General features: G+C 48.2%; 1 protein-coding gene across 3 annotated transcripts; it reads right to left on the reverse strand.

Moving 5' to 3' along the window:
• Positions 1-22,831: 22,831 nt before the first annotated feature.
• On the reverse strand, positions 22,832-60,696 carry EIF4E2 (eukaryotic translation initiation factor 4E family member 2). Of its 3 annotated transcripts, XM_063131817.1 has the most exons (8): positions 60,580-60,692; positions 56,760-56,874; positions 53,828-53,962; positions 43,831-43,935; positions 42,790-42,942; positions 42,564-42,700; positions 29,353-29,433; positions 22,832-23,246 (listed from the first exon to the last, which is right to left on the reverse strand). In XM_063131817.1, the coding sequence occupies exons 1-7, from the start codon at positions 60,597-60,599 to the stop codon at positions 29,388-29,390; spliced, it is 711 nt and encodes a 236-aa protein (XP_062987887.1). In that variant the 5' UTR covers positions 60,600-60,692; the 3' UTR covers positions 22,832-23,246; positions 29,353-29,387. The 3 variants fall into 3 exon arrangements, with proteins under 3 accessions (XP_062987887.1, XP_062987889.1, XP_062987888.1); XM_063131819.1 differs by lacking the exon at positions 53,828-53,962 and having other exon boundaries at positions 60,580-60,696; XM_063131818.1 differs by lacking the exon at positions 29,353-29,433 and having other exon boundaries at positions 60,580-60,690.
• Between the last annotated feature and the right edge of the window lie 252 nt (positions 60,697-60,948).

The raw sequence follows: 60,948 nt of genomic DNA on the forward strand, positions 1-60,948 counted from the left end.
AGTCTTCCTGTTTGAGTCCTCGGGCTCAGTTGAAGCAGCCACCGGGCCGCGGATGGACACAGGTAAGGGGGGAGGAGGGAGGGGGCCTTACTTGGCACTGGCGCCACCACCACTGCAGAGCTCCAATTCGGATCTGGAGCTCCGCAGCAGAGCAGAGCAGACCGTAGGCAGATCAACGCGTGGCGGAGCAGGCCCAATCTGGAACTTGCTTATGGTGGGGAGCGTATCGGGTGGTCCGTGCACAGCCCTACTAGGAACTTTCCTCTCGACAAAACTATGCAAACTAAGAGAGACAATTGTCCTTTCAAGAAGAACGGGAAGCCTTTTCCCAGATTGCTTTGACTTCAGGGAGACTGGTTCTGAAGAAGCCTTTGGTGAGAGGCCAGCCGGGCCAACCTCTCACTTTCCTTTAGCTCCGCCCGTACTCTAGGATCAGCTAGCTTTGCAGTGCCCTCCCTCTTGGAAGAATACTGATTTCCCACAGACTGTGTTTTGTTCACACTTTCAGAGATAAGGGCTGGAGAAAGTGTATTCCCAGCTGGTGAAGAGCCCGTGAGAGTCACCTCTTCCACTCTCCGTATAGGCTGAAATGTTTCTGGCACAGAATCCGATTCTGATTGATCGCCTGAAACTCCTTCCCCCAGCCTAAAAGGAACAGGCCAAGTCATGACATCTATCATCTATCGATCGTTTATCTACTATCCATCTATCCAGCTCCTGGGATTTTTGTCATTTTGTCATACTCTGATTTGGACATGATAGCCCAGGGCTGGGGGCAAGTGGATCTGGGTCACATCTACACCTTATGTCAAACCATTACGATCCCATCATGGTAACTCTATATCACCCTTGCACGTTTATACCTTGTAGGACATTCACTGACATTAGTCGTGGTATTTTAGATAGTGTGGAATAAAAGGCAAGAGATAACACTATGACCACGGGATATGGAATGTGGAATGTACCCCAAGAGTCATCAATGCACTTCAGTGCCACTATAAAGAAGTAGTGTAGATCTAGCCATGGCTGAGCTCAGTTCTCATTTTGTGGGACCAAGTAAATATGCTTTATTTAGATCAGCCTTTGGCCTGATAAACTGACCTGTAAATATATTGCAATATGTCCAAGTGGGTGTTGTGTTTCTATCAGCCTTATGGATATGCCTTCTCAGCCTTTTTTTAAATGGTTTTGATCATTATTGTACTGTCCCTTCTTTTAAAAAAGGTAGAATCATATAATCATAAAATAGTAGAGTTGGAAGGGGCCTACAATGCCATCAAGTCCAACCCCCTGCTCAATGCAGGAATCCACCTTAAAGCATCCCTGACAGATGGTTGTCCTGCTGCCTCTCGAAGGCCTCTAGGGTGGGAGAGCCCACCACCTCCCTAGGTAACTGCTCCCACTGTCGTACTGCTCTAACAGGTAGGGAGTTTTTCCTGATGTCCAGCCGGAATCTGGCTTCCTGTGTAAGTTGACACTGCTAGCTGCCTTAACCACCATTTGGTGTGAAGGCGGGATATCAATTGAACAAGCAAGCAAGGGTACCTATCGGCTGGAAATACCTATTTTGTGGGAGGGGGAAATGTCAGGGGGAACACGGTGGGGTACTGAATGCAGTCCCTGTTTTACCCTCCCAAACAACGTCCTAACATTTCAGTGAATTCTTTCTCTGTTCTTCGCCACAAACCGTCCCAACGTTGACCCGACATAAATTAGGATAACAACAGCTGGTTATCAGTTGAGGGAATGGCCAATGTCATGTGAACAATGTAAGATGATAATTTTTTTTATCCCAAGTGTCAGGGCTTCCTCTGCCCACATGGCTTGGAGAATTGTCCTATTCCAAACTCCCTCCCCAAATCTCTGTGCCTCCAAGATGTAGCATGTGGTCTATGTAGGTGCCGAATCGTCTCTCATCTTCTGGAAGTGTGTGATGGCCATGGGTTGGCTACCATGAAGGTCCACGGCTCTTTGTTTACCAGCCGCTGCTCCTCCGAACAGGAGTTCCAGGTAAGAAAAAAGCAAGAGAAGCGACAGCAACTAACACAAAGCTGCCATCTGTCATATATCTTGACTTCAGCAAAGCTTTTGACAAAGTACCACATGACATTCTGATTAACAAACTAGCTAAAAGTGGGCTAGATGGAACAACTATTAGGTGGATTCACAGTTGGCTACAGAATCGGACTCAAAGAGTACTTATCAATGGAACCTTCTCAAACTGGGGAGAGGCAACGAGTGGGGTGCCACAGGGCTCAGTCCTGGGCCCAGTGGTCTTCAACATTTTTATTAATGATTTGGACGAGGAGGTGCAGGGAACGCTGATCAAATTTGCAGATGACACAAAATTGGGTGGGATAGCGAATACCCTGGAAGACAGAAACAAACTTCAAAGTGATCTTGATAGGCTGGAGTGCTGGGCTGAAAACAACACAATGACATTTAATAGGGATAAATGCCAAGTTCTACATCTAGGAAATAGAAACCAAATGCACAGTTACAAGATGGGGGACACTTGGCTCAGCAATACTACAAACGAGAAAGATCTTGGAATTGTTGTAGATCACAAGCTGAATATGAGCCAACAGTGCGATATGGCTGCAAGAAAGGCAAATGCTATTTTGGGCTGCATTAATAGAAGTATAGCTTCCAAATCACGTGAGGTACTGGTTCCTCTCTATTCGGCCCTAGTTAGGCCTCATCTAGAGTATTGCGTCCAGTTCTGGGCTCCACAATTCAAGAAGGACGCAGACAAGCTGGAGCGTGTTCAGAAGAGGGCAACCAGGATGATCAGAGGTCTAGAAACAGAGCCCTATGAAGAGAGACTGAAAGAACTGGGCATGTTTAGCCTGGAGAAGAGAAGATTGAGGGGAGACATGAGAGCACTCTTCAAATACTTAAAAGGTTGTCACACAGAGGAGGGCCAGGATCTCTTCTCGATCCTCCCAGAGGGCAGGACACGGAATAACGGGCTCAAGTTAAAGGAAGCCAGATTCCGGCTGGACATCAGGAAAAACTTCCTGACTGTTAGAGCAGTGCGACGGTGGAATCAGCTACCTAGGGAGGTTGTGGGCTCTCTCACACTAGAGGCCTTCAAGAGGCAGCTGGACAACCATCTGTCAGGGATGCTTTAGGGTGGATTCCTGCATTGAGCAGGGGGTTGGACTCGATGGCCTTGTAGGCCCCTTCCAACTCTGCTATTCTATGATTCTATGATTCTATGATCTTGGAAGGTGAAATAAGCCTTGCTTAGCCTGTCAGGCCTCTCCAAAAGGAGGTCAAGCAATAGCTAGAATGAAATCTCAGGCATATTCAGAATTGCCAAGATTTATTCATTCATTCCTCTTTTTATCCCATCCTTCAGTTAGGGAAGGAATGGTGTGAATGGTTCCCCTCCCCATTTACCCTCACAAGGGGCCTGTTCAGACAACACGCTAAGCCATGGCTAGGCTGCTAACCCTTTTGCAGCAAATGGTTAGTGAGCCATTTAATCCCTCCCTGATGATCCCTCCCTGATCCCGGGAACCCCTGTGCGTCATGTGGACACAAAGGGACAATCCCGGGGTTCGCCACGGGATAAACGCTGGTCTAGCTAAAGCCTAAGTCATGGTTCACATAACACACTAAGCCAAAATGTTTAGTTCAAAATTCTTAACCACCGTGGCTTAGCGTGTCATCTGAACAGGGTCAAGGTCAGGCTGAGAGATAGGGACTGTCTCAAGGTCATCCAGAGAAGTTCATAAGAAGAGTCATGCTGGTTGAGAGAGGGCCTTTTCCATAAAGACCCGTTTTACAAAAAACGTTTTTGCCAGTTGACTTTTCGTGATCATTCATCCCCAGGTGAAAGAGGATGGACTCAATTCAACAAGAGCCCATGACTGTAGACACTTAGAATCATAGAATTGTAGAGTTGGAAGGGGCCTACAAGGCCATCGAGTCCAACCCCCTGCTCAATGCAGGAATCCACCCTAAAGCATCCCTGACAGATGGTTGTCCAGCTGCCTCTTGAATGACTCTAGTGTGGGAGAGCCCACGGCCTCCCTAAGCAAATGGTTCCACTGTCGTACTGCTCTAACAGTCAGGAGGTCTTTCCTGATGTCCAGCCAGAACCCGGCTTCCTGTAACTTGAGCCCCTTCTTCCGTGTCCTGCACTCAGGGATGATCCAGAAGAGATCCTGGCCCTCCTCTGTGTGACACTTTTCAAACTTGTCCCAAGCTCTGATTTGCTCCTTGAATGAAATGGTGGCTGGAGCAATGTTCCAAGTGTCGTAAGCTCAGGGAGGGCAAGTGGTCATTCAAAGAGGCCCAAAGCAGGTGCATCACCGGGGTGGGGGGTGTACAGGGTACTGGAAGCCTGGAGGAAGCTAATCTTCCCTGTTAAGCTAATGGTATGGCTAACTTACTTCCCCTTCCAGGTTCTCTCCTCTACAGACCATGTGGTGGCCACTATCTGGAAGAAGTGGCCAGGTTTCAATGAAGCCTGCAACATGGACCACGAGATCTTTGGAGTGGACATGGGTAGGAGAATCCCCATACTCTTTTAGGCAGAGCTTAAAACAGATGTGTTGAACCCCTTTCAGCCTGAGGTCCAAATTTAGTTTCAGAGAAGCTCTCTGGGGACCCTTCCAGTGGTGGGTGTGGCCAAAGGTGACAGGGGGTGGGGCCAAAATACCAGCATGCTTTCGCTTAAAGCTCTTACTGCTGGTAACTAAGTCTTAGGAGGGGCGTTTCATCCTTTCAGAATGGGGAGAGGCACAAAACCGGGGAAACAACCAATCCCTGCAGGGCCTGGGATCCAGCTCCCATGGCTCAAAGCATCCAGAGTCCCCTGCAACACAAACTTCCTGTTTACCATGATTGTTGCAAAATTGTCATGATAGTCTAAAAGCTGTCTCTGGTAAATCACAAATGTTGTTAATGGGCCTTCTCCCAGACATTTAACAGCATATGCTGTGTTTTTTAACTGACCTCAGAATAGTTGCTTTTAAATGGATGTTGTCTGTTTTTGTTTGTATTTTATGCTTTTTATGGTTTATTTATTTATTTATTTAAGGATTTTTATGCTGCCATTCAGCCAAAAAAGGCTCTCACGGCGGCTTACAAAAGTATTTCTTGACAGTCCCTGCCCACAGGCTTACAATCTAAAAGACATGACACAAAAGGAAAGGGGATTGGGAGGGGGGAGGAGGAGGAGGGAAAGGAAAGCAAATTCAGGCACTACAATCTTAGTTGGAAAGTTCAGCAGTTACAGGTGACAGCAGGAGGGAGGGGGCTCTCAGCTGGAGCTGGACCCAGGCTCGATGGAGAGGTGCCTGGCTGCTGCCTCCTCCCTCACTGGTGGCCTCTGCAGAGACAGTTGGTAGCAGGAGGGAGGGGGTTCTGAGCTGGAGCTGGACCCAGGCACAGTGGAGAGGTGCCTGGCTGCTGCTTCCTCCCTCACTGGTGGCCTCTGCAGAGACAGTTGGTAGCAGGAGGGAGGGGGCTCTCAGCTGGAGCTGGACCCAGGCACGGTGGAGAGGTGCTTGGCTGCTGCTTCCTCCCTCACTGGTGGCCTCTGCAGAGACAGTTGGTAGCAGGAGGGAGGGGGCTCTGAGCTGGAGCTGGACCCAGGCACGGTGGAGAGGTGCCTGGCTGCTGCTTCCTCCCTCACTGGTGGCCTCTGCAGAGACAGTTGACAGCAGGAGGGAGGGGGCTCTCAGCTGGAGCTGGACCCAGGCACGGTGGAGAGGTGCCCGGCTGCTGCTTCCTCCCTCACTGGTGGCCTCTGCAGAGACAGTTGGTCTCTGTTGGTTTTAAATTTTGTATATTTCTTTTTAATATTCACTGTTTTTAACTTTTGTAAACTGCCCGGAGAGCTTCGGCTATGGGGCAGTATATAAATTAGGGTGACTACATGACAAGGAGGACAGGGCTCCTGTATCTTTAACAGTTGTATTGAAAAGGGAATTTCAGCAGGTGTCATTTGTATATTTGGAGAACCTGGTGCAATTCCCTCTTCATCACAACAGTTAAAGCTGCAGGAGCTATACTAGAGTGACGGGATTTAAAAGGGGGCAGGGCTCCTGCAGCTTTAACTGTTGTGATGTTGCACCAGGTTCTCCATATATACAAATGACACCTGCCAAAATTCCCTTTTCAATACAACTGTTAAAGATACAGGAGCCCTGTCCTCCTTTTCATATGGTCACCCTATATAAATGTAATAAATAAATAAATAAATAATGTAGAATTGCCAGTTTCAGCCCTCTTCTACTTCAACCTCTGCTCCACGCAGGATGCACCTGTCTGGCTGATGGCTTTCCAGATGCTGCTTAATTGCCTCCAGGGGTCAGGAGTAGAACGAATGGGTGGAAATTGCAGGAAATTAGGTTTCAGCTAAACTTTAGGATAAACTTCCTAATGGTAAGAGTTCCTTGACAGTGGAAGAGAAGGTACAGACCATTTTGGGAGGTGGTGGCTTTCCTTCACTACAAGCCTTTGAGGGATAAAATTCCTGGGATGAACAGGGGTGAGACTAGATGACCTGTAAGGGGTCTTCTAACTCTGTGATTCTGTCTCCAGCCATTGAATAGCTGGGCATTGTAGTGCACAAAACTTTTAAATGATGATGATGATTCCACCCCATAGCCGAAACTCTCTGGGTTGTTTGCAAAAGTATATGCAGGTGGACACAAAATGCTTCCTTTCCATCACCTCCCGTTTATAATCACCAACCTAGATAAGTAAACATTTCTTATGTGCCTGAGCTCCAACGATGGCAGTACTACAGCCACATCTATTGCGAGATTAACAACAGGGAAGTGTCTGAAGGCACATGGAAGGTGAACCGATTTATTGTGTCAAGATGAGTGTTTGTGGAGGAGAGACCACTTTGTCAGCCGCATTAAATGCTACCCTTGGTGATAACACGCCATGCACCTGACAAAGAGGGTTCTCTCATCTGTGGAGGCTTGGACCACAATTGGCCTGTTTGTCTTTGAGATGCCACCACCAGATGCATCACTGTTATTGCTGTAACAAACAGATGACAGATTAACAGAGCTACCTTCCCGGAATTGTGAGATTAAACATTCTGTTGCTAAATCTTCCTCAGTTCACTGAGCAGTGAGATGTTCCAAAGGCAATGCTCACGGTTTAGCTACCTCGGGGTGAGAGAACCTATCCATGTCTTCATACTATTTGCTTTATTTACAAAGATACACACAGAGTACATCAGAAGCAAATAGATACTCAGCCAGCAGGACAAAATCCACCAACCATGCAATCCTATTCATATCTATTCCAATGTAAGCCTCATTGAGTTCAATGAAGCTCACTCCCAGGTAAGTGGGCGTAGGACCACATCCCCAGAGAGCATTCTGTGCAGCTCTCTCTTTTCTCCTGAACAGTTTTTTTTATTTTATTTATTTATTTAAAGCATTTTTATAGCGCCGCCTCACCATTTCTGGCATCGAGGCACTTTACAATAACACATAAAGCAATTCCATTAAAACCCTCAACCCACATTACAACAATTGCATTAAAACCCTCACCTTCAAACCATTTTCCCCCTGGTAAGAAAAAAATATATATGAAAGAAGCAGCAGGAAAATATGATAGGGCCACAAATGGAAGGTGTTGTCATCTGCAGCCCGTGTAAAATTCTGTGTTTGGGCCAAGGAGCGTGCAAAATAAAAATAAAAACCTTGTGCACAAGCATCCTACATCTAATTCTCCTGTCATTTAAACAGCAAAACCAACGGCAACGTGTTTCTCTGCCACTGGGCTCTGAGGGATGTCACCTTCTCAAATTCTGAAGGGTATTCTGTTCCAAAGGCTAGAAAGACATCCCCTGTTCTTAAATTGTCAATCCGCCTCTACTAAGACTTCTATACTTAATCCTTTGATGTGTATCTGCGCTCTTTTGATCGGTCCAACCCCTTTTCTTATGCTTTCTATTTCATTTAGACTGCAGCCCTAACATATTTACTAGGGAGTAAGTCTCATTGGACACAATGGGACTTGCTTCAGAGTAAACTTGCATAGGATCGTGCTGTTAGGTACTCCATGAAAGCACCCCTTTTGTTCATTATGGGATGTCACATTCTACGGTATGATTATTGAATAAATGGTAATGAGGATTAACGCACACACAAATTCCTGGAGGCGAAGGCTATCCATGGCTGCTAGCCCTGATGGTTGTGTGCTATCTCCAGTATTCGAGGCAATAAGCCTGTGTGCACCAGTTGCTGGGGAACATGGGCGGGAGGGTGCTGTTGCACCATGTCCTGCTTGTTCATCCCTGGCCGATGGCTGGTTGGCCACTGTGTGAACAGAGTGCTGGGCTAGATGGACCCTTGGTCTGATCCAGCAGGGCTCTTCTTATGTTAACTCTCTGTGTGATTTTAAGGCAGCTTTAAAGACTAACCTTTTCCGGCAGGCCTATCCAGATCAATGTTAAATCAAGAATTTTTAAGATGTATTGATTCCTGTTCTAATGTTGTTCCCCGCCTCGATCCAAAGGGAGAGGCGGGTAAGAAATAAATAATAATAATTATTATTATTATTATTATTATTATTATTATTATTATTATGTTCTTAAAAAGAACGGCAGGCTCCAAAGAATTTTATTAACTATTTGAAGTGGGTTTGTTTGTTTTTTAAAGGCAACTATTATGAGTAGTCAACACATGCTGTTCCAGAAGCCAGTGCAGGAGAGATGATTTCTGGTTCAATTAATACATCTTACAGATGGAGTCTCCATCTTGGTGTGGGTTTCCTTCGAGGGGTGGACACTCTGCAAATGTTCAAGGGGGTATTTAGCTTGAGGTGCCAGAATTTTGCAAAACAAATATTGGGGTCAACCCTATCCAGTGGGGGTGAGTAGGGAAAGTATCTTTCCGGTGGCGTTATACAGATCTGTTGCGAATCACACACCTTTCTTTCTGGCAGTTTCAGCCGACCTGAGCAATGAGGAACGAGCCTGCCTCCTGGCTACAGCATTCCTCCTGGTAAGTGGACAGTGCGTGGATCCAAATTGCCATGTAAGCCCTGTGGCTAGTAGAAAGCAAGATGTTCAGAATTCTCTCCCTATCCTCATAGGGCTTTGTCTGGAAACAAAGCCCTATGAGGAGAGACTGAAAGAACTGTGCATGTTTAGCCTTGGGAAGAGAAGGCTGAGGGGAGACATGAGAGCACTCTTCAAATACTTAAAAGGTTGTCACACAGAGGAGGGCCAGGATCTCTTCTCGACCCTCCCAGAGTGCAGGACACGGAATAACGGGCTCAAGTTAAAGGAAGCCAGATTCCGGCTGGACATCAGGAAAAACTTCCTGTTAGAGCAGTATGACAATGGAACCAACAGCCTAGGCAGGTCGTGGGATCTCCTACCCTAGAGGCCTTCAAGAGGCAGCTGGACAACCATCTGTCATGGATGCTTTAAGGTGGATTCCTGCATTGAGCAGGGGGTTGGACTCAATGGCCTTATAGGCCCCTTCCAACTCTACAATTCTTCCACCCATGTTTCCCAACAACTGGTGCACCCAGGCCCACTGCCTCAAACACTTGCCTGGGGCACAGCCCAAACCTGAAAAACTTCCTGACTGTTAGAGCATTACGACAATGGAACCAGTTACCTAGGGAGGTTGTGGGCTCTCCCACACTAGAGGCCTTCAAGAGGCAGCTGGACAGCCACCTGTCAGGGATGCTTTAAGGTCGATTCCTACATTCAGCAGGGGGTTGGTCTGGATGATGTTATAGGCAGTCCAAGGCACCTTGTGGGTACCAGATTGGGGAAGGCTGCTGTACCACTTTTATATATGTATTTATTTATTACATGTATATACCGCCCCACAGCTGAAGCTCTCTGGGCGGTTTACAACAGTTAAAAATAGTAAACATTAAAAAGGATACAAGATTTTTAAAAAAAAACCCGGAAACATAAAAACAGTATAAAAACAACAGTATCCATTTAATTTTTTTTTTTAGGATACCGGCTGTTTTCCCTCTCCCCCTTCAATCCCTTTCCTAATAATTCGCAACCTTGCTGCTGAAGGAAGACAGCGTTAGCGATCGATGCTTATTCCGTTGGCGACGGTGCCATGTTGCCCTCTGCTGGCTCCCTTTCGTAGCCACGGGTCACAGATCGGATTAAGCGCGTTGAGCCTTGCTTGAAAACACTGGGAGGCCTGAGTCAAGGAGAACTGCTCCTCCTGACTGTGTTTCCTGGCTCTGGCTCTGGCTCACTTCCCCCTGCTTCGCAACTGAACCCATTTGACTGTGGCAGCTTGCCTTTATCAAGGTCCCCCCCCCCAGCACCTTTTCCTGGGGCCCAGCCAGCATCCCTAGATCACCTAAGGCTCAGATGTGGAGATTTGGGACGGATTTGGCCAAAATTGTGGACACTTTTTGAAATTTCCATGTTTTGCAACTTTACATGCTTATAGAAAATGTTCTGTTTCACGAAATACAAATGTTTGCATATCAATTGAAAGAAATTTAATGCTGAATTCAATACGCTGCAGTCTGTGTGGCGGCGGAGGCAGGGAAGGGGGGAGGGGGCTTACCTGCCTCCGTCACGGACTTCAACTGAGGCACTGGCTTGAAGCCGGAAGAGGCCGTGGCCTTCTTTTCCGGCTTCAACCGGGGCCTCAATTGAAGCCTGCGACGGAGGCAGGTAAGGGGGAGAGGGGTTGGCTTACCTGGCGCTGGTGGCATCGGCGTCCATGTGGTGATGGCGGCGGAGCCGGATCTCGCTCCGCGGAGTAGGGGATGGGCGGATTGGCCAGAACTGGTTCAGGCCCGATCCAGAAGTTCCGGATCAGGCCACGAAGCGGTTCGGGGGGTCTGTGCACAGCCCTAATACACACACATAGGTCCCCCACAGGCAGAATCATTTGCTCCCTGGCGGCCATGCCTTAAGAATAATCCTCCCAGCATGGCTGCCATGAACCTCTTCGCTGCCTGTGGGTCTTCTCCCATTGGTGGAGGCCAGTGCATTCTCAAGCTGCTTCACCTGCCCTACTCCCACCGGGCAGGGCAGGTGAAACCGTCACTTCCCTGTTTCCCTTGTTATCTCAGATCTCTGATTGGAGATAACAAGCCGCTCACCCTCCATTGGAAAGAGGAACAGTGCAGAGAGGGGAATCCCCTTGTTATGTCGGATCACATTTTGGAGATGAGGAGATTCCTTTTCCCACCTCCTTACTGAACCCAGCTCCAGGCCAAGGGGTGGATCTTGGCAAGGGGACGGGGTTTGGGGCCTTCCCGTGTTTGGCCGAATGCTTGAATAGGACTACAGTCTAGTCAGGATTAGGCTTCAATTTGCTCACCCTTTAGGTTTCACTGATGAGTGTCTTGCAAACTATTAACACTGCTGCTGAAACGTGTGATCCCTCTTGACTGAATGAAGGCTTAGATGTCAGGGGAAAAACTGGTTCTGGCCTTACCATCTCCGCAACACACTAGTCTTCTCCATGCAGGGGTTTTAATTTTTGAGTGTAGAAGAAGGTCCTTCAGGCAAGCTCCCACCTGCTATCTGTAGTAATACAACTCAAGCACATGCCTACCACTACCCTGAGAACTGGGCCTAGAGCAACTGCTGATTTATTTATTTCATTTATATCCTGCCTTTTTTCCTCCAAGGAACCCAAGGCGGTGTACATAATCCTCCTCCTCTCCATTATATCCTCACAACAACAACCCTGTGAGGTAGGCTGGGCACAAGCTAGACTAATTTCATAGAATAGCAGAGTTGGAAGGGACCTATAAGGCCATCGAGTCCAACCCCCTGCTCAATGCAGGAATCCACCCTAAAGCATCCCTGACAGAGGGTTGTCCAGCTGCCTCTTGAAGGCCTCTAGTGTGGGAGAGCCCACAACCTCCCTAGGTAACTGATTCCATTGTCGTACTGCTCTAACAGTCAAGACATTTTTCCTGATGTCCAGCTTGAATCTGGCTTCCTGTAACTTGAGCCCGTTATTCCGTGTCCTGCACTCTGGGAGGATCGAGAAGAGATCCTGGCCCTCCTCTGCGTGACAACCTTTTAAGTATCTGAAGAGTGCTCTCATGTCTCCCCTCCATCTTCTCTTCTCCAGGCTAAACATGCCCAGTTCTTTCAGTCTCTCTTCATAGGGCTTCATATTAATCTAGCTCATACCTGTCTATTTGCAGTGTGAGAAAGCTGGGATCGTGACCTGTTTCTTTGTTGCTTTCCAGAACTTTATGTTTTTTGAAGTGAGCTGAGGAGCTGAGAGAAGACTGAAGAGAAACATTGCGGTATATGAACATTTTCGTCCATGCAGCTACACCCAGAGAATCCTCACTGGAAAGGACAGTCTACTTTGCTAAAGAGAAACCCCGTCAAAATGAAGGAGGGGAAAAAACACTATGCGAATCCAATGGAAAAGAAGAAATAGTCTCTAGTGTTGGAAAATAAAAAGGGTTTTATTTTTTGCTACATATATCTTCAATCTTTAAAAATTGTATTGTTGTAAAACAGCCTTCCTCAACCTGGGGCGCTCCAGATGTGTTGGACTGCATCTCCCAGAATGCCCCAGCGCTGGGGCATTCTGGGAGTTGTAGTCCAACACATCTGGAGCACCCCAGGATGAGGAAGGCTGTTGTAAAAGGACTTAATGTATAAAAAGCTCGACGTTTAGGATCTCCCGATCCTTCTTCAGAAGCTACAAATAAATGAAAATCTTTTTTATCAACACATACAATACTTACATTGAATTTTGTCATAAATTGTATGCACATTAACAACCTTAAAATATGCAAAAAGCAAACGAAAAAGGAGGAGAGGAAGGGAGGATAGGAGGACAAGAAAAAAAGAGAGAAAACAAAGGCACAACGTTGCTTTTACTTCCGTTTCTGGCAACCTCCCTCTTCCCTTAACAACCCAAACTTTATTCGATCATTTACTTGTAGCCTACAATGTTGGCCTTGCAGTCAACCTTATTAGAATCACCAGCAAGCGCTTATCGCTTACCAGCTCTATTTTGTTTTATTTTAATGGTAGGAAAAACCCTTTTTCGCCTCTAGAGTTTACTTGCTTATATTCCTTTTCTGCTATGCTTTTAAATAAATATCTCCCTCTTTTTTTTCTTTGTTATATACATTACTCATAATGGGTTCTCCCCTTCTATCCTTAACCAACCAGCCAGATTCCAGCCAGATTCCAGATGGACATCAGGAAAAACTTCCTGACTGTTAGAGCAGTGCGACAATGGAATCAGTTACCTAGGGAGGTTGTGGGCTCTCCCACACTACAGGCCTTCAAGAGGCAGCTGGACAAGCATCTGTCGGGGATGCTTTAAGGTGGATTCCTGCATTGAGCAGGGGGTTGGACTCGATGGCCTTAGAGACCCCTTCCAACTCTGCTATTCTATGATTCTATGATAACATTTTTACTAACCTTCTGAAACAAAATAACATCCGTGAACCACAAGTGTAAATACCGTAAGCTAAAACAGCTAAATGCAGTTTTTTCTTTCTTTCTTTCTCTGCTGTAGACGTTCTTATGTTTAACACACCCGCTCAACTGTTATCAACTTCTGTAATTATGCTGCATCCCCCACACCTTTTTATGCATCATTTTATCACCCCTCCCTACTCTTGCTGGGCTGGGAACCTCTTTTTCTTAATTACAATCCTTTATCCACTCTTAACCCTTTAATATCTCACTGTATTCCATTCTACAGAATCATTCAACCCATTTGGTTGTAGAGCTTTTAAGGCTAAGATCTATTTATTTATTTTATTTATTATTATTTATTACCTTTCTATACCGCCCAATAGCCGGAGCTCTCTGGATGGTTCACAAAAATTAAAAACATTCAAAGTATAAAACCACAGTATAAAACCATAATATAAAATACAATATAAAAGCTCAACCAGATAAAAACAGCAGCAATGCAAAATTACAAATTTAAAACACAGAGTTAAAATTTATTTATAGACTGTTAAAATGCTGGGAGAATAAAAAGGTCTTCACCTGGTGTCTAAAAGCATATAATGTAGGTACCAAGCGAACCGCCTTAGGGAGCTCATTCCACAGCCTGGAATGAGAAGGCCCTTCTCCTGGTAGCCACCTGCCTCACTTCCTTTGGCAGGGGCTCACGTAGAAGGACCCCTGAGGATGACCTTAGGGTCTGGGCAGGTACATATGGGAGGAGGCGTTCCTTCAGATAGCCTGGTCCCAAGCTATTTAGGGCTTTAAATGTTAATACCAGCACTTTGAATCGGGCCCGGACCTGGACTGGCAGCCAATGAAGCTGGAAAAGGACTGGCGTGATGTGGTCTCATCGGCCAGTCCCTGTTAGTAACCGTGCTGCCCTGTTTTGTACCAGTTGTAGTTTCCGGATCGTTTTCAAAGGCAGCCCCACGTATAACGCATTGCAGTAATCCAAACGAGAGGTTATCAGAGCATGGATCACTGTAGCTAGGCTATCTCTGTCCAGATAAGAGCGCAGTTGGTATATCAGCCTAAGCTGATAAAAGGTGCTTTTGCCACTGAGTTCACATGTGCCTCAAGTGACAGTTCTGGATCCAAGAGCACCCCCAAACTACAGACCCGATCCTTTAGGGAGAGTGCAACCCCGTCCAGGACAGGGCAAACATCACCTCGCCGGACAGATGAACCACCCACTAACAGTGGTCCAAAAGATCTCTCTCCTGCTCAGTTGCGGTTCTCCTCTTGGTACTTTTTCAAAAGCCCAAATTGTGTCCCTGAAAATGCTGGACTAGGGGTGCTCCGGATCTTGCATGCCTGAGATTGCATAAATTTTATTTTATTTTATTTATTTACTTATTTCATTTCTATACCACCCAATAGCTGAAGCTCTCTGGGCGGTTCACAAATATTAAAACCATGAAGAGCATAATAAAACAATCAATAGCGGAATAAATGTTCCGCTATTCTAATTTTTAGTGGGTGGGTAGTCTTGCCAATGTAAAGCTATTTTGTTTCAGAAGGTTAGTAAAAATATTGGTTAAGGATAGAAGGGGAGAACCCATTATGAGTAATGTATATAACAAAGAGAGAAAAAAGAGGGAGATATTTATTTAAAAGCATAGCAGAAAAGGAATATAAGCAAGTAAACTCTAGAGGCGAAAAAGGGTTTTTCCTACCATTAAAAGAAAAGAAAATAGAGCTGATAAGTGATAAGCGCTTGCCGATGATTCTAATAAGGTTGACTGCAAGGCCAACATTGTAGGCTACAAGTAAATGATCGAATAAAGTTTGGGTTGTTAAGGGAAGAGGGAGGTTGCCAGAAACGGAAGTAAAAGCAACGTTGTTCCTTTGTTTTATTTTTGTTTTCTCTCTTTTTTTCTTGTCCTCCTATCCTCCCTTCCTTCTCCTCCTTTTTCATTTGCTTTTTGCATATTTTAAGGTTATTAATGTGCATACAATTTATGGCAAAATTCAATGTAAGTATTGTATGTGTTGATTAAAAAAGTTTTTCGTTTATTTGTAGCTCTTGAAGAAGGATCGGGAGATCCGAAACGTCGACCTTTTTTTATACATTAAGCCCTTTTACAATACAATTTTTAAAGATTGAAGATATACGTAGCAAAAAGTAAAAACCTTTTTTTCTATTTTCCAACACTAGAGACTATCTCTTCCTTTCCTAAAGAGAAACCCCTCTGTCATGGCATGACCAGCCGGCATCACCCACTGTAGTTTTGAGGGCGACCAGCTTTGTACGGGCCTGTTCCTTTAACAACAACCTGCAGACGTTCAACAGGTGAAGCTTTCCCTGTCATGAACTTCACATGGTGGTGAGTATCGGGGCTTCACCTGCTTAACGGCTACACCTTCGGCTGCTGTTAAAGGCACATGAGCCACGTCAGGGGAAAAAGTTGGCAGCTGTACCACAGAGGTACCTTGTTTGACTTTGGAAGGGGGGCATTTGTCACCTAAACCCCTGCTTGGGCCGAGTTTCTGTCACGGAGGCAAGATTCCTTCGAGAGCCCAGGAGAGGAAGAAAAAGAGCCACACTCTCCCTCCAAGAACTGAAATGCAAGAGAACTGAATTCGGCGTCCGTCCCGGCTCCAGCCTTCCAGAACCATGGCCAGGCTCCTCTTCCCGTTGCTGGACTTTCCCTCAAACGCACCGCTCTAGTCGTCATTTCCTCCCTCCATTTTGACCTTCCCAGCCAGCATGGCTGTTTTGAGGGATTATTTGCAGTGTGTGTCCTTTGGTGGGCTTAAAACTAGGGATGTGCTCCGCTTCTCCTCGGACCGGAGAAGCAGGAGCGGACTGGGGGGCTTCGCCTCCCCTTAAGGCGGAGGCGAAAAGGATTGGGGGAGCCGCGGAGCGTTGCAGAGCGGATCGAGGTGAAGGCGGATCCTTCGCCTCGATCCGGAGCTCCGCAAAAAAGGTAAGGGGGGTTTACTTGGCCCTGCCGCTGTTGCTGCCGCCCATGCGGCCATGGCAGCAGAGCCAGGTAAGGGGGAGGTGGGGTCTTACCTGCATCCGTCCGTGGTCCCGCGGCTGCTTCAACTGAGCCCAGGGACTCAAACAGGAAGACTAGGCCCGGCCTGGTCTTCCTGGTTGAGTCCTTGGGCTCAGCTGAAGCAGCCGCAGGACCATGGACGGATGCAGGTAAGGGAGAGGAGGGAGGGGGGTTTACCAGGCCCTGTCGCCGCCGCCGCCCGTGTGGCAACGGCGGCAGAGCCAGGTAAGGGGGAAAGGGGGAGGGGGTTCTTACCTGCATCTATCGCAACCTTCACTAGAGCCTGCGGCTCAACCAGGAAGTGTAGGCCGCAATCGGGGCCTACAGTTCCTGGTTGAGCCGCAGGCTCTAGTGAAGCTGGGATGGGCTGGGACGGACATCCCAGCTTCACTAGAAGGGGGAGGAGGGTGGGGGGCCTTACCTGGCACCACTCCCCGCCACTGCAGAGCTCCGATTCGGAGCCGGAGCTCAGCAGCGGAGCGGAGTGGCCCCTAGGCGGATCGATGCGGGGCGGATCGAGCGCAAAGAGGATCGGGGGGTCCGTGCACACCCCTACTTAAAACCCGTGTGTGCGCTGCACTGTGATACAAACAAGGAGGTAGGAGCACATTTTGTAGTATTACTGGTGTCACCACAAGCATTCCAGTGATGGGGGCGCAGGGGTGCAGCAAGCAAAAAATGGTGGGGCCAAACCCAGAAATACCAGCATGTTTTGGTTTAAAGCTCTTACTCTCAGTAAGCCTTAGGACAGGCATGTCAACCTTTGGCGGAAGGGGGTGGGGCCCGGCCAGGGGAAGTGGGTGTGTCCTTCTGAGGAACCCCAGAAGGCCAGATTCAGCCCCCGGGCCCAAGGTTCCTCATCCCTACTTTAGGTGGTCGACCTGTTTGCGCTGGAGCATTTAGGGCTGCAAGTGGCTAGATCTGGCTAAATGTGACTGACCATTTCTCCATGGATACTAGGTAAAGGGCCTTTTCTGCTGTGGCACCTCGGCTATGGAATGAGCTCCCTAGACAGGTTCACCCGGCACCTATGTTGTACTCCTTCCAGGAGCAGGTGAAGACCTTTGTATTTTCCGCAGTATGTTAGCATTTTACCACCCTAGTCTTTTAGTTTTGCTGTTTTAAATCTGTATTTTAAATCTCTGCATTGCAGCTCGGTTTTATTCCGGTTGTACTTTTGTATTGTGATTTTATATTGCAGTCTTAAGCTTCTATATTTTATAGTTTACGTTGTACCTTGTAGTTTTAATTTGTGTGAAGCCCAGAGAGCTTCGGCTATTGGGTGGTATAGAAATGAAATAAATAAATAAAATGTGAAAATTCCTCAACACAGAAAAATCTGACATGTTGGGGTGAAGGCTAGGGCAGAAGCTTGCTGTTTTTATGTGCTGGGGTTTTAGTTATTATATATTGGGAGTGAATCCTGACAAATGAGCCCCCATCAGCTAGGGTGACCATATGGAAAGGAGGACTAAGGCTCCGGTATCTTTAACAGTTGCATAGAAAAGGGAATTTCAGCAGGTGTCATTGTTATGCATGCAGCACCTGGTGAAATTCCCTCTCCATCACAACAGTTAAAGCTGCAGGAGCCTTGCCCTTTTTTATAGCTGGTCAAGAGGGCAGGGCTCCTGCAGCGTTAACTATTGTGATGAAGTGGGATTTTCACCAGGTGCTGCATGCATACAAATGACTCCTGCTAAAATTCCCTTTTCAAAACAGCTGTTAAGATACAGGAGCCCTGCCCTCCTTTCCATGTGGTCACCCTAGGTAGGGAAGACTAGGGTGACCCTATGGAAAAGAGGACTAGGGCTCCTGCATCTTTTAACAGTTGCATAGAAAAAGGAATTTCAGCAGGTGTCATTGTTATGCATGCAGCACCTGGTGAAATTCCCTCTCCGTCACAACAATTATAGCTGCAGGAGCCCTGCCCTCTTTTATATCTGGTCACACCAGTATAGATCCTGCAGCTTTTACTCTTGTGTTGGAGAGGTAATTTCACCAGGTGCTGCATGCCTACAAATGACACCTGCTGAAATTTCCTTTTCTATGCAACTTAAAAATACAGGAGCCCAGTCCTCCTTTCGTTATGGTCACCCTAGGCACTGCTAGCAGCTCGATGTGGCACAGGTTGACCACCTCAGTGACAGCTAGGCCCAAGGGCCTTGTTGCATGCAGAATATGTACTCTTCCACCACACTGTGGCTCCATCATCAACTCCTCAGCTGAGCGAGTCGTCACATACGGTCATTTCTACAAAGCCACAATGGCTTTGGTACTGATGAGGAAAGACACCACCGGACACTGTTCCGTCCTCCTGAAATATCAAAATAACAAAGGTCCAAAGTCCCTGCTGAATTGAAATGGGAACCAGAGGGTGAACAGAGCGACAGACAGAGACGTGGGTCCCCCTCTGAGGCCACATCTTGTCAAGGTAGACGCTGCGGGACGGCTGCGTTTTCAGATTGAACAGCGGGTCTCTTCCTTTGTACGGGTTTGTCTACCGAGCACGAGAGCAGATTAAACCACCGCGACTTGTTCAGCGCACAGCTGGGACCGGGAGCGAGACGAAATCCTTAAGTGCCATCATTTGCAAAACAATTAATGCAACGTGGCGGGTAGGAGGCTGCAGCTGGCAGTTTAAGCTCCCCTTACATGGGTATTTTGTTGGCTTATCGCGCCCAAGTGCTATTATAACCGAAAGCAAATCCCCCCGTAACCAATATTGGAAACGGTCGGGGTCGTGTGTTTATCTGAATAATAAATGTCAAAGCACGGCGGTCGCAGCAACTCGCTATCCCGTAAGTAGCTGGAAAGCCGCAGACTGCATCTAGATGGGGCAGAACTGGAGGGCAGAGATGCAGTTAGAAATGAGAGAGGGAAAGGGAGGCCTGGGTGTGAGCAGAGGGCGAAAGGAGGCCAGCAGCACACAGAGACGGGTCTTCCCCGCTTAGGGTGACCACATGGAAAGGAGGGCAGGGCTCCTGTATCCTTAACAGTTGTATTGAAAGGGGAATTTCAGCAGGTGTCATTTGTAGGCATGCAGCACCTGGTGAAATCCCCCCTTCATCACAACAGTTAAAGCTGCAGGAGCCCTGCCCTCTTTTGTATCTGGTCAAGAGGACAGGGCTGGACTAGATGGCCTGTAAGACTCCTTCCAACTCTTTGAGCATGGCTAGACGGGGGCGATATCCTGGGGAACACCCCGGGATCATCCCTGTGCATCCACATGACGCACAGGGGATCCTGGGAGCAGGGAGGGATATCCCTCCACTTTTCCGGGATATCACCCTACCCTTCTATCCTGACTTTTCCCACGGTCCCGGGATGACCCTGAGACTGCGGGACACGTGGTGGGGCATCCTGTTTTTTGTCCTGGCTCCTCGCAAGTAACGGCGCACCGCGCTCCGTTGGGAGTGAGGTGGGGGGAGTGGCACTAATTTTTATTTTAAAAAACTTATCTTTGCGCAGGAGAGTTCCTGCGCTTTTTCTCTAAAAAAAATACACAAACAAAATGGCGGGCGCAATAGCCTTCATCCTCCCGGGACATCGCGCACCGCGTGTAGACAGAGGGTGACGATCCCGAAAGTAGGTAAGTCTGGGATCGCCCCCTCTCTGGCCCTCTACACCCATAGGTGTAGACATGCCCTTTGACCTCCTTGAACCAGATTAGGAAATTTGCTCAGATTCTACTACCTTGCCGTTGGCCCACAGGCGACTGGCTGGTGGGAACTGTTGACGGGGTCTTTTTGATCGTGGTGCCCATTACGGGTCGTGATCCCCAGAGAGATGCATGTGGGCTCCTCAGTACCCATTTTTAAGTGAGCACTTAGGACGGTCTCAACAAGCTTTTTTTTCCCCCTTCAGGTTTTTAAGCATTTGTTATTTAATTCCTTTTGTCTGCTGTGCAATGTTTTAATCATCGGCTCTTTCATTGAATTTTAAGTTTTCTTTTTATTGTTACAAAGCTACGCATGGTTTTATTTTGTTTATCCTTGTGCCTGCATTGCAGAGAAAATCAGCAGACACTCCTCAATGAACATTATCTCCATAACAGGAGATAATGTACAATTTTAATTTGGATGTTCCTTTTTGTCTTGTAATTTTGCACACACACACACCTATATTTTCATAGAAAAGCAATTTAAAAATAGGTAAAATAACATTCGCTTATACGGCTTTCTGCCTTGAGTCCCGAGTCCCTTTGGAAATTAAGCCGCTACAAATCTAAGTGACAAGAAAATAACGGGAGTTAAGCTCTTGCAAGTTTAGCTCATTTTGCGAGCACATCCCCAGGAAGCTTTTTTTCTATTGATGGTGCTGCAATGTTTTGATAAAAGAGCCCCTGTGAATGCAGGCCCAGAAGTGTGAATGTTTTGTCTTAAGGAACTCGTCTCTAATTCACATCCCCTTTCATGCTACTGGGCCCATCCCAAATTCCAACTCTCTGCCAGCTGCAGGGATATTCCTTTTGGGAAGCCTCCCCTGGAGGGAGGGATGGATCCTTCAAGTGGCGTTTGTGGAAAGATGGGGTTATTGCCAGGATCCATCTGTCTAATTGTCCCCAATTAGAAGGAAGAGTTTTCCGTTCAGAGTTCCTGGGAGATCGTCCAAGAGAAAGTAGGATATTTTAGTTCTCCTTGCAAGGCCGCAGACACTCCTATGACCGCAGGGGTACCGCAGGGCTCGGTCCTGGGCCCAGTGCTCTTCAACATTTTTATTAATGATTTGGACGAGGAGGTGCAGGGAATGCTTATCAAATTTGCAGATGACACAAAATTGGGTGGGATAGCTAATACCCTGGAAGACAGAAACAAACTTCAAAGGGATCTTGATAGGCTGGAGTGCTGGGCTGAAAACAACAGGATGAAATTTAATAGGGATAAATGCGAAGTTCTACATTTAGGAAATAGAAACCAAATGCACAGTTACAAGATGGGGAATACTTGGTTCAGCAATACTACAAACGAGAAGGTTCTTGGAATTGTTGTAGATCACAAGCTGAATATGAGCCAACAGTGCGATATGGCTGCAAGAAAGGCAAATGCTATTTTGGGCTGCATTAATAGAAGTATAGCATCCAAATCACGTGAGCTACTGGTTCCTCTCTCTTCGGCCCTGGTTAGGCCTCATCTAGAGTATTGCGTCTAGTTCTGGGCTCCACAATTCAAGAAGGACACAGACAAGCTGGAGCGTGTTCAGAGGAGGGCAACCAGGATGATCAGGGGTCTGGAAACAAAGCCCTATGAAGACAGACTGAAAGAACTGGGCATGTTTAGCCTGGAGAAGAGAAGATTGAGGGGAGACATGAGAGCACTCTTCAAATACTTAAAAGGTTGTCACACAGAGGAGGGCCAGGATCTCTTCTCGACCCTCCCAGAGTGCAGGACATGGAATAATGGGCTCAAGTTACAGGAAGCCAGATTCCAGCTGGACATCAGGAAAAACTTCCTAACTGTTAGAGCAGTACAATGGAACCAGTTACCTAGGGAGCTTGTGGGCTCTCCCACACTAGAGGTATTCAAGAGGCAGCTGGACAACCATCTGTAAGTGATGCTTTCAGGTGGATTCCTGCATTGAGAAGGAGGTTGCACTCGATGGCCTTGTAGGCCCCTTCCAACTCTGCTATTCTATGATTCTATGACCTTGGGAGGGGACTCTGAAAGCAGATTCCTCCTTCCACCCGAGCACAGCCACTGTGGAAAGAACTACAATGCCTACAAAATGACCTTGGATGGCTTCTGGGAGAGTGAAAAGAGGGCATGACAGTGGGTGGGGAGAGACTGGGATCTGAAATATCCCGTGGCTGCTCCATCATAAGGCACTGCCCCATCACTGGGAAGTGAGCCCTTCTAGCTGAGATTTTAAACAATTATTCGGAGGTACAGGGGGAGTATAGGATTTTCCGAAGCATCTGAGCTTGGAGGCTTCCCTTCTGACACGCTGAAGTTTCATAGGACTACAAACTCCTCTTCTATTGTACCCCCCGAAGCTAAGAGATGCTGAACGTCTATCACGTCTGCTCCGTCCATTGGCACAGGCTGCAGAGAACTTGCACAGTTCAAGCGCACGGACATGCGTGAGTTCAAACCTGCCGAGAGCCACTGTCTGTAACTGCAACGGAATTCAAAAGTCAAGAGGGGATCTTGACAACCCCCACTTGAAGGTCTTCCAAATAGGTAATAAGCCTATATACAATTGCTGGGGAACATGGGTGGGAGGGTGCTATCGCACCCTGTCTTGCTTGTGGTTCCCTGGCCGACAGTGGGTGGGCCACTGTGTGAACCGAGTGCTGGACTAGATGGACCCTTGGTTTGATCCAGCAGGGCTCTTCTGATGTTCTTGGGTCCCCCTCTCATATATTTATAAACAGACGCAGTAATACAGGAGGGAATAGAGGCCTAATCCTTTATTGGCAGAGGTGAAAGGGGGGCACGTGCCAATTGTCAGGCAGCAGAGACGTTCATAATACTGGGAACCTCTGGGCAGAAAGTGCCCCTTGGCAGGTGGACGCTGCTGTGTGGACGCACGGTGGGAGGCACCTGAGCTCCGCTGAGGGACGCAAAGTACAGCCACCTGCTTCGGCCAGCCGAGATGTTTGGGTTCCAGAAGGTCGGTCCGTGATGCAGGTGTAAAAGCCGTCCTCGGGAGGGTCAAGGGCCCAGGCAGTCCTGCAAGCAGGGACTGGGGGGCACACAGGGGGACCCTTCCCCCCTTTTCTGGACCAGATGGAGGAGGAGGCGCTGAGTGCGGTACTCCCACCTCCTCCTCACAGCGTGATCTTGGTATTTCGGAAGCTGGAGTTGTCCCTGAAAGATAAAGGAGGAAAGGAGGTTAGGAGGCCGATGCACGGAGACGCAGCAGCTGCGTTTGATCTAGGAAGCACGGACGCAATGCACGAGGCAAACCGGTTTGGGTTTTTACAGACAGAATGAACACGCCTGGAATCCACAGTTCCAAAAAGGACTTCCAGAGACCCAGGCAGGTGGGGGGGATGGATACGCTGCCAAGCGGCTATCTTTTTTCCACATACAGTGGTGTGACGCCCGAGTGTGCAAAAAAAAATCTGAAGGGTGCAGCCAGCCCATGTGGAATACTGCCAAAACGGCAGAGGCAGCGGATCACCTTCCAGACCGCCCTTTAAGACTCAACGTTCATTTGGGACCCTCTGATGAGTTCTGCTGCAAAAGGGAAAGCGGAAAAGAAAAAGGGGATTTTGTTCAGGCCTTTCCTTCTGTTAAAGCAGCCTTCCTCAACCTGGGGCGCTCCAGATGTGTTGGACTGCATCTCCCAGAATGCCCCAGCCAGCTGGCTGGGGCATTCTGGGAGTTGTAGTCCAACACATCTGGAGCGCCCCAGGTTGAGGAAGGCTGTGTTAAAGGAAGCCAGATTCCAGCTGGACATCAGGAAAAACTTCCTGACTGTTAGAGGAGTATGACAATGGAATCAGTTACCTAGGGAGGTTGTGGGCTCTCCCACACTAGAGGCCTTCAAGAGGCAGCTGGGCAACCATCTGTCAGGGATGCTTTAGGGTGGATCCCTGCATCGAGCAGGGGGTTGGACTCGATCGCCTTGTAGGCCCCTTCCAACTCTGCTATTCTATGATTCTATGATTCTGATCTAATCTGCGGGATCACCTTCTCCCGTACAATCCGCCCCGCACACTCAGGTCCTCTGGGGAAAATTATTTATTTATTTTTATTATTTATTACATTTTTATATCGCCCAATAGCCGAAGCTAGTAGAGTTGCTAGCTACTTCAGCTAGCAAAAAACTAGATTAACAACTGTTACCCAGAGGACCTTCTCTTCTGCTGCTCCCAGACTGTGGAATGGCCTGCCGGAGGAGACTCGTCAACTTGACAGTCTATCAGCATTCAGGAAAGCTATAAAGACTGATCTCTTCCGGCAGGCCTATCCAGGAGGATTTTAAGATGTTTTTAGAATGGTTTTTTTAGGATTTTTTTAACAATGTATATTATGTTTTAATTCAGTTCTACGTATTTTACTGTTTACTGTTGTTCCCCGCCTCGATCAAAATGGAGAGGCGGGTAAGAAATAAATTTATTATTGTTATTAAATGGTCAATACCCTTGGCCAGCATTATAAGTCTGCTATGATTTGATCCTTTAATGATAAGTGCACCATCTTCTCTCAGCTATACCGCCTTTCCTTATATACACGCAGAGAGAAAGACACACGGCCCTTTCTGGGTACTGCTTGTGCTCAGAACTTCGCCCATTGAACTGGCCTGATGCACACAACTCCCAGCTCACCCTTGCTACGTGTAGTTGCCGGCGTCTTTGGGAAATAAGGCCACGGCTCAGTTCAGAGAACACATTTCCCAACGGTGGTTTTAGAACTCCATGGTGGAGTTTTTACACCACCGTGGCAACATGTGTTTATTTATTTATTACATTTTTATACCGCCCAATAGCCGAAGCTCTCTGGGCGGTTCACAGAGAGTTGTCTGGCAGGAGAACTCCACCCCACAGTGAAGGTTTGGTGTTTTTTGGGGGAAAACACGCCACACTGAATATCCACGCTGTGCAGAGGAGAGTTCCTGCACAACCGTTGTGTTGCGTGTTGTGTGGAGGGCTCCGTGGAGTTTTCTGTTGCGTTGCATTGCCTTTTCCCACTGGCTCCAGAGTTCCCTGAGCAAGGGTGGCAAAAGGAGCGAGTGCCGCTCTAGGAGAGCCGCCGGGATTGGTTTTTCCATTTATTTATTTATTTAAACATTTATATCCCGCCCTACATCATTAAGATCTCAGGGCGGCGTACAGATAAAAGCATATATAAAATAGTAAATATACACAACTAAAAACAAATTAAACCATGAACCAAGTTAAAACAATATATAATTTAAAAGCAGTAAAACCATTAAAACAGTTAAAACAATGTGCCATTCTAGTGAATTTAACCATTAAAAGCTTTGTTAAAAAGCCGTGTTTTCACTTGGCGCCGGAATAAAATCAGCGTTGGCGCCAGTCGGGCCTCCCAGGGGAGGGCATTCCACAGTCGGGGTGCCACCACAGAGAAGGCCCTCTCCCTTGTCCCAAAATGGGATAGACAATAAACTGTCCCATTTTACTCAACTCCACGGGAGCCCACAGTCACACAACGGTGGGGTTACAACACGTTGTGTGGGGAGTATCTCCCAAAAAATCAACCGCTGAATGGAGTTTTCCCACTGCGTTGACTAACGTGTTGTCTCAACTGAGCCAGAGTGTGTCTTTGAATAGGAAAAGCCTAATAACCCGCAGGCAAAGTGCCTTTTCCTTTGCAGTTTTGCTAATTTTTTAGTGGGGATGGAGAGAGGACCCAGAAAAAGGGGTACCCAAAAGGATTTAACCATTAGCAGCCAAGCGTCATGCTCCGAGAAGCCCAGAATGGACTTGATGGATGTCCGGAGAACAATGGCCAAGCCTACCTAACATTGGGCCACCAGAAAGACTTAGGAACCCAGCTGCAAAAACCAGAATTAGCCTGGACTAATTCAGTGCCCATTGAGGGCAACACAGATGGAGAACACTGAACATTTGGGGGGACTTGAAGCAAGACACATATTTAATTTTATCTGGCTGGGACCTCCGTGCCCAAGCCGTCATGGTGAAGGTGGCGAACATTTCACTCTGCGCTCCCCTGAGGAACGGGAAGGAATTTCCATCTCTGCCCCGGGCACCAGAGCAGCTTAGCACCGGTGCCGTCGTAGCTTACCACCAGTGCCGCAAACGGACATCTGAAAGGCAGTAAAACCTCCACCTCCGCCTTGTTTGGGCACCTATGGAGCAGAGTTCCTCCTGGGCTCACTGGGTCTTTGTGCTTTGTTGCCTTTACTCTTCGTTGTCTCGGTAAAGGGGTTTGGTGTTTCTGCAGTGCGCAGTTGCTTTCTCTTTGGGTAAAGGGGGAGACTTGGCTATCTTCTGGAGGGAGGAATTTGGCAAACGGTGATGGCTTTGCATTCAGGAAGCCTTTCTAATAATAAACACCGCCTACGGGCAGCGCTTCATAGAATCATAGAATCGCAGTTGGAAGGGGCCTACAAGGCTATCGAGTCCAACCCCCTGCTCAATGCAGGAATCCACCCTAAAGCATCCCTGACAGATGCTTGTCCAGCTGCCTCTTGAAGGCCTCTAGTGTGGGAGAGCCCACCACCTCCCTAGGGAACTGGTTCCATTGTCGTACTGCTCTAACAGTCAGGAACTTTTTCCTGATGTCCAGCTGGAATCTGGCTTCCCTTAACTTGAGCCCATTATTCCGTGTTCTGCACTCTGGGAGGATCGAGAAGAGATCCTGGCCCTCCTCTGTGTGGCAACCTTTGAAGTATTTGAAGAGTGCTCTCATGTCTCCCCTCAGCCTTCTCTTCTCCAGGCTAAACATGCCCAGTTCTTTCAGTCTGTCTTCACAGGGCTTTGTTTCCAGACCCCTGATCATCCTTCAGTCATCTTCATCCCATTACAACCGGCCCAGCATTTAAACACAAACAAACACACCACCAGCCTTGGAGAAGCAAGAGACAATAAATTGTCCCAGTCTGTGCGCTGGAGGCACATGGAGTCTATCAAACAAGGCCAAGGTGTGCAAATGCTGGAGGTGACCATGACAGAGCTGGGAGCGGGGGAGGCTTGGGAAACTGCAGAGTGTCCCTTTGGGGCCTCCCGAGATCCCACCCTGCGATGTAAGCGCCTTGCAAATGGGCAATGGGTTCACCAAAAAAGAGAGGAAGGGGACCCTGCCAAGCTCTTCCATCATGGAACAACCCTCTGACCACGATCTCTCCGACCATGATGTATAGCGACGAACACCAGACTCACAACTATACTATCCCAATTTCTTCTGCGGGTGGTTCCATTAAGCCAACAGCCAGAGGGACTGATTGAACCGCACTCTTCAAATACTTGAAAGGTTGTCACACAGAGGAGGGCCAGCATCTCTTCTCGATCCTCCCAGAGTGCAGGACACGGAATAACGGGCTCAAGTTACAGGAAGCCAGAATCTGGCTGGACATCAGGGAAAACTTCCTGACTGTTAGAGCAGTACGACAATGGAACCAACAGCCTGGGCAGGTCGTGTGGTCTCCCACCCTAGAGGCCTTCAAGAGGCAGCTGGACAACCACCTGTCAGGAATGCTTTAAGGTGGGATTCCTGCATTGAGCTGGGGGTTGGACTCGATGGCCTTAGAGGCCCCTTCCAACTGTACTATTCTATGTGTGCTGGAGGACCACCTCCACTTTAAGCCTTTGGCACAACCCAGTTTCTCCTCTCCCATAGCATCTACAAAACCCCAATTTGGCAGATATGGGCCACTTCAAGTGACCAAGTCCGGACGGTGTAGCTTCTGGCCCACTCAAGCTGAATACAGGCCACCAGCCATGTATTGTGCCTGGCAAATACTTCGCAACCCCACCCCGTCCCCCACTGCCCCTAACATGCACATTTTTTTTGTTTTTTTGCAAATTTAAAGCAGGCAACCAAAACAGAAACACAGCGGCCAGGCTGCTGGGTCATAAATAGTTGCTGGCTTAGAGCATGGGACGAGTTTGTAGATTTGGGGCTGGGGGTGGGCTTGCTACATTTCCACGCTAACGACCAACATCCACTCCACACAACACAAGCAAGCGGAAGACAGACCTCTCAGCCTCGCAAGACCTGCCCTTGTGACGTAGCAGCCTTGCGAAGAGGCCGCAAACAGGGCAGATACCACATTGCCCGAAGATCTGATTTCCACTGAAAATTTAGTGCAGGCTCTCTGGCCTGTGGAAAGTTATGGTTCGTTTACCAGTACCTTTACGGACTCTGATTTGGTTTTTTCTTCCTTTAGACCAGTGGTTTCCAAAGTGGGCGGTACTGCCCCCTTGGGGTGGGTGGGATTGCATAGGGGGGCGTTAAGAGGCAAGGGGGGCGCTCGAGGTGGTCTTTTCTGAGAAGTGCCTCTCCAGAAGGTCTTAAAACCCAAGGACATTTTTATGGGAGAAGCTAGTTTGGTCCCAAGCCGTATAGGGGAATGATCCACACATGTATTAATACCGTTTAAGAAGAGTCCTTTTAACGGTGAATTGAAATGTTTCAAAAGCACCAAAACGCTAATGAAGAGACATACCCTGCTCGGTGTGCCCCGCCATGCCGGCTGCAAAACAGAGGCGTTTGCTCTCTTTTCCCTCCCTCCCTCGGCAAGTCTGCGGTGGGTGCTTCCCATTTAAAGGGGCTGTGCGCAGGGGGCATTGGGCATGAGTTTGTGGAACCAAGGGGGCGGTTACCTGAAAAAGTTTGGGAACCACTGCTTTAGACCCACCACTAAGGGTCAAAGGAGGAGGGTTTTTTTAAAGGGGGGGTAACTTTTGTAGACTTATTTGCAAGGTTGCTTTATAGCAGCATTGAGAATCACGGTAAAGTTTGATTACAGCAGATAATGTTTTAAGGATGTTTTAATCATGTATGCTATGTTCTTAATCAGTGTGTTTTATATTCACAGTTGTTCCCTGCCTCGATCCAAGTAGAGAGGCGGGTAAGAAATAAATTATTATTATTTATTATAATCGCAGCCTTTTCCAGCCTGGTGCCCTCCAGGTGTGTTGGATTGCAACTCACAGCAATCTCAGGGTGATGGGAATTGTAGTCCAACACGTCTGAAGAGCACCAGGACGGGGAAGGGTGGGTTACAGTGTACCCTGTTCGGCTCAGACACGTTGCTCGCTGGCTTGGAATCGGCAAGGAGGGAGAGTGGAAATACTTGTAAGAAATAAGTGAAGGGCGTTAGTCGAAAGCGAAGCAAGATGGGTACCGAAGGTGACCGAAGAGCGGGACAGAGGAGCGGTACCAGGCTGAGGGTGGCAGCGTGTGCATTTCTCTGCTTGGAGGGAGGCTCTGGCTGAGAGGTGTGTCACACCATCATGTAAGAAGAAAGATGAGGCCCTACCCTGGGCGTGTGAGAGAGGGAGGGACAGCGTTCATTCAGCGACCGCCGCTGTTCACCAGGCCATGAAACTCCTCCCAGGCCCTGGCAAGCCAGAGGGGGGGGGAAGAAACAAAACCGGGGGGGGGGGGAGGAAGGAAGGAAGAGAAGAGAAGAAAACAAAAACAAAACACACAAAGAAAAAAACACGAGCACTTCAAACCAAAGGCTTAACTCTGAACAAGAGCAAAGAAAACGACATGCGGTTTCAAAGCGTTTCTCTGGAGGGTGCAAAGAAATATTTGCAAGGCGGCTCCGGCAAGGGCAGAAGCAGCCTTGAAGAGGCAGCCCCGATGTCCCAGGCGGCAAAAGGCCACTTGGAAGCTCTTCGTCACCACCCCAAAACCTCTCGATGCCTGAGTAGGTGCAACAGCATTTGCCCACGTTCATGCCCTGTACCCGTGGTTGCCCCTCTTCCTCTGCTGGTAGATGCTCTCTGCCTCCTGCCCGGCTCGGTTATCTCCCCTACTGCAAATTAGGGCGGAAGGTCCACAGGACAACGTCCCACCTTCTTTTTGCTTCTGATGCTCTGTAAAATTCCATGTACGTTGATGGCACTGTACAAACATTTACCGACAGACACAGAGGAAAGCGGCTGGCGGCTGGGGACACTGTGGGCGTATTAAAAGCGCAATGCTATGTCTGGCTGGGGAATGGTGGGGATGATAGAACTTTTTCTCCATCTAAACATGCATAGGATTACATCCCCAAGCCAGAGGAGGGCATCGATGATGATCAGGGGTCTGGTAACAAACCCCTATGAGGAGAGACTGCCTTCAAGAGGCAGCTGGACAACCATCTGTCAGGGATGCTTTAGGGTGGATTCCTGCATTGAGCAGGCGGTTGGACTCGATGGCCTTGTAGGCCCCTTCCAACTCTGCTATTCTATGATTCTATGATTCTATGAACTGGGAATGGTTAGTCTGGAGAAGAGAAGATTGAGGGGAGACATGAGAGCACTCTTCAAATACTTAAAAAGTTGTCACACAGAGGAGGGCCAGGATCTCTTCTCGATCCTCCCAGAGTGCAGGACACAGAATAACGGGCTGAAGTTAAAGGAAGCCAGATTACGGCTGGACATCAGAAAAAACTTTCTGACTGTTAGAGCAATACGACCAGTTAGGGAGGTTGTGGCCTCTCCCACACTAGAGGCCTTCAAGAGGCAGCTGGACAACCCTCTGTCAGGGATGCTTTAAGGTGGATTCCTGCATTGAGCAGGGGGTTGGACTCTATGGCCTTGTAGGCGCCTTCCAGCTCTGCTATTCTATGATTCTACATATGAATCTGCCTTATACCCATCTAGCTACCCAAAGCTTCCGGCAGGCAGCCTTGCTTAGCCCTAATTGAGGCAGTTTAACTGGACTGAAGCTGGAGCTACGGCTGATCTCCAAAACCTCTGCTGGAGATACCGGAGACTGAACCTAAACCCCACTACTGGCAAAGCAGGTGCCCTTATTTATTTGTTTATTTATTTATTTTATGACATTTCTATACTGCCCCTAGTTGAAGCTCTCTGGGTGGTCTATATAACAATTAAAAACAATCTACAACATTTTTTAAAAAAATGCAACATACACACACACAAAATACATCTAAAAACAACTATAAACAACTTTAAGCTGCCAGCCAAACCTAAAAACAGATTCGAGATCAATGGAGCTCATCGCATATTGCTAAATGTCTGGGGAAAGAGAAAAGCTTCGACCTGGAGCCAAAAAGATAGCAATGTTGGCGCCAGGCGGGTCTGGATGGGGAGATCATTCCACAATTGGGGAATTGCGGGGCCACCACTGAGAAGGCCCTCTCCCTTGTTGTTGTTGTTGTTATTTATTTATTTATTTATATGGCACCATCAGTGTACATGGTGCTGTACAAAGCAAAACAATAAATAGCAAGACCCTGCCACATAGGCTTATATTCTAATAGAATCATAATAAAACAATAAGGAGGGGAAGAGAATGCACCAAACAGGCACAGGGTTGGGTAAAACTAACAGTATAAAAGTAAGATCAAAATCAAGTTTTAAAAGCTTTAGAAAAAAGAAAAGTTTTTAGCTGAGCTTTCAAAACTGCGATTGAACTTGTAGTTCGCAAATGTTCTGGAAGAGCGTTCCAGGCGTAAGGGGCAGCGGAAGAAAATGGACGAAGACGAGCAAGTGAAGTAGAGACCCTTGGGCAGGTGAGAAACATGGCATTAGAGGAGCGAAGGAGTAAGCACCCAGAGGAGGACCTTAAATGTTGAATCTGTACAGGGAGCAGCGCCCTCTCCTTAATTTTAATAGTCTCTTCACTCCACTGCCCTGCATTTCTGGAATGTACGGAGAGCCACGTTTTCTTGACATAGAACAAGGGAACATTTAGTCCTGTACTGCCCATGCCGAGGGGCAGCAGGTCCCATTGCTGGCACTCCAGAGCCTCAGGCGGAGTTTTTTCCCTGCTCTGCAACTGGAGTGCAACGAGGATAATCAGGGGTCTGGAAACAAAGCCCTATGAGGACAGGCTGAAAGAACTGGGCATGGTTAGCCTGGAGAAGAGAAGGCTGAGGGGAGACATGAGAGCACTCTTCAAATCCTTGAAAGGCTGAAACACAGAGGAGGGCCAGGATCTCTTCTCGATCAGCCCAGAGTGCAGGACATGAAATAATGGGCTCAAGATACAAGAAGCCAGATTCCGGCTGGACATCAGGATTTTTTTCTGACTGTTAGAGCAGTACGACAATGGAACCAATGACCCAGGGAGGTGGTGGGCTCTCCCACACTACAGGCCTTCAAGCGGCAGCTGGACATCCATCTGTCAGGGATGCTTTAAGGTGGATTCCTGCACTGAGCAGAGGGTTGGACTCGATGGCCTTGTAGGCCCTTTCCAACTGTACTATTCTATGAGTCTATGAAATACTTGGAAGGTTGTCACACAGAGGAGGGCAGGATCTCTTCTCAATCATCCCCTTGTTCCCGTGATCCAATTCCCTCTCGCGTCTTTATTAATCTTATCCCCGCTATCCTCCCGTCCTTGCTTCACATCATTAATTCTTCTCTGTCCTCTGGTTCATTTCCTTCTGCTTTTAAACATGCTACAGTCTCTCCCATTCTCAAAAAACCCACTCTTGATCGACTATCCCTGTCTAACTACCGACCTGTCTCCCTCCTGCCCTTTGTCTCAAAGATCCTGGAACGTCTGGTCTACTCTCGTTGTCTTGACTTTCTCTCTAATAACTCTGCTCTGGATCCCTTTCAATCTGGCTTCCGTCCTTTGCATTCCACTGAAACAGCCCTTACCAAGATCACCAATGATCTTCTTACTGCCAAGTCTAAAGGCCATTATTCCGTTCTTATTCTCCTTGATCTAACCGCAGCCTTTGACACGGTCGATCACGATCTTCTCTTAGATTCCCTCCATGACCTTGGACTCTGTGGCTCTGTCTATAACTGGTTTGCCTCCTATCTAGAGGGTCGCTCTTTCAGCGTGTCTGCTAACGGCAGCTCGTCCTCCTCTTTTCCCCTTTTAGTTGGGGTTCCTCAAGGCTCGGTGCTTGGCCCGTTGTTGTTCTCTCTATACATGCTGCCCTTGGGCAAGCTTATTCAATCTCACGGCCTCCAATATCACCTGTATGCCGATGATACACAATTATATCTTTCATCTCCAGAACTTTCTCCAGATGTTCACGATCGTATCTCAGCATGTCTTTCAGATATCTCAGCCTGGCTGCTTCATCGTCGTTTGAAACTTAACATGGCAAAGACTGAATTGCTTGTTTTTCCTCCTAAACCTTCTCCTCACCTCTCATTCTCTCTTACTGTCAACGATGTCACGCTTACTCCGGTCAAGGAAGCTCGTAGTCTTGGCTTTATATTTGACTCCTCGCTCTCCTTTACTTCTCACATCGAGGCAGTAGCTAAATCCTGTCGTTTCTTCCTATATAATATTGCCAGGATTCGACCATTTTTGTCTGTCTCTTCTGCCAAGACTCTCGTTCACGCACTGGTTATCTCTCGGCTGGACTACTGCAACCTTCTTCTCTCTGGCCTTCCTTCGTCTCACATCAGTCCGCTGGTCTCTGTCCACCACTCTGCCGCTAAGATCATCTTCCTGGCCCGCTGCTCTGACCATGTCACTCCACTTCTGAAATCTCTTCATTGGCTTCCAATTCACTCCAGAATCCAATATAAACTTCTCCTGCTGACCTTCAATGCTCTTCACGGTCTAGCTCCTGCCTATCTCTCCTCTCTCATCTCACACTATCGCCCCGCTCGGGCTCTCCGCTCCTCTGATGCCATGCTTCTCGCCTGCCCAAGGACCTCCACTTCCCTTACTCGGCTTCGTCCTTTTTCTTCTGCTGCCCCTTACGCCTGGAACGCTCTTCCAGAACACTTGAGAACTACAAACTCAATCACTGCTTTTAAAACTCAGCTAAAAACTTTTCTTTTCCCTATAGCCTTCAAATATTGAGTTTGTTCTGACTCTATACTGTTAGCCTCACCCTACCCGGTGCCTGTTTACACTTCCCTGTGCCTGTTTGCATTCTCCTTCCCTCTTTATTGTTTACTACAACTTATTAGATTGTAAGCCTATGCGGCAGGGTCTTGCTATTTACTGTGTTATCTGTACAGCACCATGTACATTGATGGTGCTATATAAATAAATAATAATAATAATAATAATAATAACAGAGTGCAGGACACGGAATAACGGGCTCAAGTTAAAGGAAGCCAGATTCCAGCTGGACATCAGGAAAAACGTCCTGACTGTTAGAGCAGTACGACAATGGAATCAGTTGCCTGGTGTGGTTGTGGGCTCTCCCACACTAGAGGCCTTCAAGAGGCAGCTGGACATCCACCTGTCAGGGATGCTTCAAGGTGGATTCCTGCACTGAGCAGGGGATTGGACTCGATGGCCTTAGAGGCCTCTTCCAACTCTGTTTCCACGACTGAGAACCCAAGAATTTCAACACCTGGCTCCATCGCTTTAAAAACAAACAAACAACGGAAGGAGACCACAAAAGCCCTGGAAGGCCATCCGCCTCCCCCCGCCCTGCACAGGGCTCAGAAGAACTCTGAGCAATGCATCACTTCGCAGACCATAAACGCAACTTCACTAATAGAGCCCATTTTTAGATTGGGAAGGAAAAGCCGATGGTTGCCAGTCACGTCCCGCCTTAAATCTGCTTTGCTAATGACACTCACAATAAACATAAAGACGCGATCGCTATCTGCAGCCAAAGTGCTTTCAGATAAATCTCAAGGAATGCGCCTAATGGTGCTGCTGTCGGAGGTGCTATTTTTCTCACTGATGGGGAAAGCGAGTCGGAAGGGAGAAATCCTGCCTACTTCACGGCGTCAGACGAATGGAGGCTGCTGAGAGAGACGGCGGCTCACGGGAACGTAGCGATCGTCTACTGTGATCAGGGGCGCACCGGGCATGGCGTGGGACTTTCTGCTGCTGGGCATCCTCGTTTCCTTCATTCTTCCAAAGCCGGGAAGTGGGAAGAGGCAGCCGCGAGAAGGGGCAGGATTCAGCCTTTGAAACCTCCCCGTTGCCATACGGGCTTCGCTCAAATCGAGACGTGAAGCGGGCCGGGCCCAGAATTATTTTGCAGGAGGGCACAACTCTGTGGTCGGAGCGTGCAGAAAGGGGTCTTGGACTGAAGCACTGAGAAGGAGCTGCAGAGTGGCTGCCGGTTGGGGCAAAGTATAATTCTGGGCTAGATGGACCAATAGCGTGACTTTCTAGAAGGCAGCTGCATATGTCTGTATGCCAGCCTTCCCCAAACTGGCGCCCTCCAGCTGTGTTAAGAACATAAGAAGAGCCCTGATGCTGGATCAGACCAAGGGTCTATCTAGTCCAGCACTCTGTTCACACAGGGGCCAACCAGCCATCGGCCAGGGATGAACAAGCAGGACATGGTGCAACAGCACCTTCCCACCCATGTTCCCCAGCAACTGGTGCACGCAGACTTACTGCCTCGAATACTGGAGATAGCACACAACCATCAGGGCTAGTAGCCATGGATAGCCTTTGCCTCCAGGAATTTATCCAACCCCCTTTTAAAGCCATCCAGATTGGTGGCCACCACTACATCTTGTGGTAGTGAGTTCCAGAATTTAACTATGCGCTGTGTGAAGAAGTCCTTCCTTTTATTTGTCCTGGATCTCCCACCAATCAGCTCCATGGTATGACTTCAGGTTCTAGCATTTTGAGAGAGGATGGGAGGAGAGGACGAGAGGGAACGTTATGAACTATTTTCAGACTAAATGCGGGGGGGGGGGGCATAGGTCCACCCCGGGCCCCCAATTGTAGTGGCATTTCTGAATAATGTAAAAGGCTGGATCTTCACCTTTTCAAGACTCAATGAGAATTGCTTGAGAGAACAGCTGTGCTCTGGCTGACCGCCTGCTTTGTTCCCACGGAGCCGGCTTTGCCAAAATCCCCATCAAACTGTACGGTGGAGTGGTTCCTGAGCGATCCTAAACCTTTCGAAGTTAAAACGAAAGAAAAGACCCCGGATGTTTTGATCAGGCATCACGTGCTCACGCTCAGAACATCGCTCGCTGTCCTGGATCGCGCCAGACAGGGTGGGGTACACTTGAACCTCCTCACATACTGAAAGAACAGCTTGTGGGGGTGCTCTGTAGCACACCCCCCCCCGGGACTGTGTGAATGGGGAACATCAGTGTACATGCACAGAGCTCTTCCACACCCGTACGTGGAGGTGATCTGTATGAGCTTATGGCCTCTTTGCATGGCTCCCGAATGAGCGTCTTGCCTGGGAGAGGTGGTGTGGGGACCACTACACCACACAGCCTTGTGACCTCCTCACACATTTTTCCTACGAATGAGGGGGGTTCAATTTAATCTCCCCCCCTCCCCCAGGTAAAACAGAGTCTGGACTGAGCCAGAGTTTCCTCTTCGTCTGTGCTGATCAGCCTCAGAACTACTTCAAGCTCAGCAAAGTTAGAGAAAGGGTCAGGTTGCTCTGACCAGCAGGAAATGCCCCGAGAGCCCCATCTCGGTCATCCTGGCCTGGCATTGGACGGGTGACAAGGGAAGTTGCAATGGAGGGTCCGGAGAAAAGGGGGAGTCAAGAAGGGCCCCTCTCATGTCTTCGCCTAGTTTGCAAGACTGGGTAATGAGAGCGGAAGTGGTCGATCCGTGGATATTGGACAAAGGAACTAAACAGGGCCTCAGGGTCAGAGATGTTAGCCACTGGCGGATAAGCAACAGAGAAGGGCACCAGCTTGACCTGAGCATCGATTTCCCAGTGGCACCTGGCCTTCCAATGTTGGGGGGGGGGGGGGAGGATTAACCAGGAATGAGGACTATACCATATAAAAATCAGGCCATGTCCAAGCTTATCCAGAAAACCTACTGTGCTCAGACAGCAGAGAGAGAACGTTGGGTGGGGCATCTAGGCAAAGCATGGCTCCTCCCCCCTCCAATCTCCCATTCCCCCTCATACTTCCTGACCCCAACGTCCCAGTGAACCCACTGACAAAATCAACAACTTCACTCCCTTACTACAAAATCCATGGACTTTAAGGATGCGCGAATTTCGTTGCCGTCCACAAAACACTCGAGTAAATCTAAAGCAAAATCTGTCTAAACTCAAAGGATTGATCTCAGCCACAACATTTTTAGCTCCGTTGATTTGAGAGTTAGCTGGGGAATCCTAAATATGCTGGCTAAGGAAAAGACCCAGCTCAGTGCCCTTATCTTGCTTTGCCACATGGCTCCGGGTGGGATTAAGGTCTCCCCAAACTCCCAGCCCCTCCTCTGAAGCCCCATTCAAGACCAGTGAAGGCTGAGCAGGTTCTCTGCAAACAGGCCGCCTGGACACGGTCAAGGTGCTTTCTGGAAGAAAAATATTTCTGCGGCTAGGGTGGGGGCCATTTTGCCACTGGCCTCTCCGCAGAGGCCGTCAAGGGGGGCAATTACCGTATTTCTTTAATTCCAAGACGCGCTTTTATCCCCATATAAACATCTCTAAAAACGGGGTGCGTCTTAGAATCGCAGGTGTGTCTTAGGGTTTTTTTTCCCCCCCTGTTGGTGGTACTGAAATTAGTGTGCGTCTTACAATCGATGGCGTCTTACAATCGAAGAAATACGGTAATTCCTGCTGCGATGGGGTTTAATTAAGGAGCACATTGACTCAAGCTGGAACACCTTCAACCAGTTTCTTCTCCTTCTCCGGGAGCTTGGGAGCTCCATTCTCGGCTTCTCTCGACGTGGATGGGCAAGAGATCAATCCCATCACACGCACCCCCAAGGCACCATTTTGGTGAGGAAGCCAAATCCTCCATCCTGCCGCATCACTCAAGAGTGGCTGAAACCAGCCTTTGGGCTTGAACCCTTGGGGTCAAAGAGGGATTTGCAAGGATCTGCTGCGCTCAGAGATTCCAGAGCTTAAATGTCCAATTCCTGGGTTTAGCCCATCCCTTCCTTCTTCAGCCAACATAACTGACAACCACTTGCAGCGGTGCAGGAGGAGAGAAAAAGAGAGGGAGGATTCAGTCGAAAGCTCGGAGCCCCAATCCGATAAGCTCCTCTGCACTGGACTGGAGGAGCACTGGACTCGAAAGCCTTAGAGGCCTCTTCCAACTCTACTATTCTATGATCCTATGATTTCTAAGAGAACAGGGTTGCATTAATAGAAGTATAGCATCCAAATCACGTGAGCTACTGGTTCCTCTGCACTGGACTGGAGGAGCACTGGACTCGATGGCCTTAGAGGCCCCTTCCAACTCTACTATTCTATGATCCTATGATTTCTAAGAGAACAGGCCTATGCATGTTCAGTCTGGAAGGAGGGGGGGGGAGTCTTACAATTCCCAACATTTCCCAGCCAGCTATTGTGGCTTAGGAATGCCAGGAGTTGTGGGTGTTTTCCCTGTCTAAACATGCACAGGATTGTGCCCAGGCTCTATTGGGGAACAAAAAAATGCACCACGGAAGGCTGGTGACAACTAGATTGGAATGACCCATGCCACTTACCTGCGCAGGTGTTTCGGAGCTCATGTGCAGACGGCAGCACTGTGGGATCTCACCACAGGGGAAGTGTCACCCTCACCAGAAACGGAATTATGTGCCCAGCACCTGGTAGTGTGACCACACAAAGGGAAGGCCCAGGTGACCACCTGCTCTGGCTTACCTATTCTTTCCTTTTTTCTTTTTTTTTAGATCAGAATTGTTTTGGGTTGTTTTCTTTTTCGTAAAACTCCCTGGGAGCTGTGATGACTGAAATGCAGCCTATAAACATCACGAGTCAATAAACAGACTGGCCGGCCGGATGCAGACGCATACGGATGCCTTTCCTCTGAGCTACCCTCACAAAAGGCTGCCAGTCCAGGTCCGGGCCCAATTCAAAGTACTGGTATTGACATTCAAAGCCATAAACGGTTTGGGGCCAGGTTATTTGAAGGAACACCTCCTCCCATATGTACCTGCCCGGACCTTAAGATCATCCACAGGGGTCCTTCTCCGTGAGCCCCTGCCAAAGGAAGTGAGGCAGGTGGCTACTAGGAGGAGGGCTTTCTCTGCTGTGGCACCCCGGCTGTGGAACGAGCTCCCCAGAGAGGTCCGCCTGGCTCCTACACTGTACTCTTTTCATCGCCAGCTGAAGACCTTTTTATTCTCTCAGTATTTTAACACTTAATTTTAACTTAAATTTAAATTTTACTGTTTTGACTCTGCATTTTAATCTTATATCAATTTTGCTGCGTGGTTTTATCCTGGTTGTGCTTTTGATACTGTATTTTGTATTTGTGTTTTTAACCTGTTGGTAGTTTTATTATGGTTTTTAATTTTTGTGAACCGCCCAGAGAGCTTCGGCTATTGGGCTGTATAAAAATGTAATAAATAAATAAATAAATAAATGAATTACACAGTGATGGAAACAGGATGGGCCCCAGCCGAGCAAACGTACTACACAGCAGACAGCGAAGGCTCCATTAAACCAAAGACCAACCGGGCTCACGGCTGCCTCGCTTGATGCAGGATCAAGGTCTAGTTCTGCCTTGGGGCCCTCCGGGTATGTTGGACTACAACCTCAATCATTTCTAGGCAGCTCTGGCTAGGAACAATAGGAGTTGTAGTTGGAACACATCTGGAAGGCCTCAGGTTGGCAAAGGCTGGTCGAGTTGGAACCAGTTACCTAGGGAGGTGGTGGGCTCTCCCACCATAGGCCTTCAAGAGGCACCTGTCAGGGATGCTTTAAGGTGGATTCCTGCATTGAACAGGGGGTTGGACTTGATGGCCTTATAGGCCCCTTCCAACTCTACTATTCTATGATTCTATGAGTTCACGTTGGTGTTCCAGCAAACAGTGAAGGCTGTTAAAATGCAGGAGATATTGGAGGATCACCTCACCTTTTCTGCTACGCTCTTTACTCAACGGCCTTCTATTTTCAGCCAAACTTGTCCCATTTCTACCCTAGCCCAAATTATATCGCTTCTTCTCTTTCTTTTTTTAACGACAGAGATGTGGGGATTTGCAGCCGTACAGCCTCATTTATACCGGCTGAAAGGAAAAAAATCCCATCCAATTTTATTTTCGAGCGATGATCCGTTGAATGTAATGTATTAGCACCGGTTATTTATTCCATTGCATTTTGTCTACGAGTTTTATAGCGCACTGTGTACACTTTGTGCGGGGCGGGCGGGCTGTATTTGCTTTCGGAGTTGCCATGACCTTGCACTTCAGTAAGTCCAGTCTTCTGTCTCCCTAAAGCAGGGGGTCTTCAACTCTTCCAATCCTCCCTAAACAAGACCCATCTTTAGTTTATCGCAACAGGGTATTTATACACCGTACAGAAGACTTAGGTGCTTTACAAACAGAAGTCGGGGACCCCTGGTGACGGACTGACAACAGCAGCCTCAACACGGAGCAGGCCACACAGGACAAGCCATGACTACCATAAACAGACCTAAATGGGCAGGAATGAACCAAGAAGCCACAAGCTAGCCACAAACAGGCATTTCTATTGGTTTCACACACAGGTGCAGCTGCAACGATCTCTCCCCCAGCCAGAGAGATCCGAAGGTTTATAAACCAGCTTATGATCATTATTATTATTATTATTATTATTATTATTATTATTATTATTATTTATTTATTTATATAGCACCATCAATGTACATGGTGCTGTACAGATAACACAGTACATAGCAAGACCCTGCCGCATAGGCTTACAATCTAATAAGTTGTAGTAAACAATAAAGAGGGAAGGAGAATGCAAACAGGCACAGGGAAGTGTAAACAGGCACCGGGTAGGGTAAAGCTAATAGTATAGAGTCAGAACAAACTCAATATTTGAAGGCTATAGGGAAAAGAAAAGTTTTTAGCTGAGTTTTAAAAGCAGTGATTGAGTTTGTAGTTCTCAAGTGTTCTGGAAGAGTGTTCCAGGCGTAAGGGGCAGCAGAAGAAAAAGGATCGTATTGCAAGGGACGAAGGACAGCTTTTTATGTCAGCAAGGCAATTTAGATCCACGGCCGCAGCCAATGTGGTCATTATCCGAGAATCGCAACAGAAAATGAAGGGGTAAAGCAAACAGAATAAGAACAATGCAATTTAGAAACTTTTAAATAAAACCTGCCAACTTCCTGAAGGTTAGCGGGTGTTAACCATCAAGACCGGAAATGGATCCTCCCTATTTAGGAGCAGTATACCTCTGATAATCAGAAGCTGGGAGACCAAGGACAGAGGAGATGACTGCATTGAGCTGGGGGTTGGACTCGATAGCCTTATAGGCCCCTTCCAAGTCTACTATTCTATGATTCTATGACTGTCCCCATCATGTCCAGGTTTTGAGCTTTCCAAAGGCATCTGTGGGGAACAGAGCACTGAATTTAATGGCCCTTTGGACTGATTCAGCCGGGACATTCCTATATTTGTTCTGTGCCTCCCGCGGAGGGCTTTGCCTCCCTTTGGAGAGAGCCACCACAAACTGTTAGTCGGAGTGGGGTGGGAGGTAGAGAAACAGGTCCACTCCGCATCCCCGCTAACTAACGCATTCAGGAGAATCCTCTACTAATGAGTTCTACTTCTCTGTTTTATTAATCTTCTTCGGTTACGGTAATCTTTCAAAGTTAACCGATGTGACCCAACCTGCGTCTTTGCTTATAGTGCACTTAAGTGAAAAGGTTTTTTTTTCTACATCCTTCATCCCCAGTCTGAAAGCTCTTAAAGATGCAGTGATCCTTCATCACTTTGCAGGCAAATAAAAGTCATCTTGAATGGCCCGGCATGGTAAACTATAATGGTCTTATTTAAAATACAGCTGTCCTCTCCATGTTCTATAACCCTCTGTTCTAGTTAAAGAGCCTCTGTCACTGGGGGGGGGGGGGGGGCTGGGAGGATTTAATATACAGCATTTATTATGATTAGAAATCATTTGTACAGCGCAGTAAATTTACATAGCGCCTTCCTGAGAACATTTATAAATCTAATGGGTGTATAAATCCCCGTCAGCTTCAGTATTTTATTTCTCCAGGAATGCAGGGCACTCAAATAACACGCTCCTCTCCCGCCACCGTGGCTCAGAATAAGGGAGAAAACACAATCTCATCTGAGTTTACCAAGCAGCCGTTGGAAAATCAGGTTGGGGCCAAGCCACCGGTGAAGTTATGCTGCAGAGAACGATATCAGGGGAGGTCCTCCGTGAGAAGATCCGTCACGGCAGACGAGCTCCCCCGGAAGCCATTCTGAGACCCACCAGAGATCTTCCCCCGCAGGGGAAGGGAGAATGTGTTCAAAGATGAGCTCTCAGTTCTCGTGGGGGGATGACGAGGTCCAAGAGGACCAGCAAGCGCCCTGCACAAAGCAAGTGTGGATATGGGAACATCCCCAGAACCATCCCAGGGCCCCACGGGCAAAAGTGCAAGGGCTCCTCGGCAAGCCGATGGATAAGGGAAGAGGCTCTTTGATGGTACAGAGCTTGGAAGCCACTGAGCGAGGCCAGTAACAGCAGACAGGAAGCGGGCTGCAGCGCTCAAAGCAAAACGGATCAGAGCAAAATCTGGAAACGCCCTGACGTGGGCTGAAGTTAGCCACACAGGTGGCAACCAGAGCTCTACGGACTTAATACACAAACACACACACACACACGCCTAGGTCCACTTCTTTTCCACACGGCACCAACTGCATACTACAGCCGGTACTTCCTCCCTCTCCCGGCCCGGTACGTACTTGATGCTGTCTGTGTGCGTTTTATACTCCATAATGGTGTTGGGCGGCAGGTTAAGCACTCGCCGTAACGTGTCCCTTATCCGGGCGGTGGTCCCCTGGTCGCTGGCGGTCTTGTTCCATATGGAGATGATGTCCTCCTGTGGGGCGACCGTCGGGAGGTGAATAAATGGGGTGGTTTCCACACCGTAGCCAGCAGGCCTGACCCGCAGCCCCCAGGATGACTCACCTGGAAGCGAACGGAGACGACAGCCCCACAGATTTCCTCGCCCACCATGAACTGTTCTCCCAGCATGGCTAGAATAAGGTTCTCCCAGCACCGAGAGGCTAAGCCCTTCCGCAGGCGGATAATCCATTTGCCACCATTCTTATTGGCATCATCCTAGGAGGAGGGTAAGGAAGAGAAACGAGTTCGCCGCCCATCACTTTTTTAAAAACACGATTTATGCTGCGGAGAATAAATGCTGGAGGCAGAACCAGGTCGTTTTTCCAGCAGAAGCGTCCCCTTGACTATTCCCCTGCTTGCACAATGACAACTGAAAGATGGGAGCACTTCAAGATGGGTTAGGTCCCATCTTTGAAAGCAGGTGCTAACATATTTCCTGAATGCCAGTTCATGCACAGTTGATTTATTTACTTAAGGTATAAACACACGTATAAACATGAGAATTCTGCACTAAAGTAACATAATATTGCAAGCTTTTACGTCTCTCTCTGCCCGTCACAACTACTCTGGTTGAACGCCACAGTTCCTGCTTAACAGATAGAAAACTGATGTTTAGTGATACTGGCTTACTCAAGGCCACCCAGTGAGACTACGGAAGCCTCCGCAACTTAAGGAAAAGGAAAGGGACCTCTCGTACAAGCACTGAGTCATTACTGACTCTTGGAGGGACGCCAGCTTTCGTTGACGTTTTCTTGGCAGGCCTTATAGCGGGGTGGTTCGCCGTTGCCTTCCCCGGCTGTTATTACCTTTCCCCCAGCTAACTGGGTACTCATTTTACCGACCTCAGGAGGATGGAAGGCTGAGTTGACCCGAGCCGGCTGCCTGAAACCAGCTTCCGCTGGGATCGAACTCAGGCCGTGGGGAGAATTTCAGCTGCAGAAACTGCTGCTTTACCGCTCTGCGCCACACGAGGCTCCTGCAATTTAAACCCGGGTCCAAACCCACCTCGATTCCATGCTCGAAAACTAACCCGCGTCCACCTGATTCAAGCAGGCGCGGCAATTACGCGTTTCACAAGAAGCCGTAAGCAGATGTCAGACTCACCTCCCACATGGGTTTAATTCCTTCCTTGAAAAGATGGAAATCGCTGTGGCCTGTCAAGTCCCCAGGGCGGACCATGTGACTGTAAAACCTCCAGAATTGCTCCACCTATAACAAGCACAGCACCGTCTAAGTCAGACACATCTCCCAAGGCTAAATTTCCCTTCAGAACCTGGCTGTCAGATAGCGGAGCCAGAAGGCATGGCAACAGCCTAATCCTTTAAAAGTTCAGTGACACTCCTCGCTACCCACAAAAAAGAAAAGATAAACCATAATGTGTGTGTGTGGGGGGGAGAATAGGGAGGAACCTTTTCTTATTTTAATTCCCACTCTTACTAAAGTTCCCTCAAGCCCTTTAACACTTCTTTTCGGTGTTCCACATTTCTGAAGAGCCTCGACCTGCCCCACCTACGCAATGGCTCACCTGACCACAGGCCTTCCTTTGAACTCAGGTCATTCTTTAAGTATCCCGAGGGCATCAGGTGGTTTTCTAACTAACCCCTGCAGTTTCCATCTTATGGACCCCGGAGAGATCTGTGCCATTGCAATGCCTGCTTGCCTGCTTACGTCCTCCTGTGTCTCTCCAGTTCCTTTGCTCAAGAGATCCCAGCCATGGCAACACGGGGTGTGTGTGCGTGTGTGTGTGTGTGTGGCTTAACTGAGAGTGAAGAGGACAAACGTTGCAAGGGAAGGGTGCCAGTGGCATGCATGTGTGATTCTAAGGCCTACGGGTCTGGGGCACAAGGAACTGTCACCCCTGCCATTCTATTGGCTGGCACAATAAAAATGGAAGCAGACATTAGCAACAGGGTATTCTGGACCGTCAAACAACACATGGTATTTGACCCCAGTCAAACTACAGGCAGTCAGCTGGCAAGAGTTGGAAGGCTCAGCTGGCAGCATCCCCACCCTGGTGGTGGGGTGGGCGCAAACGCGGAGTAAAGATGGGAGCAGTGGAGCTTGGCAAAATGGGTGAAGGTGAGCCCAGAGGTGAATAATCTTATTTATTTATTTATTTATTTAGAATATTTATATGCCGCTCCCCATTGAAAAACTTCGGAGCGGCGTACAAGGTAAAATGAAAATAAAAACAGAATAAAAACAGTTAAAACAAAATTTAAAAGAAGCAATAACAGTAATCCAAGGCTGCGTGTTAAAGAAAGGCTTTTTGGAATAAAGATGTTTTCAGGAGGTGCCGAAAGGAGTACAAGGTTGGCGCCTGCCTGACCTCCAGAGGCAGGGAGTTCCGCAGGAGGGGGGCCACCACGCTGAAGGCTCTTCCCCTGGTGGATTCCAATCGGAGGATGGATCTAGGTGGAACCACCACAGCAGGCCCTCAGATGACCTCAGTGACCAGGCAGGTTGGTAGGGGAGAAGGCAGAGCTCTCTCAGGTATCCTGGTCCCAAGTTGTTTAGGGCTTTGTACACAAGTACAAGAACCTTCAACCTGGCCCGGTAGCAAATAGGCAGCCCGTGCAGTTCCCTCAGCAGAGGAGTTCCATGCTGGAAAGGGGCAGCTCCAGACAACAGCTGAGCTGCAGCGTTCTGCACGAGCTCCAGCTTCCGGAGCAGCTTCAAGGGCAGCCCCACATAGAGCGCGTTGCAGTAATCCAATCTTGAGGTTACCAATGCCTGTACCACCGTGGCCAAGCTATCCCTGTCCAGGAGAGGCCGTAGCTGGCGAACCAACCGAAGATGGTAAAAGGCACGTGTCACTCACTAATCCATCTTTCCTCAACCTGGTGTCCTCCAGATGGGTTCGACTACAACTCCCACACTCCTCAGTCAGCATGGCCAGTGGACTTCATTTGTTTCACTTCACGGTGCCCAAGAAATTGAGGAGGTCTCCGTTTCTTGGGTACCCCTCCCCACTCTGCTCTGCAGCAGCCTTGCATCTCAGACCCTCAAAGGTAGGTCTTAAGCTGCAGCAGCCACCCCCATCATCAGCTCTCCTGAAATTCACACCTACAAGCTTTTTTGCAGTGCTATGTAACACACCCTGCTTCACCTGCGGAAAGGGATTCGGACTCTGGAGCTTTTGGGAACGAGATGGGGAGCTCAGCTAGTTACACGCATCAGGAAAGGACGGGCCACGGAGCTCAGCACACCCCGCGACGGCCCGCCAGCGGTTCTGAAGAGCGCTGCTGCCCTCCAGGGGCCAAAGCACAAATTACTTAATATTTGTGCTGTTCGGCCGAATTCACTGGTCTTGCAGCACAAACGTCTGCACCTTTACTCAGAGGTAAGGCCCACTGACTTCAACGAGCCTTACTCCCAAGTAAGTGCGTACAGTGGATGGCTGCCAAAAGTTCAGAAAGAACCACTGGTATAAAGCTAGCTCTGCCACTTTTCAGTTATAAAGCACTGGATGGGGGCAGAGTCCGATTTTTGGAACCAACGGGACGTGAAGGGAGGTGCCAAGACTTCCCCTCACCTGTGACTTACCTGTCTGTAAGCTGCCTTGCCACCCCAACCTGGTACTTCCCCGCACCCCCTCAGCTGAACTCTGATACTAGAAGCAAATGCCACGGGGAGAAAGGGCTTAGAAGGGAGAGGCTACGAGGAGACAGGTGACGGGTACAGAAAAGGCTCGGATCCCCTCGTCTGCACAGCTCCTCTGATTTCGAAAAGTAGAACCCACTGGGGGGGGGGAGGAGGCTTGAGTTAAATGAAACAGGACTCCTGCTGTCAAGGGACAGTTGAACTGAAGGGTCCAGGTGTATTTTGCAAAAGCCCCGGCAGTGTCTGTGAACAAGAGCCGTTTGGGCAGAGAGAATTTAGAGCAGGGACGCCGGTGTGCCCGCCCCTGTGCCCACCCACTTGCCCACGTTGCTCTGATTCAAATAGCTCCCACCAAAGCAGCTTTTTCCTCCCATGGGGTTCCCACACGTGCTGCTATGCTTGTAATCCCACCGGGGTACAAACGTACACACACACACACACACACACACTCCACAAGGGGAGGATTCAGAGTACGTATCCAAAGGGTTAAGCATCTCTCCCCACTTCTTCTGCTCCCTAGATCCACCTCTCCCAAAGTTACTTCTCTTACAGTGCAAATATATACAGCAGGCCTGTCTATTCGAAAGGAAGGCCCGCTGTTTTCAATGGGGCTTATTCCCGGCTAAGTGCGCACGGAGTTGCAGCCTTAAAAACGAAACGTGGCCCCTATTAAAAAATCACTGGGAAATATGGCGAGTATATAAAAAGGATTTACTTCCGAGTATTTCCCCAATAACACCAGTGGTAATATTGCGGAATTTTCCAGGAAACTTAAAAGATAAGTTGGGGAAAACTTTAATAGAGAGGAATGTAATGAAGTTAAAAGATTGGATAGGAAAGATGAACATTCGAGAAGAATTATTGGAGAGATTAAAAGAGAAATATTTAACGTGGTTAAATTATTTTCAATTAGAACAATGGACGAAGGAATGGTTAAACTTTGCAGCCTTCCTCAACCTGGGGCGCTCCAGATGTGTTGGACTACAACTCCCAGAATGCCCCAGCCACCTGGCTGGGGCATTCTGGGAGTTGTAGTCCAACACATCTGGAGCGCCCCAGGTTGAGGAAGGCTGGGTTAAAGGATAATGGAGAGTGTAGAGTGATTACGAAATATGAGGAGCTGATCTTAAAAAAGGAAATTGAGAAAGGGGAAAAGAAAACGATAAAAGGGTTAACGAGTGAAATATATAGAATACTGGTTGGGAAGGGGGAGACAGAAAGTACTGGCAAGATAGTTTGGGAAACTGACTTGAAGGTACAAATAGGGCAACAGAGCTGGGAGGGAATATGGAAACAAAGAGTGTTGAGAAATATGTCTATGAGGATAAAAGAAAATTATTATAAGATTATATGGAGGTGGTATCCAACCCCGGTGAGATTAAATAAAATAAATAAGTTGAACTCAGCAAATTGTTGGAGAGGTTGTCAAAAAAAAAGGAACGTATTTACATATGTGGTGCGAATGCGAATTTGTACAAAAATTATGGGAAATGGTGTTTAATGAGATAAAAGAAATTTTAGGAATGGAGATTGAAGAGACACCTATCGTGGCATTGTTATCATTATATGGAGAATTAAATTGTAGTAAAGAGACAAAAGAATTGATAACGAATTTGTTAACAGCCGCAAGGTTAATGATATCTAGGAACTGGAAGGTTCAAGGGGATTATCATATAGAAGATTGGTATAAAGAGATATGGGATATTGCTATTAATGACAAATTAACATGTAATATAAAAGTTAGACGAGGAATGATAAAAACGAATGATTTTGAGGGAATATGGAAACAGTTCCTAGACTTTGTTTTATCTAAGGGGAGTGGGAAAGCACCTCCAGAAGAAACAATGAGATTTTGGAAACAGGAATAAGATCCCGAGGTGGGGGGTGCACTTTTATGTTAAGTATGATTATGTTAATAGATTAAGCTAGAATATATGATATTAAGGCTATTCAACATTTATGTATTATGTTGTTTTTCTTTTAATTGTATTGATGTATGCTTAAGTATTGAAAAAATAAAAATATTTTAAAAAAGAAAGAAACGTGGCGTTACGCACGTGCCTTGTTTCCCAGGAGAAAGACTGGAAATGCAGCTGAGTGGCTACTTATAGTTTGGGTGGTGGCTGTGGAGAGGTGCAGGGGTTTCCAGGGGAGGGTCCAATGCACCCCCCCACACACACACTCTCCAGTGGCCCACCCTGCTTTAAGGCCTAACTGCAGCTGTTTGGCAGGCTGTGGTGGGGAGTATGATTCTGTATAGAAGTGGTGTTGGGGGGCGGATGCTCCTTCTTTCCCAGCAGAATTGTTGGGATACCTGCAGCAGCGCAGCATTGAGGGCTGAGCTGTGTGTGGCTGCAGGGCACCTGGTGAGGGCTGCAAAATTTCCCCTGGTGGGCCGCATGCTGCCCACCCCTGATCTACACGGCAGCCCGCCTTTCCCTCCGTTTTCCGTCAAGCCCTTCCTCAAAATAAAAGGAAGCACTTCTTCACACAGCGCAGACTCAAACTATGGAACTCCCTGCCACAAGATGTAGCGATGGCCACCCATTTGGATGGCTTTGAAAGGGGGTTGGACTAATTCCTGGAGGAGAAGGGAATCCATGGCTACTGGCCCTGATGTTTCTGCAGCTGAAACTCTCCCCACGGCCTGAGTTCGATCCCAGCAGAAGCTGGTTTCAGGCAGCCGGCTCGGGTCGACTCAGCCTTCCATCCTCCCGAGGTCGGTAAAATGAGTACCCAGTTAGCTGGGGGAAAGGTAATCACGGCCGGGGAAGGCAACGGCAAACCACCCCGCTATAAGGCCTGCCAAGAAAACGTCAGCGAAAGCTGGTGTCCCTCCAAGAGTCAGTAATGACTCAGTGCTTGCATGAGAGGTCCCTTTCCTTTCCTAGTGTCCAAGGCAGTAAGCCTGTGTGCACCAGTTGCTGAGGAACATGGATAGGAAGGTCCTGTTGCACCATGTCCTGCTTTGTTGGTCCCTGGTCGACAACTGGTCGGTCACTGTGTGAACAGAATGAGGGACTAGATGGACCTTCGGTCTGATCCAGCAGGGCACTTACGTTCTCAAAATCTATATTTTCCATGTAGCCTTTGGCTTAACTCTTTCAGTCCTCATTCTCTACACTCTCCCATCAGCCCTGGCCAGCATAGCCAATGGTGAGGGATGCTGGGATTTGCAGTCCAACAACATATAGAGAACCACAAGTTCCCATCACTGCTCTTCACAAGTTGAGCACGTGTAATCACATTTGCTCTTATGCATCCCATAGCCTCTGCTGCCTCCTTGTCTGGAAAAAATTAGGTTGCAAGGATGAGGACCTGCTGTGTTACTTTTATCTCCACGTTGCTTGTGTGGCTGAAAGAACAGTGTACAACAACCCTGCTGTGTAGCTCACTATTATATTCATATTGCAGACTGGAAGGCAGGGCCAAGTCAGGGTACCTTCCTGCAGCCCTGAACTGCAGTCCACTGGATCACAGGATCGTGGAATTGGAAGGGACCACAAGGACCATCTAGTCCAACCCTCTGCAGTGAGCTGGAAAACCAATTAAACCATCCATGAGAGGTGGCTGCCCAGCCTCTTCTTAAGGATCTCCAGAGAAAACCCACAACCTCCGTAGGTAGGCTGTTAACGCTGAAGGTCAGAGTTGAGTTGGGTCCCCAGTCAAAAATCCCTTGAACTTCTCAGGCTGCAGCAATGGATTACTGTAACGCGCTCTACGTGGGGCTGCCTTTGAAGAGTGTTCGGAAACTCCAGCTGGTTCAAAAAGCTACAGCCAGATTGTTGACCGGAGCTGGTTACAGGGAGCACACAACTCCCCTGTTAAAACAGCTCCACTGGCTTCCAGTCTGTTTTCGGGCACAATTCAAAGTACTAGTTATGACCTATAAAGCCCTATATGGCTCGGGTCCAGGTTATTTGAAAGAACGTATTCTCCTTTATGAGGCTGCCCGTGCTTTGAGATCTTCTGGAGAAGCCCTTCTTTCAGTCCCACCATCTTCACAGGCGCGTCTGGTGGGAACATGGGAGAGGGCCTTCTCGGTGGCTGCTCCGGTGCTCTGGAACTCTCTTCCCGGGGAAGCTAGACTGGCTCCCTCCTTGATGGGCTTTCGGAAGCAGGCTAAAACTTTTTTGTTCCAGCAGGCCTTTGGAGAATAATCTGGCCCTCCATCTATGTTAATGTCTTATAATTTTGTTGTGTATTTTAAACGTTTATGGTTTTGTGTCCCCCCCCCCAATGTATGTTTTAAACTTTGTAAGGCCGCCTTGAGGCCCAGCATTGGGCAAAAGGCGGGATACAAATAAATATAATAATAATAATAGTAATAATAATAATAATGGTCAATCTGCTTGAATTACAGCCTCAGCCCTCCTCTCAGGCCAAATCAAGCACTTAATTTCGTCTAGAAGCCCCGTGCTTCATTGATTTGGGCACACACTGGTTGCACTTTTAAATGTTAAAAAAAAATCAATACATTTTGCACATGAGCTAAGACCCCAGTTAGAGCAGGGGACCCCTGCCTCAGATGCTAACTTGTTGTTGTAGCAGCCACAGGCGCACCAGGGATGTGCTGCAACATTCTATCGCAGGCCCCAGCTGTATAGAATAATAGTGCACTCAGGTGCTGATTTGGGATGGGGCTAAATTGGGGCTGTCGAGAAACAAGATGGAGGCATCAGCAAGACTGGGGGAACCCCAAGGTTTGCAAAAGGAGAAAGGGGGGAAAAAAACCTTCAAGAGAAACCCTAAGAGCGAGGAACCCACCTCTCTCTTGCAAACATGCTCAGTGTCTACAGAATCCTAATTTTTGTGGGGGGGGGAAGGAAGTGGAAAGGAATGGACTATGCTACAAGAATTGGGGACACTGAACAGGCCCTCTCCACGCTGCAATATCTTGTTGCAGGTCCTACTTGTGACTCCATCATACGCCTTAGTCACTCCAACTGCTAATTACTAACCACTTTTAATTAAGTCCCTTGCCTAGGCTGCTAGAAAGGGGGCAAAGATACCATTAAAGACGAAAACCAAATACAGAAGTGTAGGAGCTGGGGGGGGGGGCAGCCGAATTCTCTCCCTACCACACCTTCTTTGGCTATGTTACAATTCAAGACACCTGTGCTGCCGGCCATGCGGGGAGTTTCGGTGCGCCAAACCCGTTCAACAAGTTTTTTCCTGGGGCTATACAAACACCAGGATTCTCAAGCCGACGAGTGTGAAGCAAAGTGCACAAAAATACACAAGAGAAGACCGACCGAGTTAATCTTCCGTTTAGACCAAGGGTGGGGAAACTTGCGGCCCTCCGGAGGTTTCGGCCTACAACTCCCATGATTCTTCACCTTTGGCTACGATGGCTAGGTCTGGCGGGAGTCGTAGGCCGACATTTACCGAGGGCCACAAGTTGCCTGCCCCAGTTTTAGGCCAACGCCTCTGTTTCTGACGCACAGTTGTTCTGGGTGCGTTCCAAGTACGGGCAGGGAGCCTCTGGCCCTCCAGGTATTGTTGCGTTACGCCCTGACCGTCGACTGCAACAGCTGGAGCTGATGGGGACTTGGAGCTCAACTCCCTCTAGAAGGTCACCTAGAAGTGCTCCACTCCTGCTTTGAAGGAAAGGGGGGCTTTTAGAAAGCTCTGCTCTCTATAGCGGGCTGGGAGGAGAGACAGCATTTAGGCCGGGACACAGAATGGCTGGGCGTGCGAGGGAACCTTATAGCCATCCCTGCTAGATCGGACCCAAAAGCCCCTCAAGTCAGCCATCCTGTTTCCAAATCTAGCCCACCAGTCAGAAGCCTCTTTGAAGCAGGTAACTAGGTTACGAGGGCAAAGACCTCTCTTCTGTTTGGCCCCTGGCGCCGGGCGTCCGGAGGTTCAGGCGGGCCTCTGCATATGGAGGTGCCACTTAGTTGTCGTGGCTCATGAATCATCCTCCATGAATTCGTCTAGTCCTTTTTAAAAAATATCAAAATGTATGGCCATCACCAGATTTTTGCGGTAGTGAGTTCCATAGGTCAGTTACAGATGTGAGACGAAGTACTTCCTTTTGACTGTTTACTAACAGGGACTGGCCGGCGAGATCACATTACGCCAGTCCTTTTACAACTTCATTGGCTGCCAGTCCAGGTCCGGGCCCGATTCAAAGTGCTGGTATTGACATTCAAAGCCCTAAACGGTTTGGGGCCAGGTTATTTGAAGGAACGCCTCCTCCCATATGTACCTGCCCGGACCTTAAGATCATCCACAGGAGCCCTTCTCCGTGAGCCCCTGCCAAGGAAGTGAGGCAGGTGGCTACTAGGAAGAGGGCCTTCTCCGCTGTGGCACCCCGGTTGTGGAATGAGCTCCCCAAAGAGGTCCGCCTGGCGCCTACACTGTACTCCTTTCATCGCCAGCTGAAGACCTTTTTATTCTCTCAGTATTTTAACACTTAATTTTAACTTAAATTTAAATTTTACTGTTCTAACTCTGTGTTTTAATCTTATATCAATTTTGCTGCGTGGTTTTTATCCTGGTTGTGCTTTTTATACTGTATTTTGTATTTGTGTTTTTAACCTGTTGGTTGTTTTATTATGGTTTTAATTTTTGTGAACCGCCCAGAGAGCTTCGGCTATTGGGCAGAATAAAAACGTAATAAATAAATAAATAAATAAACTGTCCAGCCAATTTCACAGGGTGATCCCGAGTTCTGGCATTGTTATGAGAGGACAGTGTGTGTGTGTGTGTCTGTGGAATAATAGAATCATAGAATCGTAGAGTTGGAAGGGGCCTATAAGGTTACTGAGTCCAACCCCCCCGCTCAAGTAGGAATCCACCTTAAAGCATCCTTGATTGGTGGCTTTCTTCCACTCACTGTCTTCATCTCACTCACAGTTTAATTCGCTAGCCAGAAGGAGGCTCCGTGGCTATGAGACGCAAGGGAGCCACTGGCACTCGGAACCCCAAATATGTCCATCTTACCTGTAAGATAACCCAGAGGGCCTTCTCTTCTGCTGCTCCCAGACTGTGGAATGGCCTGCCGGAGGAGACTCGTCAACTTGACAGTCTAGTTGCATTCAAGAAAGCTATCAAGACTGATCTCTTCTGGCAGGCCTATCCAGGGGAATTTTAGGATGTTTTAACGATGTATATTATGTTCTTAATTCAGTTTTATGTATTTTATATTTACTATTGTTCCCCGCCTCGATCAAAATGGGAAGGCAGGTAAGAAATAATAATAATAATAATAATAATAATAATAATAATAATAATAATAATAATAATAATGAGGAGTGTAGCCTCCCACCCCCACCCAAAATACACACACACAATAAACATAACAATTACGAATCCACCCTTGATGTTATCTATCCCAGTACCGCCAGTGGCTCTCCGTGGGTCTCTCGCAGCAAAGGGATGTCAGGAAGTGAACATGGAGAATTTCTCCATGCGCAGGTCACATTCTCACACACACACCCAAGCTACATTGAGTCCGGTTAAACAAGCGACGCAACAGAAATGCACTCACAGAGGCGAAGGTGCCAATTTGCTTGATGTTCTGCTCATAGCTCTGAGAGCTGGTGGGCCTCCCGGGTGTCCGTCTGGAGTACCAGAAGGTGTAATTATACTGCAGTGGGTGCTCAGCCGGCCCTGGAACCACAGCCTGTGTGAGGAATTGAAACATTCATTTATCCTTGCGCATTTCTCTAAAGAGGAGACCGGAAAGAGCCGTTTGCAGCATTAGAAGCCTGTCCCATTCCTGCCACCACGGAGCGTGAAAGAACAATTTAGCCTCATTTCCTTCGTGAAATTCCATCTCTGTTAATAGCCTGAAACGGACCATTAGTCGGCAGGAATTGACTATACTTCAAGCAAGAGATTAGCAAGCCTCAGCGTGCCTGTGTTTCTCCAAGCTGGAAGAGGATGAGCCCCGTGAGGGTCATTTTGTGTTTCTTAAAAGCAACTCATCAGACGAGGGCCAGTTCATGAACTTTGCCTACAAGCCTTTCTATGTCTCCAATTGTAGGATAACGGATCTTAAAAGGGGAAAAAAAGAGCGGGGGGGGGGGAGCCACATGACCCTGTGAGACAACGGAAAACAGATGGAAGCAAGGTGATTCACGGAACTCTAATGCGAGGTTTACAAGTGAACCGACAAACCCAAATGCTGGCAATTTGTACAACACTGTAACAACGTTGTTCGCCGTCTGGCATTGCCAGGTCAAAACAGCAGCAAAACCAGCTCCCGAAAAACCAAGGGGAAACCAAGAGAATCGGGTTTTTACTTTCTCCTTCCCCCCAAAAGCTGCGAGGAAATGATTCTAGGCAAGAAACACCCCCTCCCTCCCACCACAATCCCAGCCACTTAGTACAGATGGAGCTGGGATTTTCAGCCCCTCCAATATTTGCAAAATACCTGCCAGCATGAGGAGCAGCGTGTGTGCAAGGGAGGGCACTGGATATGGAAAGAAGCCCAGAAGGAAGTCCATGGCTCAGTTCAGACAACACGTTAGTCAGCGCAGTGTGAAAGCTGCACTCAACGGCTGAGTTTTTAAGGGGGTATTACCCACACGTCTGTTGGCTCTTGTGGAGTTGAGTAAAAGTCAACACCCTCTCTCCTCCGCCAGTCCTCCTGATGGTATCCCATCAGCCATTGCTGTGAAAAAAACAAGCCCGGCGGCTCTCCTAGAACAACACTCGCTCCTTTCGCCGCTCTTGCCGGGGAACTCTGTAGCCAGTGGGAAAAGGTCAACTCAACGCAACGGGAAACTCCACGGAGCCCTCCACACAACACGCAACACAACGGTTGTGCAGGAACTCTCCTCTGCACAGCGAAGATATTCAGCATGGAGTGTTTTCCAAAAAAACCTATCCTTTGTAAAGTGCCATGTACTTTGATGGCGCCATACGTATAAACCTAAAGATACTAACAAGGGCCTTCGAGGAAGCTGCCTTAAGAGTGTCAGAGGCAGCGGCTTTTATGGGATGATGTTTAATGAAGGGAGAGGATCCTGGGAAATGCATACTTTACAGAACCGTACAGACCAGATGCAAAAGGTCATAGAGTATCTGTCTGAAAAGACAGTCATGTTCCTTTTAAATGGCAGGAGCTCCAGCTCTGATGGGTCTGTAACAACAACAGCAGCAGCATTTAAGCCAGAGATGGTGAGGTGTAACTCCAAGCTAAGGACAGTCTTGGTCTCACTCGCTGCAAAGAGAGGCAAAAAAAAAAAAAAATCACAGGCGATTGGCAGGAGAGTGGACATGTGAGTCCAGCAGTCTTGGGTCACGGTGCAAGTTCACTAAGGCCATAGCTAGACCTAAGGTTTATCCCAGGATCGTCCAGGGGTCAAACCTGTTCATCTAGGTGACACACAGGGGATCCAGTGCTCAGGCAGGGGCGAACCCTGGATGATCCCAGGATAAACCTTAGGTCTAGCTGTGGCCTAAGAGACACTGAGAGAAGATGGGCTAAGGAGGTCCGATTAGCAGCTGCTGTGCCTTAGTGCCAGGTGGGGGTCAAGCAGCTCAGTACAGAGCAATAGGACATTTTAACAGGTCTAACCTCAAGCTTATCCAGTGTTAGCTAAATGCCTGTCATTGGCTCAATTCAGACAACACATTTATCAACGGTGGTTTTAGAACTCCACGGTGGAGTTTTTACTCCACCATTGAGAAATGTGTTGTCTGGTGGGAAAACGCTCCACGCCGAATACCCACGCTGTGCAGAGGAGAGTTCCTGCACAGCTGTTGTGTGGCGTGTTTTGTGGTGGGCTCCGTGGAGTTTTCCGTTGCGTTGACTTTTCCCACTGGCTAGAGTTCCGTGGCAAGAGCGGCAAAAGGAGCGAGCGCCACTCCAGGAGAGCTGCTGGGATTGGTCTTTTTAGCAGCAATGGCTGATGGGATACCATCATCCAGGGTTCGCCCCTGCCTGAGCACTGGATCCCCTGTGTGTCACCTAGATGAACAGGTTTGACCCCTGGACGATCCAGGGAGATACCTTCGGTCTAGCTATGGCCTGAATTTTTGTGAACCACCCAGAGAGTGTCCGCTATTGAATGGTATAGAAATGCAGGAAATAAAATTTTAAAAAATCTGGTCCCTGGTGACCCCCTCCCCCCGCCTTTAAAAATCACGCCTATCACTGGCTCTTGTTTCTTGGTCATGCTAAAGTTGGGAACTAGAAATTATAGCCTGGATCTACTCTTCACCTGCCAGACCGGTGAAGATGAAATAATGGTATTTGCACATAACCTGCGGCATTGATTCTACTTTCAAAAGAATTTATATTGCAATATTTAACAAGGGGGAGAATGTCAAGGAAGCCAGGAGGGTCTTAATCGCAGTTATCCGCAGATTTTCTCCTGAGTCCCGACCCTGGAGCTATAGGGTAACAATTCTTTCTCAGAATCTTCCCCTAGGCATTACGATCTGACCTAGAATAAAGAGCAAGAACTTACCTTCCTCTTCGTGATACTTTGGGCTTTGTCTCTGTCGTTTTTTTCCTTCTCACCATCTTTCTGTGTGCTGTTCTCTTCATTCTGGTCATGATCTCCGCTGTCATCATCCTTCAAACTAGCAAAGGAGGAAAGAAAAGAAACAGGTTGAAAGCATATGGCTGCCGCCACCGCTATTATTTATTTATTTATTTATTTATGTATGTATGTATTGCACGTATATACTGCTCCCATAGCCGGGGCTCTCTGGGCGGTTTACAGAAATTCTAAAATTAAGATAAAAACGAGTATATAAAATTTAAAATTTTAAACACAGAACATACACACATAAAGCATTAAAAACCGTTGAAAAAAACTAAACATGTGGGTGATTAAGATGTGCCGCCATATGCCTGGGCAAAGAGGAAAGCCTTAACCTGGCGCCGGAAAGATAGCAGCGTTGGTGCCAGGCGAGCCTCGTCAGGGAGATTGTTCCATAGTCTGGGGGCCACCACCGAAAAGGCCCTGTCCCTCGTTGCCACACTCCGGGCCTCTCTCGGAGTAGGCACCCGGAGGAGGACCTTAGATGTTGAACATAGTGACCGGGTATATTCACGTTGGGAGATGCGTTCCATCAGGTATTGTGGTCCCAAGCTGTGTAAGGCTTTATAGGTCAAAACCAGCACCTTGAATTGGGCTCGGAAACAAACAGGCAGCCAGTGCAAGCGGACCAGAGCAGGTGTTATACGGTCGAACCTTCTGGGTCCCGAAATCAATCTGGCCGCTGCATTTTGCATGAGCTGCATCTTCCGAGCCGTCTTCAAAGGCAGCCCTACGTAGAGTGCATTGCAGTAATCTAACTTGGAGGTTACCAGAGCATGGACAACTGAAGCCAGGTTTACCCTGTCCAGACACTTCGCTAGAGAAGGGCCTATATGCATATTAGGTGACGCATCATTATATTGGCCTGTTCAGACAACCCATTAAGCCATGGCTAGGCCGCTAACCTTTTCCAACCAAATGGTTAGTGAGCGTGTTTAAACTGTATTGCCCCAAAACTGGGGTCCTTCTCCCAGTTCTCCATAATCCCCTTGAAACTGTTTCCAGTTTCGAAGCATACACCCCAGAGGTGTTTCTCGGTCTGACTCTTTAATAGAGGTCGTCTCCATGGCGCCTAGCTCGCCTTTCCAAGAGCCAGGTTATCCCTGTCTAGATAGGGGCGTAGCTGGGCCACCAACCGGAGTTTGTAGAAGGCACTCCGTGCCACCGAGGTCACCTGAGCCTCAAGTGAGAATGATGGATCTAAAAGAACCCCCAAGCTACGCTCCTTCAGGGTGAGTGCAGTCCCATCCAGAACCGGTAGAACACCCCCCATCCTGTCAGCGGAATCACCTACTAACAGCATCTCAGTCTTGTTTGGATTGAGTTTCAGTTTACTAGCCCTCATCCAGTCCATTGTCGCAGCCAGCCACCTTTATCCACTCCCAGTTTTTTGCCTTCTATCCTGTTACCCAAACTCTACTATCCTCAGGCCCCAAAAGTTCTTCTGCTCTCTTGAAAAACGTTGCCCATTCCCTCTTGCTGCTCTTTATGCCTGGAACATCCTCCTTGCACGCGTAAATAGTTCCCCCATGAGGGCTTCTATGAGGCCTTTGGCATCACCCCTTAATCCACACACTGAGCTGTAACCATATCTTAAATCTGTGAAGCTCCATTCGCTCTCATTCATCCCTTGCTACTTTCATCTATCCTTTTGTCAATTTAAAACTGCAAATGCTTTGGAACCAAGGGCCTGTTTACATAGCTCAACCAAAATAAAGCACAATGCGCATTGATGGCAGTGTATAAATAAATAAAGGAAATACTGCTTCTCTGCAATAAGCAGTCTCCAACCCAGTCTTCCTTTCAGAGTTCTTTTCAACATGTGATTGTCCACAATTGCTCCTGGACCACAACACATCCATCATTTACTGCTACTATTTCAAAGCATGCAATACAAGCTACATGCTATTGACACTGCTGAATGAAGAAAAGCCTCTTAAGAACTTCTTCCTGAAGTCCGTTGCTTTCTAATCCAGTAATCCACCCAAATTAACATATGTGTTTAGAAACAAGTGTGGTGGCTTAATGCGAACCGCATGCCTTTAATTGTGTTGGCAGAAGGTATTTTGACAGGTGTGGCTTGTCACCTCTGTGTGAGAAATTGCACCTGCTAAAATTCCCTTCTGTGACATACCTATTAAAGGCACAGAAACCTTACTACCCTTCCTGGCACCCGCTCCCCTAAACCTTTTGGAATTACAACCTATATTTTAATAACACCCAAAGAAGTCAGTGCTGTTAGTTTGTCACACCAAAAACATAGGAAAGTTGGAAACTGCTAGATGGGTCTATTTCGGCCAGTGTTGCTTGCTCCAGCCTTGCTCAACATAGTCCAAAACATTTGGAGAACAGTACAGCTGCCATCAGCCCCAAACAGCACAGCCAATGATCAGGATTGATGAGAGTTTTACTCCCAAAATTTTTTGTTGGGTGCTACGTTGGAGAAAAGCAGGCTACTCCGATTGGTAGCTATTCTCCAGGATATCAGACCAAGACTTTTCCCATCCGCTGCCACCTGACCTTTGGGGACGCATGGGACTAGACGTGACCCCTTTTGCATGCCCAGCTTATGCCCCACCACTGAGTTACAGTCCCTCTCCAAACATAATATTTATTTTATTTATTTATTACATTGATATACCACCACATAGCCAAAGTTCTCTGGGTGGTTTACAAAGAGCCTCATGCCACTTTTTGACTAACAGATTCATTGCTGCATGAGCTTTTGTGCACCAGATGCATGCGGATGTATGTGCGAAGTCTTTCACGGGCCACAGGGCTCTCTTGGATAACCTACTTACCTGTAGCCAGGATAATAGCTGCCAGTCAACACTATTTCTCTCTCTCTCTCTCTCACACACACACACTTTATGAATGGATCTTCCACCGCACTTCCCCCTTGTAAAGAACAGGCAGAGCAGCTGCTTTCTATGCAGAAGGTTCTCAGCACCTCCGGGTAGGGTTGGTAATATTAGGGTGACCATATGGAAAGGAGGACAGGGCTCCTGTATCTTTAACAGTTGCATAGAAAAGGGAATTTCAGCAGGTGTCATTTGTATATATGGGGAACCTGGTGAAATTCCCTCTTCATCACACCAGTTCAAGCTGCAGGTGCCCTGCCCTCTTTTAAATCTGGTCACTCTAGCATAGCTCCTGCACCTTTAACTGTTGTGATGAAGACCGAATTTCACCAGGTTCCCCATATATACAAATGACACCTGCTGAAATTCCCTTTTCTATGCAACTGTTAAAGATACAGGAGCCCTGTCCTCCTTTTCATAGGGTCACTCTAGGTAATATTCCAGCCTGAAACCCTGGACAGCCGCTGCCAGTCTGTGTAGGGAATACTGGGCTAGATGGCCTGATGTGGCATAAGGTGCCTTCACGTCCATTTCCACATTATTCTTAGCATGTGGTGGGCGATGGAGGGGCCTGGAAAGACCAGCTTCCATGGAGGAGGAGGAGAAAGATTATGGGGCTCCTGCGCCTTTAAGAGCTGTGTGGAAGGGGGGAGAATTTCGGCAGTCGCAGCTTCTCTCTACTCCCCCTAGGTGACAAGCTGCACGTGCCGGGTCTCCTGAGGGCCCAGGAGGCGCCTCACTTTGGGCTGGCTCCCTCCTTCCTTCCTTCCTTCCTTCCCTCCCTCTCTCCTCCCCAGGGGCTCCCACAACCCAGCAGAACGGCAGTTGGGGGCGGGCGGAGCCGTTTAAAGCGGGGACCCCCGCCCAGAAGGCCGACTCACGCGTCAAATTTGTTGTTCATCCTCTTCGGTCACTCACTCGGTCGCAGCCGCTTCGCCTCCCCTCAGTCCCTGCCCCGCTGCTTCCGCTCAGCCGGCTCCTCCGCTCCCATACACTGCACCCCCCCACCCCGCGCCGCAAACTTTCCTCACTTCCGGTACGGCGGAATCTTTCTCCCGGGTGGCGGTTTCCGACCGGCTGGAAGAGGTTGATGCGCTACGCCCGGTCATGTGACGGGACATTGAAACGCGCCGTTGCTAGGGGGTATCTATGGGTGTGGTGTCATCTCTACGCCTTGTCATCTCTATGGTGAGAAAGCAACTCTAGACTTTGAATGTAGAGATAGAAAAAGGAAGAGAAATATCTACATT

The sequence above is a fragment of the Elgaria multicarinata genome, chromosome 8 (assembly GCF_023053635.1).
Source record: "Elgaria multicarinata webbii isolate HBS135686 ecotype San Diego chromosome 8, rElgMul1.1.pri, whole genome shotgun sequence".
Classification (NCBI taxonomy): Eukaryota; Metazoa; Chordata; class Lepidosauria; order Squamata; family Anguidae; genus Elgaria; species Elgaria multicarinata.

What these genes read in the sequence shown, in the direction of transcription:
- EIF4E2 (XM_063131817.1), bottom strand. Translation starts at nt 60,599, where the DNA reads ATGAACAACAAATTTGACGC. An exon ending in ATGAACAACAAATTTGACGC is followed by an intron (nt 56,875 to 60,579) that starts GTGAGTCGGCCT and finishes CTCCTTTGCTAG; the next exon opens with TTTGAAGGATGATGACAGCG. An exon ending in TCGTCTCCGTTCGCTTCCAG is followed by an intron (nt 42,701 to 42,789) that starts GTGAGTCATCCT and finishes GTCGCCCCACAG; the next exon opens with GAGGACATCATCTCCATATG.